Here is a 65,679-nt window from a genome sequence, read left to right on the forward strand (position 1 = left end):
GCGCGAGAAGGAGAAAGCATCTCGTGCGCGAGCGGAACTGAACAAGAAACGAAATAAAACACACCTAACGCCCAGATGGAGACGCCAGTTCCTGCGCCATCATGTGAATGGTTGCCCTCTCTCGCGGCGTCGAACGACAACGCCGGTAGAAGATACACTGACGCGGCGCCCAAGAAACGCTGCCTAATTTTTCCTGCAAGCGATCAGGCAGTGGATAAAGATACCCCATAATGTTGCTAATTCTGAATCTGAGAGCAGTTTTCTTTCTAACCTCTCATAATTGTTTATCTGAACCATTATACTCTCCCACTGCATGCACCACTTGTAAAGTAGTCTTATTAGAGCGTTAACTCTACCAGCGCCGCCTCTGTTTTCACAACGCGTTTTACGGCTGCTGCGAGGGTACCTCGTGAGCGTCGCGGACCACACCGTTTACACGCGCAAAACAATTTTCTGTTCACCATAGTGCCGCGAATGAACGAACCTAACAATTTACAACGCTCTGCACGTCGGGTAAGGAACAGCAATAAGCGGCACGAACGCCTCAAACAGCGCCTCAAGTATGGCAGCCGCAACCCTCAAGTGATAATCGGAACGAACGCGTCACCCCACCTCTGCAAACGGCGAACAAAGCTGCCGCTCCAGCCGACTGTCGTTTGAATGGATGGATGGATAGGAGCGCCCCCTTTGAAACGGGGTGGTGGCAATTGCCACCATGCTCAGCTTTTCTTTCTTTATTATTATTTTTTTTACTGTGTTGGCAATTCTCATTAAGAATTGCCATCATTTTTACCTACAGTTTCCTACAATTCTAACCTTATTTTACGGTGACTGCCCCTGAAGACGTGCTGAAGCGGACTTGATTTCTGTTTTATCTGCCTCCTTTTCTTCTGGCAGTTGCGGTGGCTCGGCTGCTGACCCGAAAGACGCGGGTTCGATCCCGGCCGCGGAGGTCGAATTTCGATCGAGGCGAAAATCTACAGGCCTGTGTACTGTGTGATGTCAGTGCACGTGAAAGAACTTCAGGTTGTCGAAATTTCCGGAGCCTTTCACTATGGCGCCTCTCCTGAGTAGTTTTGGTACGTTAAACCCCATAAACCTTTTCTTCAAGCACTTTAGTTTAGCATCATTTTATTAGCACCTGGTTGTAGTCAGGATCAGGCACAACTTCCGAAATGCTTTGGCAATAGTTGCTGCGCCGTGTATTCGCGAATGAAGTACATTTTTTGCTTCTTAAAACATTCAATGCTTCAGGGTGCCACGCACCGAGAAAAATCTATCTAGTTGTAACGATGACAGCGTATCCTGGAAAAAGTAGAGCTACAACTGGAGGTATTGCTACTTGGTAGTTTCGAAAAATGCTTCTCGGGAAGATTTACCACGCCTTGTTTATTTCACTTTCCCATTTTCCTTCTTACTTAACATGACTGAATCCCAAGCCAAGATAGCATAACTTATTACTAACTACCTTTACCCCCTGATTTCATATTTCCTCCAAGCAGTTTCAGTGCCTCTCTCGGGAATGTTTCAGCGTTGTAGCTAAAAGACCGAAATAAGCCACCACAGCCTTGCGTCGCAATGCCAACGCCGCTGTGCCGCACTCTCTGTGACTCCTATTAAAACCAGCGCCTGGAGCGACTCCACGATGAGCAGCGCCACCTCACGAAGAAAGAGAGAACGTTTCAAAAATTGTCTTCGCTTTCCGTCGTCAGGAGCCACTGAGATGGTACATTTCCTAAAGCCCCTGGAAATTTAGCATTTCCCCACAGAAGTAGACCAGGCGCGAAGGCTAGCCGATGGGGGAGAGCGCAAGAAAGGAGGTAAGGAGAGGGCCTTGGACGGTCGGATCGGGCGGACTCGGCAGGCGTTGTGAAAACAGAGGCGGCGCTGGTAGAGTTAACGCTCTAATAAGATTACTTTACAAGTGGTGCATGCAGTGGGAGAGTATAATGGTTCAGATAAACAATTATGAGAGGTTAGAAAGAAAACTGCTCTGAGATTCAGAATTAGCAACATTATGGGGCATCTTTATCCACTGCCTGATCGCTTGCAGGAAAAATTAGTAACGAAAGTTATTAGTATGAAATTTATACTCTACTAAATGTTGTGAACGCTTTGTTCAGAAAGACGAGCATCAGGAGCAATGTTTAATGACTTAATCATCAAGGAACTTAATGTCTTTATAAATAATGCAATAATCGGCGAGCATTCGGACAGCTTAATTAAGATTTAACTCTAGGGAATGGATGTAAAGGAGAAAAGAGATAGGTGCCAATCCCGTTCCCTGGAGTACGCCAGACATTAACATGGTTCGATACGCGCCTGTCATATTGCACCTACTGGTATCGGTCTGAAAGATGCTGTTTTATCTAATCAGTAATTTTATTACTGCCGAGGAAACGCTGAGGTTCGAGTGGGATACGCGATAAAATTGTTTTGACAACACAAGAAATAAGACATCGACCTTGCTGCTTTTGTCAATATCGGATGCGAGATCGTGGATTATTTATGAACGCTGAGTTGTAGTTGATAGCCCTTTTCTAAAGCAGTGTTGGTTAGGAGTGAGTTAATTGTTTCTTTCAAAGAATATTACACTGCGCTTGAGAATGGCACGTTGAAGAATCTTCGATGCAGCTCAGGTGAGTGAAACGGGCCTATTGTTAATAACATTGTAGCGTGTCCAGATTGGAGAACGGGAGCAATTTAAAGCAATTTTTCACTGTCTCGGCACATCTCCACTTTCGAAGGACTTCTTATAAATAAGAAGTAAATATTTCGTTACGAACTCTGCGCATCTCTTGGGGAATGAATTCGGAAAATTGTAAGGGCTGCCAGATTACTTTTCTTCAATACTGAGTAACAGTGCGAAAGTTCCCGATTCATTCACTGTTATTACGCCTTTGTCTAGGCAACAGGCCCTTATTTGTCATTCTAGGTGAGACATACTAAAGTGAGGCTGATTAAAGTCGTTAGCCCACTTTAAAGCCCCATGGGGGGTACATGGCTTTGTCTACGTTTTCTAGAGTTCAAACACGTCTAAAATTTTTGGCGACCGGAACTGAACTGAACACGTTTTTGAGGGAAGGAAATGCCGCAGTATCTGTCTCACATGTCTCGGCGGACACCTGAACCGCTCCGTAAAGAAAGGTAGGAAGGTGGGATTAAAAGAAGAGAGAGAGAAGGAGGCGCCGTGGTGGAGGTCTTCGGGATAATTTCGACCACCTGGGGATCTTTAACGTGCACTGACATCGCACAGCACACGGGCGCCTTTTGCGTTTCGCCTCCGTCGAAACGCGGCCCCCGCAATCAGGTTCGAACCCGGGTACTCCGGCTCGGTAGGGGAGCGCCTTAGCCACTGAGCAACCGCGGCGGTTGGTTTCGAGAGTTTCTAGTGGTAACATCTGTATATTTATGTTTTGCAGCTTTCAATGCTTGATTTTTTTCAGTGCACAATGCCAGTGCCTTGAGTCGCATAAGTTTTCTCAGTCTTGACAGTTTGTGCTCCATTGTATGATGTCTCGAGTCATCCAGAGAATAAATGTATTAGCAGTTTTAATGCCAAAGTGTTCAGGCTCCAGTTGTTGCCTTTGAAGCGATGGCACATACCAGAACAAACTATGCAGAACAAACTATGGCTTTTCCACACTCAAATACATTCTTCCCAAATACTTGAACACGCCCTTTTACGACACGTTGCTCAGCATGTCTGTCTCGGCTATTCGAAATGTGTTCGCAAGCTAGGTCCCACAGTATGCGTACCCATGTATAGAATTCTATTGCATTGAACCGTAAATGTTGTGTAAAACCTTTATTCTGTTGTGCGGAAGTAGTACTTGTCCATGCAAAGTAAAAGCAGTTTCCTTTCATGCATGTATTTAAAAAAAAAAGAGTTTCTTTTTATGCACGTATTTAAAAAAAAATGTTTCCTTTTATGCATATATTTACATGCCTTGTCTTTCCTTGTACCTTGCGTTGTTACCAGTGTATGAAGTAACCATCATAGTCGCTAGCAAACTGCCTCTTTGTAGGGGTGGCGAGGCTTTTCAAGCGGTCGTAATGACTGCTTTTTTCTTGCCGCCCTCAGTTTTTGTAAAAAAAAAGCTGAAATAAAGTGATTGATTGATTGCACATACCCACAGTAGGGGATGGGCCAGGCTCCAGTTCTGTCGAAAATCCGGCGTAGTCGTCATCGTCGTTCTGGGCGTGGCCTTTCAAGTGGCCTTTTGGCGTAACTACAACCTGCCCATCGGATTGTGAGGAGATGGACCACCATGACAGGTGGTAGTTAAATTAATGATTGACCGCGAGTGTCGCCCTGGAAGAGACACGTCGGAAGCGCAAGCGGAAGCACCTGCCACTGCAGTGCATTGGCTCGACACTTGAACGCTGCACCACCGCGCCAGGAGTTGTATATGAGCTCCCAGGGATCTATCAATGTAAAGTCGAGAATGAAAAATTACTCATATATGATCAATAAACCATTAACGCTATTATGTCATACCCTTCAGGCGGAGCTTTAATGTCTCCGCCAATCTTTCCCCATGTGGGAACACGAAGTGATAACCATTGTTCCACTTTGTGCCTAAATGTCAGCCAGAGGTCATTACATGATTCCGACTGATCAGCGTATATGGTATCAAATTCTGAATAAAAGCAATTGAAGGCATCAAGAACGGCAACAACATAAGCATTTTCCATTCACACACTCGTGTCGTTATCTTGTTTGTGTGTGCTGGAGAAGTCAGGGAAACAAACAAATGGTTGAATTGCGGTCAGATAGACCATAAAATATTTACCATGAAAAGGCAGGCTCAAGAAAACTGTGCTTATGAATGATAATCGAGGATACTATGGCTTCTTGCTACACATGGGTGGGTTCCTGAACAATTTATTTTAGTCCAAAGGAAAACGCGTCGTCAAGCAACGCGTCTGCACTAGTTTGGCCAACTGAGCATCTATCGAGAGATTCCCACTGTATGCTTGGGAGATTAAAATTCACTGTTTTTGAGTAATGTTTTTAGTCTAGTGATGATGACGCATTCATTCTGATAGAGACCAAGATATCTGCGCTGATGTTTGGTGGACCACACGTTGTGCCAATATAAACAGGAGTTTCATTGACTAGGATCTTGCTCCGAAGTGTCTCCCGGCGTCGACGTCCGGTAAGGGGTTAGTGTACTATCAGCGTCAAATGAAATGCGAACCGCGGAAAGCCAGGCCAAAGATCCCACTTAAGCATCAGCCTGTCGACAGGGAACACACGCGCGCCCATCCGGTTTGCGATACTTTTGCTTCTGTTTTCTTTAACGTTATTTTTGGCGTTTCGCCTCTGGAGCGCCACATCCATTCTATGTATGGAAACTTTCGCAGCGCGGTTCCGCTGGGGGCAGTGGCACTGGCCCGCGGGAGTGAAGCGAGTGCTTTGAATTTGCTTCCATCATAGCCAGGTTATCTCCGTCCGCCTGCGATGCGAAGAAATAAACGTTGGCCGGTTCACGGGAATTAAGACACTAGGTTCACGACACTCACGAAAGCGTGCAAGGTTGCTACCTTCCGCATATTGGTCCTTGAAAAGCCAAAGGTTCTTGTACTGCCTAAAGGAAACGGAACTCACTCCTTGACCGTTTACCACCTGTAATTCTTTCACCCTTTCTCAACTTAGGCATCATGGCACACTTGATTAAAAAAAACATTGGTACTTTCTCCGTCCGTCATTGAAAAACGAAAACTCTTTATTCAGGGTAAATATGAACGTACGATACCTCGGCATCAGACATACAAGAGACACTCAGGGAGGCCCCGTCAAGGGGTCGGTGGCGTGCATCCGGCGAGAAATAGGCAGCTGTCTGATAAAAAGTGAGTACTTAGTGATTATATATATATATATATATATATATATATATATATACACACACATTTACAGGGTGTCCCAGCTAACTTGGACCAAGATTTAGAAAATCCTAAGCGTTCTTCAGAACTGAAATGGCATGCATGCTATTGTTTATCTAAAGTTACAGTGCCATTTATCTCGCTCGTCTTATTGGAATAATTAGTCGAGATAAATACTTTTTAAATATAGCTTGAAACGTTCAGGTGTCAATAGGAAAGTTGTGGAGCTCCACGAATGTCAAGTATCGCAATATATATATATACGGCTGGTACTCCAGCCGAAACGTCGTGAATTAAATCATATTATGGTTTTCAATTTCCGGTGACTGTATCTTATATTGATCAATCAGCTGCCTAGAAATCAGTTTCGATGTATGTATGTATGTATATATATATATATATATATATATATATATATATATATATATATATATATATATATATATATATATATATATATATATATATATATATATATATATAGGTACAGTATTACGACAAACGCGACTGTTCTTTTAACGTTTATTTTGCCAACAGTTTCGGGAATGGTATTCCCTTCGTCAGGGCAGGCTTACAATGAATCCGTTTCGTCAATATAAGGACACAGAACAAGCGAGGAGGTATAATCTCCGCACTCTAAACAAACTTGAGAATGAGGGCAGGGGACCGTATAATAGGCAGCACGACAAGTCTCACGCGGGCCGCGGCTGAACAACAACCAGAAAAGCAAACGGGGAGGTGGAAATGGTAAAATAGTAGCAAAGAACGAGCCTGAACAGCACAGCGATAGAAGATTATACCTCCTCGCTTGTTTTGTCGCTTTCAAATGACGCGTCGAAGATCGTTTCCCATTTTATTACAGTCTTCCCGGCCGCAATGAAGCTGTGCTCACTAACAGAACAGGGCAGGCGAGCTGGTTTCCTTCAGTCATCATGGGATTCATAGCGCTTGCAGACGAAGGCAAAAAATCGAAAACGGCGGACACAGTATAATGTATGTCGCTCTCGACTTCGTGCAGTCTTCTGCAAGTATTGTGGATTTCATAATCACTCACTACCAGAAATGAAGGATTCAGAACCCCGACCTTAACCCGATCAGTTTTTTACTGTTCGCTTTGGAGCCAGATGGTAACGCGACGATGACGGAAGCAAACTTGCAGCGCTGCAGGCAAGCGAGCCAAGAACGCTCGCTTCACTGAACCATGCGGGCCAGAGCCGCTGCCGCCAGCGAAACCGCGCTGCGCAAGTTTCCATATGTAGAGAGAATGGATGTGGCGCTCCAGTGGCAAAGCGAGACAACGATCGTCGAAGAAAACAGAAGCAAAAGTATCGCAAACCGGACGGGCGCGCCTATGCTTCCGGTCGACAGGCTTAGGCATTAGCTGGGCCAGTGGCCGCGCTTTTACCGGTTCGCGTCGCATTTGACGGCAATAGTACATGTCCTCCGTTATTTAAATCGTGACATCGCTGCCACAAGAATGCCTATATGCGGAAAATTGTTTCACGCTTGAACTTCTGAAGGATAGCCTCAGAGACTGCTGTCGGAACCGACCAGGGAAGCCCTGCAGCCAAAAGCCGCCTTATCCTATAATTAAATCTCTGGGACATCTGATGTGGTGTAAACCCTTCTACATCAAGATGAACTACCAACTCGCCCAGCAGGAAGTTTTAATGGAGTCTTTTATCGCAGCCAGCATTGAAATGTCAACTTACCAAAGAAATTGCCAGGTCACATAGCTTTGGTAATCATGTAAGGAATGTTCGAAGTTTGAAGTTTATTTTCACCGAAGCGGGAAGGGCTCGAACAAAAGTGAAAAAATATCACTTGAAGAGGTTCAAGCCACCCTTCGCCGCTAGGCATACAGCAGATTTCAGGTTAACATATATAACAGCATATATAGGATATTCACACGTTGAAAATAAATACCGAATATCCTGGTGCGAAATAAAGATTTGTTGAATCACACCTCCAGAACAAAATTTACATATTTGAATTCAAAAGAGAACATCATTATACAATACTTAACAAGCATGCACATCCCTCTTAGATGAGCAAAAAATTCAAGGTTCGAAAGCTAACGCTCTCTATGTTTATATTACAAAATGTTTATTGTAATATAAACATTTATTTATTATATTACAATAAATACAATGTAATACAATAAACATTTGTTTATTGTATTATTGTATATATTGTATATTATAAAATGTTCTCCATGTTTATATTGTTTATAATATAAAAGGAGAACGGAGGTGGGCGGCTCTTTTGCTCACGGTTGTAGTCTTTACAATAAGCGGCAGTGAATGTAAAATTGTGTGACCCAAGAAATTCTGGACGGAATATTTTAGGAAGTTTGTGTTTGTGTCGAATATCCTTTCTGAGGAACATAATAAATTCGCGTGACAAGCTGAAGGAAACTCGCCGAATTTTCGGAGCGCTGAACGTGTCGATTATTAATGAAGAAATCCCAGAGATCCCTCGAATGTACTCTGCCAACATTACATGAACCAATAGAGAGACGTCAGCAGGAGCTTTTTATGTTCCTTAACAGCTCATTGGTGACAGAACACTCACAACTAGGAGGTGCACGTTATAATGTATCTGCGAGGCGCACAATGGTTTGGCAAACTTTGACTTAAAAAGAGTACAAGAAAGTAAGGGCTGCTAAGGCTGCCATAAAGAGATCAGAAAGCAATAAATGCTGCGAAAGCTGCCAGGAAACTGCTGGCAGGAAACTGCTGGCAGGAAGCTGCAAGTGCTTCCGCTCGCTGTGTTGCAGCGGAGAAGGAAACGATGTGATAAAAAGCGGAAATGGAAATGAATGAAGGAAGAACACAAATGGCGGATGTCAAGAGCGGTTGGCACTGGCACAAAGGCCAGCGGAAGCGCGACATCTGCAGCAAGATCGGTGTTTCATGCAATGGGAGGAAATTTCATGACGTAGAAGAAAAACCTCTGATTCCGCTACTTTTTCTCTGTAGCTGCATGGGAAACCCTGAATATTTTCAAGCGCTATATAGCAGCATTTCTTAAAGGTGCACTGAAGAGGAATCTGAACTCGTTTTTTTGCCGCGGGAACTCGATCTACACGTTCCTAGCATTCTTACAAACGGCAACCTATTGCCCTGTGTGGCCGATTTCCCTAATTAAATAGAATTAACGTCCGGCTCGCACCTTTATTTTTTGAATTCGCGCCGTACGGTGGGCGGAGTCGGCCAACGAGTAATAAGCTTTGCTTTCGCTTTATTTTGTTTTCTAGGTTTCCGTGAATAAATAGTTTCATTCGCAGAAAATATAGCCGCAAAATAAGCCCGCAGAAATAAAAATACGCGCGGACTATTTGCTTCTACTGATTACTACTTATTACTCCGCCGATGGCAGAGCGGCAAGCCTCCACGGGACGGGGTGAAAAGTATTCCACGCGTTGGTCGTCTCCGCCCACCGTACGGGGAGAGTTAAAAAAAAAGAAAGGCAGGAGCCGGACGTTAATTCGATTTAATTAGGGAAATCGGCCACACAGGTCAATAAATCGCAGTTTCTAAGAATGCTCGGAACGTGTAGATTGAGTTCCCGCGGCAAAAAGACGAGTTCAGATTCCTATTCACTGCACCTTTAAATAATCGTTGGACGTTCTTCGGAGTGAATGATTGCTTGAATGCAAGAATTTGCCAAGTACAGTTTGTTGCACCCGTGCCATTGGAAGTAAGTGGAAGGCAATATTAACGAAAAAATTTAATCGCTGCACCCCCCCCCCCCCCCGGAATTTATGCATCCTCGAATACAAACGTGCGGCCTAACTGTCATTTGGCGAATTGCACTGTGGTGCACCAACAGACATGGACCATTATGAAAGAAATTAAATTTTTTTTTTGACAAAGTCACCTTCCGTTTACTTTTGACGGCGAGTGTACGTACATCTTTGTGTTCCCGCTGCCACTTCCCACAAAGTACTTAAAGCCGGGGTGACCTGTGAGAGGAGTTCGCTGGAAGCGCGACCTAAGGATTAAAAAGGTAGAGAATCCAATTTGGTGTTTTATTAATTCAGACTATCCTAATTGGAGGGAAATAAAGCGAGTACATAAATGACACACAACTAGTGAGTATCGCGTTCGTGACTTTTCAGTTCAGAGCAGCGTCAGCTGAGCCCGACTCTTGAATTAACTCCCGAATTTCGTGCGCACCTAACATAGTGAACGCAAAAAGAAAAATGAAGTTAAGATTGGAATGTCGAATAGGTCCCCCAAGGAAAGCTCTCAGCCGCCATCATGGGACTAATGTGCGTGGCACGGCTCATAGCGAATAGCTTAAAGGCGGCGCTATGTGAGATGCGTCATCAGAGACATCTCCTTATTTGCACCAAGCGTGAATGCGAGTGTTAAGGACGCCATATAGAGGAGAGCGTGCGTGAAAACGCGAACTGAAACCAGTTTTTTTTTTGTTCCATTAATAATCGGCAGGCACCCATATTGTCCGGAGTGCCAGTGATGTCGTACATTAACGGCGTTAACTAAGGGAATAACTACGCTATCGGGAAGGTGAAGGTGCGGCGGGGCTCGGTGGTCATCAGCTTAATGACGTTATCTTTGAATGTTTTTTTCACCGGGAAATATCTGTGCAGTACCCGCGATAGCAACTGTGGGAACCTGAGAAAGTTCGAAGGCTTCGTTTGAGTCTCGCCCTTTCTGTGATCTTAACCTTATCTCGGAAGTGTCTCAAAGCGAAAAGTTTTTCGTAGTTTTTTTGCTAGTTCTTAAATTTTCCCGAAAACTTGTGGTTTACTTTTTTCTTTACGCCAAAAAATAGGCCGAGGATTCCATAAAAACAAAAAAAAACCCTAATGAAACATCACATTGCAGAGTCAGGATGAGAATCAGTTTATTTTATAGAACGGAAATATAAGGTGGACAAATTTATGCAGAAGGGGGTCCCTTATCGAAATCATACATACATGGCCGGTCTTCAGAGCTGAATCCCTGGCGTCTTGCCACCACTTGACCGCACGGTCACTAGGATTGTAGTGGGCAGCGGTGCTGCCGTCGATTACTGCGCATAGTCGCTGCAGCCAGGTCGGTCTGGATGACCGCAGTCGCAGTTGGCCTGCTATCGTGACTGCCATAGATAACCGGTTGAGGTATGTGGCCGGTTGTGTGGGCTTGGGCAGGGCATGTAATGCGAAGGCAACATAACCGCTGGTCCTTAATGGTAACGGAGTGGTCCAAGAGAAGGCATGCGCAGGAGGTGGCGGCAGCAAGTTAGGTGGGCGGATGAGATTAAGAAGTTTGCCGGAATACGGTGGCCGCAACTGGCGAAGGACAGGGTTAATTGGAGAGCCATGGGAGAGGCCTTTGCCCTGCAGTGGGCGTAGTCAGTCTGATGACGATGATGATGAATCGTTACGAACTGCCTGAACGAGATGGGCGCCAAGAACAGAAATGTATAAATATGTACTTTCAACGCTCGTGAACTGTTGTATGTGTTTCTTTATGTGTCCTGTCTAAGTTGTTGCGCATTTCACTTATATACTATACAGAACCAACTAGCCCGACAACACGCTCTTCTGAAATGTACTTTCAATGTACCGTATTTACCTGATTCGAAGGCGCACTTTTGTCGACTGAAACTTAGCCTCGTAGCCACTGGCGCGTGACAATCGAAAGCAGAGCAGGAACCATTTTTCGAGTACCAGCAGCGTAAGTGCCATCACATCATCATCATCACCAGTCTGACTACGCCCACTGCAGGACAGAAGCCTTTCCTGTTTCTCTCCAATTAACAAACGTGCCACCTGCTGCCATTTTATCCCCCAAAACGTCTTAATCTAATCCGCATACCTAACTTTCTGCCGCCAGTTTCTACGCCTACCTTCTGTTGGTATCCAGTTCGCTTCCCTAATCTACCACCGGTTACCTTTCCTTCGCATTAATGGTCTACCAAAGCCCACTTTGTCTCATTCTACCAATATGGAGCCGTAAGCTTTCTACGCTGGCAGTTGGAATGGCTGGCATCTTGTAGACTTTCGGTCCAACTACCTTTTTCGCATGAAATTGGCCATCCAAATAGCGTGGTCGAGTCGTGGGGCCGATGTACCACACCTGCCACGATCTTGCATATAAAATGTCATGTCCACACATTTTTACTAGTCAGCGCTTTCCCATGAAAACATTCGGCGTCACTGTACGCAAGCTGTTTTAACAAAACTTGCTCGGAAACAAGCGACTTCCTCCTAGCGGTCAACAATTCCTTGCCTTCATTTTGTCACAAAATTTAGGGGAAAAACAATGATTTTCTGGACAAAAATTGCTTGCTCTCAGTGGGCTTCGGGTTAGTTGGAGGCTTTGATCTCTTCTTTACCACAACTCGTACTAACTGCGCGAAAGAGACCATATGCTAAAATTTGCTAATTGGCTATACACCGATTTATGAAAGTTTAGCAGCACACTATTCTGGAATTCGATTTTGAATGTGGGTACAGAACTTGGAGGTAATAGTACTTTTCTTCGATTGCTTCATAGCTTGGCCATTAAAGGGCTAAAGGGGACGAGTGTACGGTAGTTTCGGACCATGAGGCCAAACAGCATCTAGTTTAGCGACACGTCCACCGCAAGAAAAAGAAGAATAAATGAAGAAAACCACCCGCCAAGCAGAATTTCCCGTCAGTAGTGTTATACTCGGTATAAGCTATCGCATTAGACCTTGTTTGTTTAATTAAGTGACGATGCCTGTAAATATTGCAGAGAAAAAAATGTTTCATGCACTCGTCGAACATTTTATTGGATCTGTCGTTTCGCCGACCAAGATAGTGCAAAGTAAGCTTACGAATGTCTTTCCAGCCTTGTCAAGACGACTTCCTTCCCTATGCTCTCTGGATGTCCGCATATGCTGAACTACTGTGTCTTGAATTAAATATTAGAGATGATAATCGGTTTGGTTTGTTTTGTTTTAAGGGGGTTTAACGTACCAAAGCGACTAAGACTATGGGGACGCCGTAGTGAAGGCCCCCGGAAATTTCGACGACCTGGGGTTCCATAACACTGGCATCGCGCAGTACGCGTGCCTCTAGAATTTTGCCTCCATCGAAATTAGACCGCCGAGGCCGGGATCGAACACGCGTCTTTCGGGTCAGCAACCATGTGCCGTAAACACTGAGCATCGCGGAGGCCTGATGATAATCGGTAGAAGCAACAACAGCAAATGGTACGATTCTAAGCGGCGCATGTGTTCAGGGGACCATAACTCATACCATACTTAATGTGACGCTAAGGTTTTACTACAGTCAGTTTACCGTGATAAGGCAAAGGTATACGCTGAAGTACTTGGCGCAGTCATGTCTGGTTGGGCTCGGCAATGACACCGCAAACCTTCCCATGAGTTGCTTCAAGCGAAAAAAAAACTTGATGTAGGATAAATTAGCGGCCATTAACCGGGAGGCCGTTGACCCGGTTTACCAGCTGTGCGTAAACATCTGTTCCTTCATACTGCCTAAAGGAGGTAGTCTGTGAAACGTTTCTGCCCCCATATGTCCCTCTGTAAAACGAAAAGCGATCAAAGTGGAATTAAAAGGGATGTGTACTTGTGATCGTTTGGATTTTTTCGCAGGTGAGCAAAATGGCACAGTAGAAACAACGGCACAGCCATATTTCTCAAAATGAGAGCAGTAGAAAGCAAATTTCTAACCGTAATATTTCTATAAATGGACTAATAATCATTTTTGAATGTTTATATTTCCAATATTGGTTTGGTTCATTGGGGCTTAACGACCGAAAGCGACTCAGGCTATGAGGGACGCCGAAGTGAAGGACTCTGGAAATTGCGACCACCCGGGGTTCAGGTGAGGTAGGGGGTGTGCAGAGGCAAATGCTCGGCAGCAACCGTAGTGAATACTTGCTAGCTGCTCGCCAAAAGCTTCACAAGGCGGAACGTAAAATATTAAAGGCAACAGAAAAGGCCAAACGCAGTTAGAATTAATGGTTTGCAGCTAACTGTTAATAGCAATATCTGTTTTTAGAATTTCAGTTACCATCACCCTTGGCGCTGTGGCATTACAAATGGTGGCCAATTTTCGCACATTTCGAAAATCGAGCGCCGGATTTGTGCGCAAAGCGACGTCCCTGAAATTGCGTCACTCCGCTGTGCACGTGCCTCGCGACCTTCCCTGTGGCTCCTAGGTCACTTCGTTTGGGGGGGGGGGGGGGGGGGGGGGGCGGGATGAGATCTTTCACCAGCGCGATCCGCTTTCCGCTGCACGCCGCTTTTTCCGAGATGAAGACGTGAGGGTCATGTGACACGTGCGCCACACAGTGACGTTCACTGGTGGGCTTCGTCAGCACGGATCGCAGGTGCGCACTTTTTGAATTGCTCGACAAATGGTAAAAAAAATTTCTGCAGGCGCACCACTTTTGAATTCTTTAGAACAGATAGAGCTGCCATTAAGGGTTAGCTACTGATAGCTCTGTGTTGGTTAGAAAGCTAAAATAGATAGGACGGTAAGGAAGCCGAAAAATTTTATACAGACGTAGTGTACCCAAAATAATAAGGATGATAACGACGGAAGATGAGGCGCAGAGGAATGGGATATTCGTCTGGTAGTGAAAGCGAACGCAAAGAATGGTTTTCAAGGAATACAAAGAGGGAAAGCAGCTGGTGAGGCTCAGGTAACTGCAGATCTGATGAACTATGGAAGGAAGATGATGCAAGGAAAACTGGCGGCCCTATATGCGCAATGCCTCGTCATCTCCAGTGTACCGGAATCTTGGAAGAACGGTAAAGCTATCTTGTTCCAGAAGTAGGCGGACGTCGAGGACTTGAAAAATTACAAGCCTATCAGCATAGTGAGGGCTGCGTACAAAGTATTTACCAAGGTAATCGCTAATAGGCACAAAGAAACTTTCGAAACCACTGAACCAAAGCAGCAGGTTGCCTTAGGTGAAGTGTAGCAGGTATTCGGCAACATTCACGCAGTCATTTAGGTGATAGGAAAATGCGCTGAACATAACCAACCTCTATAAAAAGCCTTAATTGATTACGGAAACGTTTTTGACTCTGTGGAAACCTCAGCTGTCATGCAGGCTTGCAGGACCGGGGCGTAGAACAGCTAAATGAAAGAATAATGCAAAATATCTGTAGTGGATGCACAGTCACTGTAGTCCTCCATAACGGAAAGAGTAAAATCCCAATACGGCCGGGTGTCAGGCAGGGAGGCATGACCTCTCCGGTAGTGTTTACCGCATGTTAAGCGGTGGTATTTACTGATGTGGATTGTTAATATTTGGGGATAAGATTTTTTATCTATTTTATTCATTTATATTACCCCTCAGGGCTAGAGGAATTACAGAAGGGGAGTGGTAAATATAAAAAATGAAGGCAGAAATACAGTTGAGAACATGAATGTTGAATATCACCGAACATACAGTGTTAGCTAGGAGGAGGAGGAGAAGGCAGCTATGCTAACCGTTATACAACCGACGCAGGCGCAGTGTTAGGTGCTTCGCGGAACTACTCGTAATCATTAATGCCAACGACTTAGGGAAAGATGTTCCAATCACGTGAGGTTCGCGGCGGGAATAACCGCGAGAAAGATCTCGTCTCGCATTACGTAATTCAGACTTTGCGATTATCTTCTATGTGGTGGGAAGTATAAATTGACAGGAGGATGAGGAGATCACGTAGAGCGGTGGCCGGCAGAATCCGCAAGCCTAACCCCACCTGTAGCTTACAGCATCTCAACTCAACTCACGTAGAGTGGGTGATGATGCAACTTGTGGAACAGGGCGGTACGGAACACTTTTCTACGCGAAGTAAGCGAGGGGAGGCAGACATTAGACTTCATGGTAGTCATACTCACTGTGCGGTTGTAGTTAGCAAGGATAAAGCGTACAGAGTCATTCTGCACCCTCGAGATCACTAATTAGGTTTTCATGAGTAGGGTCCCATAAAGGTGTTGCACACTCGAGTTTGGATCATGTCAATGTTTAATAAAGCAATAGTTTCAAATTAAAGGAACATGAAAAGTTACAGCGTAAGTAGTCTAGCATGCGATTAGCCTTTTTAATGATGTTCTCGGTATGAAGACACCAGTTAAGGTTAGAAACAATGTGAACACTGAGTAATTTATATGAAGAAACTGATTTCAAAGAAATGCTATCGATGGAGTAGGGAGGTGGGATGGAAGTTTTTCTAGATACACGCATGACATTGCCATTTTTAATACTTAGCTCCATTACCAATTTCTTGCACAAGTTACTTATAGTAGCGCCAGTTATTTATCTCAAAAATGGAGTAGTGGTCAGCGGATAGTTGAATTTTGGAGGTCGCAATAGAGGGGAGATCATTAATGTAAATCAGAAACAATAGTGGTCCAAGAACTGAGTCTTGTGGAACTCCGGATCACTGCTCTGTAAAACTGGAGTTATAACCGTTTGGAAAAACAAATCGCGAGCGATTAAGAAGAAAACATACAACCCATTTCAATAAGCTTCAGTCAGTATTCAATTGTTTTAGCTTGTGAAGTAATAATTTGCGACATACCTTTTGCTTTGCTTTGTTGTAGTCGTGCATTATTTTTTGTTTATATTAATATTCCGAAAGGTTAGATTAATGTCGAAGAGCAGAATCAAGAGGTCACTAATGCCCGGCAGGTATGTAATAGATGATACTATGTCAGGTCGATCTGTCAGAATTAAATAAATCGTGTTCTTCGCGCTAATTGTTAATCTAGTTGCTCGTGTGCAGAATAGCACTAACGAGAATTCTGTGGAATGAAGTAATGAAGAATACCTTAGTAAGCATAGAGGAAAGTTTCCCTTGTTTTAGTTTCTAGTGTTGATCAATGGAAAATTAATAGTATAGGGATTTAAGGACCGAAAGATAATTCATTAGAAAGTCCGTGCCCTTGTCAGCTCATTAGCTTAAAGACGGCCCTGACAGTCTTGATGCCAGAGGCAGCAGTAGAGAGTTCTCTCTCAGCTTCCTCCCCTCTCCTTTTCGATCGTGTTCCGTGTCACCCTCGAGGTAATACAGGACGTACTACTTCCGCCGCAATCGGCCTGCGTAGCTCAGTTGGTACAGCACCATACGCGGAATTCAGAGGTCGTCAGTTCGAATCCCACGAATGTCATGTGGTTATTTTTCTTATACATTCTGGTCGGTTATCTTTCAGCCCATAAATAACTTCAAAAATAATTTCACATTTATGAAGACTAGAAACTAAAAAAAGAAATACTCCCCTATGCTTTCCTTACCTTGGGTTAGTGTTGGCTTATTTCGTATGTGCGTCATAACGAGCCCCTCATTTTCCCACCCTTGTCTCCTAAACCCCGATGTTCTGTATTAAATATCATCCACCGATATTTGTTCACAAAAATAAATCGTAATATCATAACCTTTCTATAAATAAGAACAAGGAACACGTACGCACTGAGAAAGCGCGAACCATAACTTTGAATGCACCCAGTATTGGAACAAACCGCAGACCGTTATTATCTTTTTTCGTAGCTCCGCGTACGTGAAATCAGTTGATGAAAAACATTGTCAACTCCAGTTCCCATCTGAGTGAAAAAGAAAGTAACAAAGCAACCTGATAATATTTTACAGCCACGACAATCAAAGCCAGAATATTCTTTCTGTTGCTTCTGCTCTTTTGTAGCTTAAATTAAAACTTAATTGTACTTTACAGCTCTCTAAAAAATAAAGTATTCGATTTCTAACCTAAGCACAAACTTCACAACTCACACTCAATTTAAAGGATATGTCTGCATGCGCGCATATCTTTTAGAAATAAAAAAAAAATCTACACTTGAATGCAATCATAGCTTTTACATGAACCGTGTAGTGGAGCTTGTTTGTGCTTCTATGCATTTCCATGCAGGCACATGCCCTGGTTCTGCTAGAGCGACTCTTTTCCTTCGAAGTGATTTCGTTGTTCTGACGTCGTCATGTATTGCTCTGTTCTTATCCACATGTCCCCATCCCGGTGGCGTCTTCCCCCGTGGAATATGTGCGAAGTAGGTCAGAAAGCCATGCTTCATAAACGCGGTTTGACGCATAATTTAGCGCGTACTGCTCGGCGGACGGTTTCTGGACTTTACTGCTTCGCAGAGCCGGACGCCGGCTGAAGCGTAATTGGAGCGTTGCGATAAGAGGACGGGGGCGTCAACCGGAACCTCCGTGCAGCGCTGGCGCTAATGCGATTAACCTTGCAGATATAGAAAGCATTGCGCATATCGCATGGACATTCTAGACAGTCCAGACTTGTACGTTGACTGAGCAGGCATGCTATTCCGAAGCGGGGTCGGCTTAGGAGCTATAGCGTGCACTGCTGCGTTTGTGCTAAGCTTCCATGGTGTCATCGGTTCTGAAAACTGTAAGTACTTTGAATGCATTTGTTGTCTATCACGCCGCCGACAGTTGGTGTAAGCACAAAAATGCGTTGTAGTAAAAGGTAGCACACTATGAGAGGCCTCATAATATGCGGTAGCAGTAATGGCCAAGTGGTCAAAGTAATCGGGAAACGCCGCTGCTGAGCTTTACGCTAGCTCTGGTTCCAATCCTCTGCCAGGGTAACACCGCCAGGCTGTCACCGTTGAAGGAGGTTGGTCCACGTAGACAAAGCGGAAGGACGAGGCTTGGCGTTGAAGAAGGAGAATATGGCGAGAGCAGAGGAATGCGTCACGCTACGTATGCGGCGGCTGCTGCGGAACGTGACTCCTGAGGACGGTCTCAGCGGCGGTGGCACCGTGGGCTTGGAGTGGTGCCTGGAGCGTCGTAGGCGAGGGCTGGCACGCGACAGAGGTGGGCAGTAAATTGGAAAATGAAAACGCCTACACAATTAAGTTCAAAATTCGCGTTAGCATGTACACTAATCGCTCATAAAGCCTTTTTCTGACAGCTTTGATTAACAAGGAACATTACGGAGTGGTTTGCCTGATTTGGAATAGCGGGCTTAGGCTAGTGTTCGGGCTCAGGTCACCGTCGTTTCCGGACGATGTTCGTGGGCTTTTTGAGAGCGGCAGCGAGCAGCATTTTATTCTCAGTACGGCTGTCAGGTCGTTTTAGGCATACCTGAACATTTTCCTTCCACAATAGTAGAGGAGATTCACGGTCAGGAGGAGTCTCTGTCGCGTAGATGAGGCAAGAAAAATAATGGAGGAAGAGATGTAACCCTGTTGACAATATCTGCGGCATTATGAGCGTCGCATACGTTGCCAGTCGGAAAATGCACTATATTTCGGACACGATGTCGGAGCGGTCCCATTGCTTTTTAAGCGCATCGTCCAAAAGCGAATGAAGCCCTCTCGTGGTTTATAACACAACGCGTTCAAATGTGAAACCAAGTAATTCTAACCTCTGATAACTTCGAGCAGCTGCAGTGTGAGATTTGAGCCGCCTTCATCAGTGGCCTGTTTAAGAAATTCGACTTGGAAGGTCTTTTTTGGTACATCATTATCTGAAACATTATTAAAACTCACTGAACGCTTACCACTCTGTAACGCGAGGTTCGGCGACTGCTGCTGATGTATTACTCTCCCTCCGCCTTGAGCGGTTTCCACTATTCGAGTTCTTCCCGTGGACATCTCCCTACGTTTGCGGATTCCTCAGCTCTCGTCATGCCCTCCTTCCACAGTAACCGCCCTTCGGCTGCGTATTTCTCACACTAACTACCGTCTTAACCACCCTCCGATTATGCGTTTATCCACTGCCGTCATGGCACCCTCCTTCGGTTATCAGCTTCCCGGCGATTCCCGTGGCATCAGCCGACCGGCTATGCCGACTACTACTATTAATACTACTACTACTTCTACTACTACTACTACTACTACTGTACTACTGCCATTACTACTGCTACACTACTACTAGTACTACTACTACGACGACGACGACGACTACTACTACTACTACTACTACTACTACTACTACTACTACTACTACTACTACTACTAATACTACTACTACTACTACTACTACTACTACTACTACTACTACTACTGCTGCTGCTGCTGCTGCGGCTACTAGTCAACAACAACTAGTACTACTACTAACACTAGTACTACTACTACTACCACTAGTACTACTACTACTACTGCTACTACTACTACTACTACTACTACTACTACTACTACTACTACTACTACTACTACTACTGCTGCTGGTGCTGCTAATAGTCAACAACTAGTACTACTACTGCTACTACTACTACTATACTACTACTACTAATATCAAAATTACTTCTAATTACACCGACGTCAAACTATGGGACGTGCGCTGGATGTGCGCTGCCGCTGCAAAATAGGAGGAAAAACGTGACAAGCGGCGAGGGTGAACCCAGCACGACTTGAAAAACACATGTAGCGGGCAGTGACATTAGAGGCAGACTGTACATACGCATGCTTGTGAGTGGTATCATTCATTTGACAAAGGCTATGCTTTTTTTTTCGGCCAAAAACATCGGCAACACCCAGCGGGCAGCTTTAGGTTTGGTTTGGTTTATGGGGTTTAACGTCCCAAAGCGACTAAGGCTATGAGAGACGCCGTAGTGGAGGGCTCCGGAAATTTCGACCACTTGGGGTTCTTTTACGTGCACTGACATCGCACAGTACACGGGCCTCAAGAATTTCTCCTCCAAAGAAATTCAACCGCCGCGGCCGGGATCGAACGCGCGTCTTGCGGGTCAGCAGCCGAGCACCATAACCACTGAGCCACCGCGGCGGCACGCGAGCAGCTTTAGATACCCCTGCCGCAGGTCGCACGTAGAAGGAAGCCAACACTCACTGAAAACAGGAAAAGCATAGGAGAATGTTTCTATTTCTCTTTTGCTTTATATCAATAGGAAATGATTACTTTAATTATTTTATGGCTGAAAAATAATTGAAGAAAAAAACAACGATATGACGCAGGAGGGATCAGAAACCACGAGCTTTGAATTTCGCGTCCGGTGCTCTACCAACTGAGCTGCGGCGACGGCTATCCAGTCCTCTGCTTTCGGGGGTATTTATGTGTAGTGTAACGTAACCTTGAGAGTGTTAACCAGCGCCCTCCTTGTTCATAGCGGCGAACGTACTACGCCCTGTATTACCGCGAGTGTTGCGCGAAACATGATCGAAAGATGAGGGCAGGATCTGTGCGAGGACCCTTTTATTATACCGATGGCATCAAGACTGTTTAATTGAGGCCCTCGTTAAGCTGTTGTAGACACACGCGTAGAGAAAGGAAGGTCTCGTTATGACATGTATAGAGGAGGCCTACAATCAATGAAACCAAGGAAACCAAGGGGAATGATTCTATTTTTCTGTTTTCAGTTTTTCTTTGTTTTTGGAGTTTTTCAATGGGAAAATAATACTGTAATCATTTCATGGCTAAAATGTAATTGATTAGAAAGTAGAAGAAAAAGCAGCAAATGCCGCTGATGGCACTCGAACCCACAACCTTTGAATTTCGCTGTTTATGCTCGGGTGTAGGTGATTGACGAAGCGCCAGTAAGGTTCAGTGTTTATGCGTAACATTTTAACACACATTTTAGACTCACTCAGCCCACAATTCTTAAACTGTTATCGTCGGGAAGAATGCACCAGCCAGGAAGTCATTTACTTGAAGATGCTTTTGCACGGACTCAAACATTGAACCACAGTTTCCACCGCGTACCGTTTCCGACTGTAACTGTCTTTCGGAGGTCATGTTCAAGTTCTCAAGTTTTGGTGAAGCTCTGGGACAGGCTATGAGGGACGCCGTAGTGAAGAGCTCTGAAAATTTCGACCTCTGGGGTTCTTTAGCGTGCACTGACATCGCACAGTACACGGGCCTCTAGAACTTCGCCGCCATCGAAATTCGACCGCCGCGGCCGGGATCGGAACCGCGCCTTTCGGTTCAGCAGCCGAGTGCCATAACCACTGAGCCACCGCGGCGGCCCACCAACTCGGACGAAAGTAGCCCAGTTTGGCTATTAGCTAAATCTTGCAACCCTGGTCATGCGTCGAAAGGCGCATGGCCACAAGAACCCATACGTCTAGGGCTCTTGTCCTTTCAAATAAAAGAGACGGTCCCCACACACACACACACACACACACACACACACACACACACACACACACACACACACACACACACACACACACACACACACACACACACACACACACACGCACGCACACGCACACGCACACACGCACACACGCACACACGCACACACACACACGCACACACACACACGCACACGCACACACGCACACACACGCACGCACACACACACGCACGCACACACACACACACACACACACGCACACGCACGCACGCACGCACGCACACAGACACACACGCGCGCACGCACACAAAACATGCCAATGGCTTTGCTATACTTCGTTCGGTTTTATGGGATTTAACGTCCCAAATCAAGCCCAGTTTTGAGAGCAGTGCTATAAGTCAGGGGAGCCGGGGGGGTCTCGACCCCTCCACCAACATTGGCAAGGGTTCTCAGATTCCCGTGCTAAAATGCACAGAATGCTAATTCCCACGCAAGTAGGCTAACCGTTTTCTATTTTTGTCATTTGTGGTGGAAACATTTTTTCTCAATAATTACGTAAATTTCTCTGTGATTTTTAGCAACAATTATTAGCATGATTTCTAAAACTCGAAGCTGAGAAAAATACAGCTTTCAGCACTACACAAAAGGTGTAAGAAAAAATTGGCTTTGGCTTAACTCAGTTATGCCTGGATGTGCGAAGCGAGAGGTACGGTTAATCTTATTGTTTAGCTTGGTTATCTCTACGGTTAAATCTTTATCGTTTAGTTTGGCACGTCTCAGTGTTTAGGTTTTGTTGTTACCTATCGTTAAGTTATGGTTACATTAAAGACAAGATATTTTTAAAGTGTAATGCCTCTATTTTCAAAGTCTTCATCTTGTTGTTTCTCAATTGCCACAAAGACGGCCCGATGGTCGGTGAAGAAGCAAGCAGCCTTCTCAATGGATCCGACACAGTACTGGCGTCGCCCTTAACACGACATGGCGACGAACTAGACGACGAACCATGCTGATCTGAATCCACTCGCCTGGCCGCTTCTTACTTACCACGCTTCTCGAGGTGTGCGGCTCGTTGTTCCTCCCCCTCCTCGGCTCGCTGCCTCCTCTTGGTCTCGCTCCGACGACGAAGCCTGGCTTTTTTCAGTCTCTCCGAAACACTTTTCATATCCGCCGACGAATCCCACCGAGCCGCCCCTTCTATATACACAATGCAACGCCGGCTCCTCCTTTGTTGCTCCAACGCGGTTTCACCGGCTCCTTCTCTGACGTCATGCCAGATGGCGCGTCGAGCGGCGCTGCCAGCTGGGACGGTTGCTAGGCAACGGCTCAGCTTGCCATGTGGCCACCGGCCACAGCGAAATGGGGAGAGTACGGCCAATGTAGCTCGCGCCACAAAAGGGCAAACCGTGCCTTTAGAGCACGAGTCATTCCAGAACTGGCCGCTCAGCTCCACGGGGATTGTTTGTTTCAGGTCCCTGATATAAAGTGAGCAGACAACAACATATAAAATTGCTTTCTACCCTTGGTATAAAATAGTGTGCAAAACATGCTGCCAGCCGCTTTCTCTCTCTCCCTCTTTATTTTTCTCTCCACGTGTGCTCGAATCACTTGTCGCCCCCCTCCGATGGAGCCAGACTTTAAGCAGTGAATGAGGGATGCCGGATTGGGGGGTTCCAGATAGTTTCGATCACGTGGGGTAATGTAACATGAACTAGAATAGCACAGTACACGGGTCTATAGTTCTCGATACTTGCTTGTTGCCGATACGCAATACCAACCCCCAGCTGACGGAATATTTCTGGGGAGTTGGTGAGCAGAGGCCAGCTCGCTATTGAAGAACACTTGAATAACAGAAAGTATCAAGCTCGTCTTTTTCGTAACTGGATGGTTATTTTTAGTAGGGCATTCTGGACAACTAGTTGTGTTTCCTATGCATGCGCTGGTGTTGAACACAACTAGTTATTCATTATATGAGTGTGCTAAAGCTGATGACAATATTAGTGTTCATCAACATTTGTAAATTTGCCAGCACGATCATTTAGTAAGACAGAAGGTTTTTTTTAACTATCATAAGCAAGGCTGCTGGACTCTTCTAGCACTAGTGGCGGGATATAGATGTTTACAATCGGCCCGAATATCTGGTAAAATGATTGCAAGAAGACGGAGGATATGGCTGTAGAAGCTATAAAGACACTGGAAGTTTTACTACGTCGAGGAAAGGCTTCGTAAGCTGAAAGCGTTAAAAGCATTTATATATAAACGCGTTTATTGGAAAACAAATGCACCCATTTGCGCCTGAAATACATGCGCATGCAGCTACACGCCCGCACACAAAACTGAATATGCCGTATACCGTATCTCTGCCTGCTTTGCAGCTGGTTTGGTTTGGTTTATGGGGGTCTAATGTCCCAAAGCGACTCAGGCTATCAGAGACAGAGGAGTGGGTGGTGCCGCAAATTTCTACCACTTCAGGTTCTTCAACGAGCACTGACATCGAACAGTACACGAGCCTTTAGCTCTGGTGGCTTTCTTGTTGCAGATACGCAGTACGAACCCGAGCTGACGGTATGTACCGAAGGTGGAATTTCCAACTGTTACACCGAGTACGTCGAGGATTTCATCTCATCGCAAAACCAACGGAGCGACGATGCCGAATCGAACGAAGAAGCATACAGGAAGCTCTGCAGGTATCAGCTGCCGTGCCTTTGATCTCGGGCACGGCTTACACATAAGGATGTAAAATTTTGTGATTCGAGCTATCTAAAGCTGGAACCGCATGGCGCGTTTTTTGGGCGCGATTGCCGCGCGGATGGTGGGACGCGCGCGTCATTCTGACGCGTGCCCAGCATAATCCAACACGAAATCGCGCCGCCGCGTGGTTCTACGCTTGTAGAAAAAAACGCCTCGCGCTGCGCGTCCACTGACGTCACGGCCGGCGTCCACCTCGAATAGTCGAAAGACAACCACAAGACAACCTTTAACGTGGTATAATTACATGAAGATTGTTTTTATTGTAGTGTCCTGTAAATTAAAGGCCATATTATATATGCGGTAAAAGATAATTCACCTCGTTGGCAGTTATGTGGTCTGGCAACCTGGAAAACGCGGCGCGACAGCGCCGCTTCATTTTTCTCTTGCGGGTGCTCGCGCGTCGGCGGCAACGCCAAGGTCAATTGAAATAGGTCGCGAAGCCGGAGCCGGAATGCAGTCCAGAACCAAGTGCTAGCGACATCAAATTAGTGGTGGAACTAAAGCGCCAAAAGGAAATGAGTGGACAAACACGACTAGAAGAGGAAAATAATTAGGACATATTTTGTGTTTCAAAAGCATTCGAAAACAATTGCAGTGATTCCTTTTTAAAATGTTTTAGTTGTGCGCATTTTGTTAGAAAGTATAGCGCTTGCTTTGTAAAAATTTTATGACAGCGTTCGCTCAGAGCAGCGGCAATGGCAGCGGGATGATGCCAAGGTTGACGGTGCTCTGATGTCATAGCCTTGTCATATCTTTTGACCATTCTGCTTGCTTTTGTTTGAAACTCGATTCTGCTAGCCCTACTTTTCCCTCGTTGCTTGTTGCTCGAGTTCTTGGTGTGCATCGTTCGTGTACAGTTTCCGCTTTTCCCTTTTGCCAGCGCTTCTGTGTAGTTTCGTGCGGTTGGGTGCGGTTCTGTCGCTTTTGCCCCAAAAGGGCATCGTCTGTGGCCATGGGGCCCCCGTACGCAAAAAAGAGGTGTGCGGTTGCACCATGTGCGAGCGATAACCTGTCTGGCGGCGTCACATTTCATCTCTTCAGCTCTACACCTGCGACATTGAGCGCGACACCTGAGGCGAGGACGAAGGAAAAAGGCACAACGAGAACTGACTACCTAAAAATAGCGTTGGTGGTCGGCAGTCGTCGTGTCTTCTTTCTTCGTTCTCGTGTCGGGTGTCGCGCTGAAGCGTCGCGGCGTTCAGCAGTTTATTTTTCCCGCCAAGCAGCACGTGACGCTGAAGTCTCGAATATGACGTCACTAAAACACTGACTTTAACGTCGCGTTTTTGTTTTAATTATGACGTCACTTTTTAGTTGTCCACGCATTTTGAAGACAAGACGGCGCTGGCTGCGCACCACAAGCCGCCATGTTTTGAACGTATGGGCTTGTATGCAGCCTACGCTACCATAGTACATCTACCTTGGCAACGCGGGCGTTTGCCGCGCGTCGCGTTTTTCGCTCGCGAAAAACGCTCCATGCGGTTCCAGCTGTACGTACCAGGCGAGGCACTCGCTGAATAAAATGGCTACCGCAAACACTTCGGGTATGTGGTACGTGTAAGGAATAGAAAGTATACAGGAGGAAAATGAATGAAGGAAACCGCGAATGAAAGTCCATTTATCAAAAGTTTCAAGGATATGCTTGAAAATTTTCAGAGACAGAATATTAACTTTGTTCGGGAGCCACATTTGCACGGAAGATTACGTAGCCAGATTACGTGCCAGCAGAATCGTCATTATTATACTCCTGTATAAGAAATATCAAACCATTTTTTAGCTAAAGCACTAAGCGTGCATGCTCCCATTGGGAGCTTAAAGGCGGTTTTATTACGAGACTGTTTCTTCAGTGGAATTCTTGCAGGCTCGCGTTCTTATACGCTATCTGTTGATTTTGAATTGAATTTTTGTCATGGCTCAAACACATCGGCGCTGTTTTCTTCGGTATTGAGCGATGTGGCGCAGGTTGTTTCGTCTGGGAACGGGGTAAAACGAATAATCAAACTGCCACCTTTACGACGTTCACTTCGGAAAGTGTGTAAAACGCTTTACCAAAGTACTGGGTGACATTGGAGAGAAGCTCTACGCCGATGTTCACATTCTTACTAGCGTAATTGCGCAGACTGAGGTGAAAATTTTTGGGCGATTATCCGTAAACACAAGAGCGATACGAAAAAGTCAGCAAGTGTTTTTGGGTGTCGTGATACTGCGACGAAGAAGACAAAGCTGGCAGCGCCGCGGAGCGGTGCGCTCGCTCTAAACCAGTGGCCTATAAATCATCTCCAGTTCACCTTTTATTGAGCCTCATTCTTCGGCTGGCCACCACGTAACATTTGATGTGAGGTGCTGCGTAATAGGCGGCATTGTGGTCCTGGAGCTTCGGCGTCCGGTGCCATCAATGGCCGTCGGCTCTGATTCATTGGCCTGCGACTCCCAGCTTTCCCCTTTAAGACCCGCAAGACCTCGCCGTTGCTCCCCCAACCCGACCACCCGACACGACGAACTGGAACCGACGCAATGACCGATCCGACCCCCAGACCCCAGCGACGCGAGACGCCGGTTATGTCTGCAGAGACCGTAACCATGCCTCTGCAGTTCGGCGCGTCCTGGTGCCTCGGCCGTCGGATTGGGGCGACCTGCGGCCCGAAAGCTTCGTGGACCGGGACTCACTTCGCTCATGTTTCTCATCGTGGCGGCCAGCACTGCACTACCTCGCCATCTCTCGTGTAACGTCATCTCAGGCCCATCATCATTTCGCGCGTCTGTTTGTCAATGATTGGTACGCTCGCTCGGTGGCCCCCGGTAGCATGACGAAGACGACGAAGCTGGCAGTGGTGTGGGAGGGAGCGCACGCACTAGGGCAGCCGCCATTAAATCATCTCTTGCTCATCGTTCATCGCGCCTCATTCTTCGGCTGGCCGCCAGGTAAAGATATGACTTAGATTTCATTACAAAGAGGGGAGTTGAACTTTTGGTATAAAAGTTTATCAATACTTTTTAGTAATAACATTTACCGCTGCAAGTACCCTCTCATGTTCTGTCTTTATGACGGTATTTTTTTTTTATTAGGTACCTCAAAGGTCCCTACTGTGGGGCATAAAATTAGCAACGGCGTCGATTTCGTTTTTGAAACGGATGGTGTTCAAATGATGCACGGTGTCCAGTGGCAGATAATTAGGGTCCCGGTATGACATGCGAAAAAATGGTCAGAAAGCGGGGGGGGGGGGGGGGGGTTGTTATTGATGCGCGCGTGTAGACGGCCGGCTGGAGAGGCGATGACCTGGTGATATAGCTGACGCCCCTAAACATCAATGAAGAAATATGTGGAAGGTTCATAGCAAAAAAATTATATATCGCCTTTCAAGCGCGAGTAAGTTGGCTCTGGATTTTTAACCAGATGCACTAGTCTAGTATGAGTAGTCAGAATAAACTATGCGGACCGCGCGATTTTTTTTTGTAAGGATTTCACATTACTGACGCATATTCTAGTCGAGGGAAGACAAAATTAGGTTTGCCATTAATTTGATGGATGGGGCAGCAGAACGCAGACTGCGATGCATATTACCAAGAGGGCAGTTAGACTCGTCAGTGTTTAAGACGTCAGTATAATAAGATTAGTATAATAAGAATAGCGTAATAAGTTAGATTTTGTGTGAGTATAATACCAAGATAGTTAAAGGTAGAAACGGGCGACCTGTCCGAGCCAAGCAGAAAGCATTTAGAAGGAAAATGCGATTGCCTGCCATGAAAAGAAATCGATCATGTTTTTGTAATATTGAGAAGCATGAACTATTCTTTGCGCCACGTTTCATTTAGGGTAAGATATTGTTGAAGAATGTCTAGGTCACTGCTACTAGAGATTGGGAGATAAATTACACAGTTGTCAGGAAAGAATTGAACGATAGAGGTAATATTGGCGGGAGAATCGTTAATCCAAATGTGAAAAAGCGAGGGTACAAGCACTGTACATTGAGGAGCCCCTGAAAAAGACCAGAGTACAAGAGGAAGAATAGTTTTTAGCATAGTGTCAGTGAAGAAGTTGCAAAGTCATTCCATTCTTCATCATCATCAGCCTCACTATGGCCACTCCTGAGCAAAGACCTCTCCCATGTGTCTTCAAACTACCCTGTCCTTTGCAAGCTGCGGCCACCGTACCCCCGCATTATTGTTAGTTTCATCCGCCCAACTAACTTCCCGCCGCTACCCTGCTGCGCTTCCCTTCTATTGGAATCCACTCCGTCACCCCTAACAACGCTGGCTTCGCATTACATGCCCTCTCCAAGCTGATTTGCACGTCGTGATTTGACCTAGGATTTCATAAACTGGCATTTGTTCCCTCACCCTATATAATTCCAGGAAGAATAAAGTGCTGAGTATAATTGGCTATGCATGCTCGTTTTGTTCTTTGCGTATTTTTTTTCTTTCGTACAGAATTCGCTATCGTTTGAGATAAAATTGTCATCGTGATCGTAAGGTGATTGTAGCTTCTTTCCGCATGGCTTCGCCTCTCAGTCATGCACGAAGAACACAAATTCCAGCCCCCGCAATTCTAAATTCTTTTGAATTTGTGAACAAGCGGTTTATCTGATATCTTATAAAAGATCTTCACCGGGAGTGAAGGAACTCTTTAAAAAAAACGGTTTATTTCTTCAAATGATCAAATTAAAAACTGCACACTGAAGTGAAAGTTTACAATGACTTGATGTGAAAATGCACTTTGCCGCCGTCGGTATGGTTCCCACATCGGGTGAGCCATTTGTGCCACAGCTGCAGTTCTCTTCGGAACAGAAGGCCAAAGGTGGCGTTTAAAGACACAGAGCTTCTTACAGCTGGTATTTCTTTTGAGTCCATGATTACCACGTTCACAGCGAACTTGCTTGCGATCTAATATGGATGGTGTCCATCCTCATGGATATAATATCTACAGAAAAGTGCCGTTTATATTGCAATGAAACATTCCCGCAGGACACTGATCTTGACTAAATGGTGACAGCAGGGACGGTCTATGGTCTGCTGTGATTTGATGTGTGCGTAGATGATGTCTTCTGGAGTGGCCTAAGTTATTCTGCGAGTGAGTGCGTGCATGGATGGTGGCACTGCAATGGACTATGTTCTGCTTTGACTGAATATGTGTATAGATGGTGGCTTCTGGAGTGGATTATGTTCTGCTGTGAGTGAATGTGCGAATAGATGGTGACTGCGGGAGTAGAATATGTAGCATTTTAAGTGACTGTGCGCATAGCGGGACAGATCTGACTAGATTTAGGACATTATTAACATATAGTGAGGCTACGGTGGAGCAGTTGTCGGAACAATAAGCAAGGCTAATACCAGCTGTCGCTTACAACAACTCAACTCAACTCAAGACACTAACTACTCACAATGCAGCTAACCTCCATCTCGAGCACGAAGCGCGCGACCTTCAGAGGTTCCCTTTATTATAACAGAGCCAGATGTCCAATGGCTCGAGGTTTGGGTTGCAACACGTGTTTGGCCCAAGAGGACTTGTTTTAAATCCGCAGCGTTTACGCTTCCGTACTGCAGACAATCGGGCCGCTTCGTCGACGTTGTGGATCGCCTAAGTGACGTGACCTTGAGGTCTTGCTGACCGTGCAGGTCTACTGCACGGCCAGCAAAGTGACCACCATGCCAGGCGGCAGTTCAACGCAACTAATCATTGGCAGATGAGCAACCTGCTCGCGCAAGCGTCACCGGTGGCAGCACCTTCCATCGCAGGGCAGTGGGGATGAGGACTCCCGGGGACCTATGAAAAATGAAGAATGACTAATACACGGGCATTATGACACAGACTAATATACAGGAATGACTGCGTATACAGGCATTAATCCATTAGCCCTATCGCGTCATACTCTTAAGGCGGAGCTTAAGTGGCCCCTCTGATCTCTATGTCCTTTCTAACCCCAGCAGAGGCCTACCTGGAAAAAACTTTTTGAATCTAAGTTCATTGTTCAGAATGTCGTCGGTATGCAGGAGCGAAATGGCTAGAATGCCAGCGATTTATTTCTCCTCATCCTGGCTCTTTCTCCTAGGTCAGTTCACCAAAGCGTCTCAGCAGCTCTAAAGCGTATACTGAATGCAGGTGTGGTGTAGGCAGCAGTGTGGGTCTTTGATATTGTATTTAAGGCAGAATTCTACATAAACGGTCACTCATATGACGATGCTTCATGCAGATGAAGGTTCTCCTGTCTTGAGGAGGTTTCTCACCCGTGCCACCGTCAATGTAGCATTAGAAGGTGCGCCTGGAATAAAAAGCACAACATAAGACAGAAAATTTTGGCAACACATGAATATTCCAAGACTAATCGATACTGTCCAAACGACGATAAGAAAGTAATTAAACGTTATTTCTTTTCAAATGAGTCAGCAATATGTTTTGGTTATATTTCTGTTTTTTCTTGCGAGCTTGTCGGAGATCTCTGTAAAGTGCCTTATTAATTTTTAAATATTTAAGAATGCAATTCAGATCGGCGCTTATGCGTGCGCAAATCGCCGATCGCAATCAGCCGAAGCCCAGCTGCCAACGAGTGGTACAAAACCATAACCCCTAGCTCACTTAGTTTCGCAGCGTGCGTATTGTCCGTTCTGGAGCGATGAGGCGCATTTCGACGTATGCGGTCGCCGCTGCAAGCAACCAATGGTCCCCGCGCGCAGTGAAGTTGCTGATGGGCCTTACAAAAACTTCATTACGATTTTGGGTTTGCAACATGAGTAAGTAGGTTTCGGATGTAAGAAAGGGAATACTTCTTTGTACTACACTCCGAGTCTCTAGAGCGATAGGTCTGCATCTAGAAAAAACGCTTACTGCACTGTATACCTAGCATTATGCAACAATGCTTTTAGCAGGGAAATGGAGGTGCTAAAGAAATGAGGATGATTGTCTGGCATACCGGAGCTGGAGAAAGCAGGGGCTGGTTAGGGACTTTAATGTCTGCTTTTTTTTTCACATTGAGTTATACTGCGGCTGATGATTAACGTATGGAGCTTGCGTAGGCCACTCCAGCTTTGTACGATTTTATTACAGGGCCTTTAATGAGACGTCTTCGTGCTACGACGTGGGTCACGCCCGCTGTCCTGAGTCAATGAGAAACAACTTCACTCGGAGGGAGGAAGGTTACAGAACGCTTCGCGCCATGGTTTGCGACACCGAGATGTACAAAGGTGAGGTACTACGCCGAGGGTGGTGGTCTGAGCCCTTTGTGTTGTGAAAGCACGAGAAGTGCAGCCTGTCTGCACCCGTGTGCCAATTACCTACACATTTTCGGGGTGAAGTATCGTGTGAGGTTCCTGGTTTGTATATTTGTGTAGAAAGTGCATATAATAAAATTTAGTACATACAGTTCTTTTAAATTTACCTTCTTTGAAATGATATAGCACGCAGAACTACAGTTTTTCGAGAAAGGCACCAATAAATGCGTTTTGTAAACAGTTCCGATTTCTCACAGAAGCATCGGAGCTGCCACCTCGTTGAAATTTTAAAGTCGTGAAGTGTGGCTATCGTCGACAGAAGTGCCAAGAAAACTGGAACCTTAGTTAAAGGAATGCTTTTCCTGTCCTGTGAGCTTTTTGAGCTCACGGAAAACAGTTTCTTAGCCGGGTGCAAGATTTAGGTTAGTCAACGAGTGGTACAGTCAGTTTCTCAAGCTGTAAAAAGGCGAACAAAACAGGAAGACGCACGGAAGGAAGAGATAATAGCCGGGGTGTTAAGTTGTTTGTATTCAATGGAATGCGTGCGGAGTTTACAGGGCCCATCTGAACACAGTGATTTATTTTACCTCTAATGCACATACTAACTAGTCCCGTCCAACACGAGGTTTTATTTGTGGTGAAAAGGAGGCAGCGGGACTGCCCTTGCCGTCGGTTTTTATGTGCAGTTTAAAATTACTACGCTCACATGTCTACAATAAGCGGTTTTGTGGGGTGCAGCAACATACTACTCTAAGAGTCATGTCGGTTATGCACTTCCTGTGTAGAGTGCATCCTTTACTGCTGCGCTTGGTGCAGCTACCAGTCATCAGGCTCGAGGTTTGAGGGCAGGGGTGTAGGCGGGGTATGGGCGTGCGGCGTTGGCAGTGCTGGAGTAACTAAATGCAATGAGCAGTAATAAGGAACGCGTATCAGCGGTGAAGGAGTCAGAGCTGTGGCACGTGCGCACGACGACTACGACGCGATGATGTCACCGAACAACGTACATAGAGCTGCCGCTGGCAAACACTCCTCTTGCCTAGCCACCATGGTGGCTCAGTGGTTATGACACTTGGCTACTGACTCGAAATTCGCGTCTTCGATCCCGGCCGCAGCGGTCGAATTCCGATGGAGGCAAAGTTCTAGAAGCCTGTGTTCTGAACGATGCCAGTGCACGTTAAAGAACCCCAGGCGGTCGAAATTTCCGGTGCCCTTCAATATGGCGTCTCTCATAAACTGAGTCGGTTCGGGACGTTAAAGCCTTATAAACCAAACCAAACCTTTTCTTCGGTTGCAGATGGAATCACAGCAAGGAACTGCGCTGATTTGACTAAGTTGGGGGAATGCGTCATGAAGCAGATCGATGGCTTCGATCCAAAAGGTGACGACTACGTAGAAGTCATTTGCGGGTAAGTGTCTCACAAGATTTTCTGCAAGTCTGTTATAAACGCGACTTTCCTTGGAGAAATCTATTCTTCAGCTTGGCAATGCAACAGTGAACTCTAGGATTGCCAAAAATTTACGCATACTTTTTTAATCACCGAGGAAAGATGTCTAACCACTTTCTGTTCGAGTGAACAGGGTGGTTATAGTTATAAAACAAGCGGTGGTTTCAAGGCAGTTTTCAAGCCAGCGAATTTTGCAAAATAAAAACCTAATAGGAACCGAGCTAGAAAAGTGAGAAGCTCATCAATTCATCCAAGCTGGCATGCCTAGCCCAATTATTAGTAGGGACTGCTAGGTAATCAGTCCGGGCATTGAGTATTCACAGCAGCAGAAAGGCGGAAGACGCGGAATTTGAAGGGGCACCTTTAATTGTAATAAATTAATGTTTTAAAACTTTTTATACCAAATAGACTACTGGTCCAATTTGGACTACTGGTCCAAATTTACTCTTTCTCACAGAGGGCGCAGGGAGCGTGCGTTGAGTGGGTTAAGATTTCCATCGTTCACGCTTCCCAGTCTACGCACGCTTTCTGCGCCCTCGTTTCAAGCACATTTAATGCCACTCTGCTGCTTGCTTCATTCAATGTGAACAAGGCTCCCCTACGAGAGCCGGAACGTCTTGTTTTCTGTTTTTCATTTGGTCGGCGTTCCTTTTTCACCGTCAGCATGTTTGTCCCCGACAAGAAGAGTTTTGATCTAACTCTCGACTTCACCAATTACAACCTTTTTGCTTTTACGTGAAAGCACAAGTGTTTGTTTCATGCAGTGTGATGTCTCTTGGACTGTCAGATATTCTGTGGCTTTTGCCGGAGAGTATTGCAGTTTTACTGGGAAAATATATATGGCAACCATGAAGAGCAACATGATGTTTCGGGAGTTCTCTGCAACAAGAGGAAATAAATTTATGGATGTACAAGAGGGTATACTGTTGTGGCCTACTTTGTGTAACGTGGCAAAAAGGATCAGCCCGAGCACAGGATGACACAGCGCCTGCCTGTGTCGTTCTTCTCTACTTCGTCCTGTGTTTCGCTCTTCCTTTTTGCTGTGTAGTTTTTTGCCATGCTATTTAGAAGATGAAACTAAATTATCTGTACAGCTATCATAATTGATTATCATAAAACACGGATTTTACTTCCCTCTTTCGAGAGTACACCAGTAATATTGCAGCAAAGTAAGGCGCCCTTAGGTACCTCATCTAAAATGAAAACCGTCATGCTTATAATCTTTCCAGCACTTTGCCTGCCCAGAGGGTTTGCTACAAAGAGGCATGGATTTCGTCGTGCCCATTGTCTCTGCCATCGGCAGCGGCAGTAGTAAAAAAAACTCTGGATGCCATGGAGCTGATTCATGACTGCAAAAGGTATACCCACTGAACTTCTTTCACTGCTTATGGCTGGTTATTTTGAATGCCCGCTTAATTGGGCTAGTGAAGATCACGGAGGGCACTTCAGACTTTTTACGCACTGTGGCAACGAAAGCATGCACGCGATGGTGTCCGTGGCGGCGATGGCTTACTACCCCAGCGCAGTGGCTAGCGATGCTGGTCTGTTCGCGCCGCCCGCATGAAAGTTGATGAAGCCGACGATACCCCAGACCAGCGCGAGAGATTGCCAATCTTGGCCGGTGGATGTTGTGCGTGGTAAATGCGTATAGTGTTGTAATCAAGTGACGAGCGAAGCTAGTCTGTTTGCGCCAGCATGAGTTTGAAGCGCATTTTGGATGAAATTTTACTTCTCTGTCCTTCCTGATGATGTAGGCGCTTCCGATGACGTCATGAGGTCGCGTAGATTTTCGGTATATACCTCGGGGCTGGAACGCCGGATTTTCTGGCTGATGAGCCGTGTAATACTTTTGTAAGAATAACCTCAGCAAGTTCTGAATAATATAGGTAGCCTAAGAGTGGTAAAGAGAAAATCAGGCGTAGTCAAAAATCACATGACACAAAATCACATGTCAAAAATCATACGACAATGCCGTAACGAATACAAGAAATATAGGTAAAGCAGGAAGTCTACAGAGGATCACAACGGTAATTGAGATAATCCTGAAGCTTATGACGAAGACAGTGGTGTGGAGGAATATCACATGGCTCATGTTACGAAAGGGGATGCAGAAAAGCCCTGCAAACAATACAAAAGATGAGCCGGCAGGTGAGGATCAAGTAACTGCGGACCTGTTGAAGGGGCGTGCGGACCAGCACTAGAAGTACTTGCCCTCCTGTAAACGCAAAGTCTCACCACTTCCAGCGTAAGGGAATCTTGACGGTACGCTTGCATTATCCTAATTTATAAGAAAGGGGACGCCAAGGACTTCGAAAATTAGATAGGTCAGGTTGCTATCAGTTCTTATTGCATTAATCCGGTGATGGAGGATTGCGTAGAATATAACAAGCGCTTGTGTGCATTGGCTTCATCTTTTACGCGAAAGCATTCGACCCCATCGCAATCTCCGCAGTCCCGCAGATACTGCGTTGCCAGGGTGCAGACGAATTATTAGTAAGGGCACAGGAACACATTACGTGGCTTTTTCTCTGTACCTTCTTTATCCCTGTGATGGAAAATAAAGGTGTTATCATCGTTATACCTTTAATGGCGGCCCAGAAAACAACATCCTCCACAAGTAGAGTGGTAGAATTTCAATAAGGGATGGTGACAATCTCTTCACAATTATCGATAGCATGTTTAAGAGAAATAGATTAAGAAGAATCGGGGATAAAAGGCAATGGAGCAGGCCCCAGTAATCATCGATTTGCTGATAAGATTGCCCTCTCTCCATGGTCTCAAGGGACGAACTCTACAGAATGGTCTAAGGCCAAAATAGGCAAAGCAGAATACTGAGTCCAAAAACAAAATTGACAGTTACTGTCGTTGTCGACAGTAGATGTAAATATGAAATGCAATGCAAGAAATGCTTAGCGCTTTCCAGGACGTCTCATGGATAGTATTTTCAGCACTGTGGTCTTGAGGAACCATTAAGTGCTTTTGTTAATTGTGCGCTCTGCTAGCTTTGCCTCCTTTGGTTTGTAGCACCAGAGCCCTCCACAGAGTCGGACAGCTGTGTGGAGTCAGCACGCGCTGTCGTCCACCCCCATCGAGAACGTACTTAAGAAACTTTCAAAATTACAGTACGATCAGTGTTATATCCGCTGTTTTCAACGCATACTATATTAAGGTAATGTATAAAGGAATCACATCGACCTTACAGCTTGTTTTACTGATGAACCAAGCGACAGTAGACCATATTTACACCATCAACCAGGCGATACGGATACCCGCACATATAACTTGTCTCGAAATATGGCCTTTAAAGATCAGGAGAAAGAATTTGACTGAGCCGAAACCGCAGCAGTGATGAAGGCAGTGCGCAACGAAAGTGTAGAAGAAGAATAAGTAAATCTTCTGGCAAATAAATACCCATACCTGTTGCACAGCCACCATAGCCCTACGTAGCGCAAGGGATGAAATACCAATCGCGGAGGGTAAAAGGCAAGACGACAGGGTCTCTAGCATACTATTGATATTGTGTTGAAACGAGGTATTCAGAGAACTGAACTGAAAAGAGCTGGCGATAGAAGTGATCAGAAAATACGTGAGTAATCTCTGATTCAGTGCTGACACTGACTTGTTGAGTAACTCAGGCGACGAATTGTAAAGCATGATCGAAAACCTAGAGAGGCTAATAACTAATATGTCGAAATTTAAAGCAATCTTGAACAGTTTTGGAATGGTGTGACAATTTTCGGTAGGAGTTAAGCATTGGAAGGGGACAGGGAATACACGTTCTTAGGGCATACAGTGACCATAGACCAGGACCTCCAGGTTGGAGTGAGTAGCAGAATAAGAGTAGGGTCGACTGTAATTGGCAGGCACTGCCAGGTAATGAATTGCCGCTTACCGATATTCCAGAAGAAAAAGGGATGTATTATCTGTATCTTAACGGTACTAACCTGTGCTGCAGAAGCGTGGAGGCTAGCGAAAAGGGTTGTGCCTAAATTGAGGATAACGCAGCATGCTATGGTAAGACAAATGATAGATGTAACGCTAAGACACACGAAGAGAGTTGAGTGGATCAAGAAACAAACTCGAGGAATTGATATTCGAGGAAGGCAAGAGAGGTGTAGTGCCTGCAATGTGTAGGCAACGTAACCAATCGTCCTTTAAACTAACGGTGTGATTTTGTCTTTAGAGACGCGACCAGCGTAGCAGGAGGCGATGCAGCTGCGTGATGAAGTCAGGTAGTTTGCTGGCATGAGATTGCCTCAGATGGCACAGGACGGGGTTAATAGGAGGCATATGGGAGAAGCCTTTGTGGTGCAGTGGGCACATCTAGGCTGATGATGATGATGACATTGGCACACCTGTACTGCTCACGCGGTAGTCCGGTATACCGGCAGCGTTCACATGTCATCGGGCACTACGACAGCTCACAGATTTGAGGGCGTCCCCTGCAGACTAAGTTCCGCTTCACATAAAGCGAAGAGAACTCACGCAAACACAGAACAGCCTGTATAGTAGAAAGAAGGCTTGTGCATTCACAAGAAAGAAGACGGGACAGGAGTAACCTAACAACTGGGATTTATTCGAGGAAACAGACATTTATACATGTACTCGCCAGCACAGGCACATAAGGGTTTCAAAAGCCGATAGGTGTACTAAAAAAGAAAAAAAGCAGGATTAGGCCATCATCCTTTCTAGGAAACGTGCCTTCGTACAATAATGTCTGACTGACGTGTCACTGATGTGTTTCTTTCTTTTCTATTTCATAAAATATGGTTCTAAAAGCTTCCGCGATTTTTCATTATCGCACTTGCGTGAATAGGTTCAAATTGGGGCCTTCTTTTCCACCGACTTACTAAGGATAGGCAGCTTTGTTTTTGTTACCGCGTCGTGTGTAGACACTATGTGGTCGCAATGCAGGGTTGGAAGCTATTCAACGCCGCAAGGAGACACAGAGTACATGAACAACGAAGTAGGATACAGTGTTGGGCTCCGCGCAGTTAGTTTTGTCTGCGTGTTGAGACCTAAACTTTTCAGCCAAGTATGCACCAAGCAGTTGGAAGAAATCTCATCGTATGGATAGAACTCTCGCAGCCCCTCTAGCTCGGTTGGTTACTCATCGGGGTTTAATTTGGGAGAAAAAAATAAAGATATTAGGCTTCGCGACAATAAGATGCCAGACTTCCCTAGCCATACGGAAGTGTCGGCGCACTATGGCTAACACACTGCATCAGTACGCTGACGGTTGCGAATCGCTTACTAGATTTAGTCACAATTTGTCGTGAGTATGACTACCCGGGCGTGACTGAAAGCTTGATCTGGCAGTAACAGGTAATTTCTGCCGAAGTGCCGGCGAATATTGTTACGTGGCGGCCAGCCGAAGAATGAGACGTGGTGAACCATGGCTATGAGATGATTTAATGGCCGCTGGCCTAGCGCGAGCGCTCCGTCCCGCGCCACTGCCAGCTTCGTCTTCGTCACACTACCCGGGGCCTCCGAGCGATCGTCCCGATCGGTGACGAACAGACGCGTGAAATGGCGATGGTCTTGAGTGGGGGGTTGAACAGGATGTAGAAGATGGTGCAGTGCTGGCCGCCACGATGAGAAAGATGAGAGAATGAGTCCTGGTCCACGAAGCATCCGGGCCGTAGGGTGCCAGGAGCTGACGGCCGAGGCTTTTGGACGCACCGAACGGCAGGGGCAGGGGGACGGTGTCCTCATGTGTAGGCAGGGTCTTGGGTCGGTCGGGTCTCGGGTCGTTCGGGTCTCGGGTCGGTCGGGTCTCGGGTCGTCGTGTCTTGTGGGCCGGGCGGGGGACGGGGCTGGGGTGAGCGGCGAGGTCGGTTCAGGTCAGGCGGGCTGGGGCGCGGCCGTGCGGCGCTGACCAGGTACTCACGGCCGACGTCCACGGCAGGCCCAGGACGCCGAAGCTCCGTGACCAGGATGGCGATGAAGGGACCCCAGCACCTCACACCAAATGTTACGCGGCGGCCAGCCGAAGAATGAGACGTGGTGAACCATGGCTATGAGATGATTTAATGGCCGCTGGCCTAGCGCGATCGCTCCGTCCCGCGCCACTGCCAGCTTCGTCTTCGTCACAATATCATCAATAGCCTTCAACGATTAGAGGGGCACAGTTGGGAGACCACGGGAGCATAATGGTCGCTAGCTGTAGTGGGGAATGCCAGTTGAAAAGATTTGACCAGCCTAGGTTGGCAGCAGGCTATTTCCTTTCGATCTGTCATTTGTTTCAAACTAGATAGCTGTGATAGGTATGTTCAGCTGAAGATGATGTTAATCTCATTATTTGTGACTCAGCGACGAGAAATAGTTGAGGCATTATGCCCGTGTTGTTTTTCAGACCAATGGCTTTTTCGTGGAGTTTATTTAATTAAAGATGTCCGGAGACTGTACTGAAATACGGGAAATTTGGAGAACGTTAGAAATATTAAAACACATAATCATGTTTTCATTTATTCGGCTCGCTGAAGGAATCAAATAGTGCATGTTCAAAATGATTTGAAATGGACGGAACGCGTTGCCATGTTATGCAAAAGTTTCCTAATAGTTTGCACAAAGTTTAACTAGGGGCCCAGCCTAGTTTTCGACGATTGTTTGAGTTCAAAATCAAGCAGCATTACGATGCCGTACAACAATCAGCACGATCGGTCTGTGGGTTAAGGAAAATTCAGCGCTGCTATGCGCTCCATACGCGTGGTGTCCGTATTAATGCTAATAAATACATATGTCCTTCATGAGTGTATGACGTTAGAGGGCTCAGCCAATGTTAGCAAATCCTGCTTCATGCTCGACATCAGAGGCTATGATTCGGGCTATCATCCCTCTCAACAAATGAGATGTGGTGCCAGTTCATTCGCTGCTGTTGTTAGTACCAAAGGTAAATGTTCAGTGGCGTATGACATCACAGCCATATATTTAATGTACTTATTTCGTGTAGCGTGCCTCCTAGTAGAGATGGGTGTTGTGACTGTATGCATCTGGAGCTTTTTTTCCGTGTCTTCTGGCGCCGTCATTGGCACTTTACTATTTGGCTTGGCTACCCGTGTGATGCAAATAACTGCGTGATGGCGATTAATAATTCAAATATTCCATTTGTATTTCATTCGCCCCATTGAGTGTTCCATTCGTATTCGGGTTTTTACTGCACTGTTTCGATTCGATTCTATAGAAAGGCTATCCGGTTCGTATTCGATTCGGTGGAGGAGCAGTGCTGTTCTCACAGCCGTACCACACGGGGCGCGGCGAGGAAGGAACTTTAAGACGTACAAGGGACACAGGAGCGGTTCGCTTTTACAATGTTGAGCCGCGGTTAGACGCAGCTCAGTGGAATTCGTTGTTTTGTAATATATCGCCCATCACAAAGAATACATTTGGATGTTCTAGCGTATGATGTCTGCTTGACACTCGGTTTGTGCAGCATGTATCATCCAGAAGATGCTCCCAACGGCACCAATACAACTTCGGAAACCAGGAGCGACGCAGTGGCCCTCAATAATCATGCTGTCGAAGTGGCCGAGATAAGAGCTCTTCTGCGAGAGAACGCCCAGGCAGTTGCCGCTCTGAAAGACAAGGTGAACTTTAGGAGGCAAGGTGTAGGAGGCAAACAAGCCTCCCCGTTGTCTTACTCATCTCATGGTTACTGTATTGCCGTTCCCCATAAATGTCGACTTTGGGCCTACTTATGCAAAAAATATGTTTTAATCATTCTCAAAATTGCTGACGAATTTTGTTTTTATTCTCAACGCCAGGTGAAAGAAAACAAAGAGATCTTGAAACAGCAAACGGCGTTCATGGAATCAATCGAAGGAGCTCTTCGGGAACTCTTCCGACGTTGCACGTCTCATTCAGAAGCCCCCAGAGAGCAACCAAGCGTGGTCGACTCAAGTAACCCTCATGTTGGCTCGGGGATGGCTGCAAGTCTTGACTAGAGATGTCTATAAATGTACTCTGGGAATAAATTTACTTCCTCATTGCGCGAGTTTCATTGGAAAGCAATAGAATTGCTTTACATTCGTAATAACAAGACTACTTTCTGAAACATTGATTGCGATTTCGCAAAGACGCTTTCTGAAGCCACTTTATGGTTGAAGTCATTCGATTCAGAACCCTATTTTGTGAAAGTTTTTGATCATCTGAGGCGCTTTTTGAAAGAATTGGTGTGAGTAAATCTTTGCAATCGCAGCACTACTTACTGACACATCCTTATTGACGGCACGCTTTTTGTAGCTACTAAAGTAATCAAGCTATAAATGTTCCATTTGTACCGGGCGTCCCAGCTAAAAGCAACCAACATTCAGAAAAAAAGAACATTGAGGGACACTTCAGCTCTGTCTCAGGGGTATGGATGACGCATAGCATGAATGGGTCCTTTCAATGACCTGGTGTCCTCTTTGTGTATCACATCCCAGGCACAGACTCTTTTTTATTTTTATTAATTCATTGCATTGTGGCCGCATAAATCCCCTGAAATATTGCACTGACCGACTTTTCGAAGAATTCCACGCCCGGCTCCAGACCCAAGAGGCAGCAGCTGGAGTCTCGCCTCGTATGCTTTTCTACTGAGCGCAATTGCTTTTCCTTGTTAAAAGCCACTATGTAAAAGCATGGAATGACGTGCCGACCCTGTAGACCAATGAAAAATTGTGCAGTGAAGTCATCACTGTTGCACAGTGAGATCGCTGCGGGGTGTCTGAATCAAGCGTTCAAATACTTGGTGCGTTAGGGGAGTGAAACTATTAAGCATGAAATGCTTTTAGCTCCCGTTGTCGGCAGTGTGATGACGTCACGCCGAGACCGAGAGCCAACATCCGGGCACTGAATTCCACTCATCCGGGCACTGAATTCCACACATCCGGGAGCTGAAACGAGAGCATCCGGGCACCGTACGAAATTTAACGAGACTCTCTAAGAGAGAGGGCCGCTTAGAGCAAGAGGGGAGCTCCAGGGCGAGAAGGGCTCTGGGCGGAAAAACTGTTTCCGCGCCGTCCCCAAGGATGGCGCAGCGGTCCCACACTCACGCATGTAAAAGATTGGCTGCTGGGCCTTCAGCTCATGACGTTTCCTCCTTTGGAAGGCAGATGTATACACACGCTCGCGGAGTATTCGAACGCGCTGCATATACATTCTTGTCAGGCCTGCGTCTCGTCGTGTCCGTGTACGCTTCTGCATCGTCCTGCATTTCATCAGCCGCCACGGTCACAGCTGCTTAAGCCGAGCAATGGAGCCTGACAGAAACCGGATACAGCTGACGAGGCAGGGTTGAAAAGATTCCCCAGTCACTCAACAGAAATGATTGCGTCCACATGGTCCAGTGCACAGTATGTGTGGTGTGGTGTGTTTAACACTAGAGCCATTTGAAGATTTTGACTAGTAACACCTACAACCAATGTGTTATGCCCATAAACATTTCATGCTTACTCTACTGTCGGTTACGGGATAGGCAGAGTTTTTTAGTGCTGTGAGTCACCCGGCCAAGTAGGCAGGATTGCGTTCGTTCTCGAGAGCTAATGATTACTAAAGGCCGATTCGCTGTCATTTTACAAAAAGGCGTCAGAAATATATTGCAATGTGGAAGTTATAGACCGCCTCAAGAAAGAGCAGGCCGAAATGTTTCTAGCAAGCTACCCTTGACATGCAGCATCTCTAACCAACCTTAAAATGAAGTTCGCTAAACGCAGTAGCTTCCACTTGACAGGAGTCCTGCTTCAGCGCGCCAAGATTCTCTTTACGAAACAAACGTCGGTTTAACTGGGAACGCTTCTCTCGACGGTGCTTTACGTTGGCTCCGGGTCAAATACAAGCACGAGTAGCTGCCAAATAGTAGCTTTCTTTTACGGGCGGCAAATGAAAATGCGCAAATGGTTCCGCGATGCACAATTTAAAACCTTATATGGTAAAAGAATAGATGTACTTTTAATAAAATTTCAGAAAGGATTTGATGTCGTCCCGCACAGTTTGCTTGGTTTAAAATTACCGTTAGGCATTCCTGAAGGTATTCTCGGTTTTTTAAAAGATAATGTGCATCTGCGCAAACGGGATTTTGTTCTTAACTCTACTGTATCAGCTGCAAACCACGTGCTATCGGGAGCGCCTCAAGGCATCGATTGCGCCACTATATTGGGTGCTTCACCGAAGACTTTACATAATTTTTAAAAATCGACTTAAGTTAGAAGGGCGCTTTTTTGGGTATAGTACTATCAGCGGTGCAGTACATCAGAATACACCTAAGACGTGCTAACTAGGAGGCTGGTTGACTGAAGCTGAATAGTTAACTTTCTAACTATTACTGCGAGGCTCCTTAATTATTTAGAGACGTGTAGCCTACCGCAAGCAATACGCAACTTCGCTTCAATCGCCGCGCCCTTAACCCGCCTTCTGACCACTAAGTCTGAGCTGTCTCACTGGTCATCGGACTGCGACCAAGCCTTTCACACACTGCGGGCTCTTCATCACCTCTCCGCCCATACTACGACATTTTAACCCCGCCGCACCCACTGAGGTGCGCACTGATGCCAGCGGTGCCGGTCTCGGTGCTGTGCTCGCTCAACGCAAAGACGGATTCGATGAATACGTCGTCGCGTATGCCAGCCGGACTTTAACGAAGGCGGAGCACAGTCACGGAAAAAGAGTGTCTAGCCGTTGTCTGAGCGCTACAAAAATTTCGCCCTTGCTTGTATGACCGCCCGTTCAGCGTCGTCACGGACCACCATGCGCTGTGTTGGTTATCATCACTCAACGATCCCATAGGACGCCTTGCTCGATGGGCTCTCCGGCTCCTCGAATTTGACATCCGTGTTGTCTACCGGTCTGGCCGAAAACATGCTGACGCGGATGCTTTGTCCCGCTCTTCTATCCCGCCACCCAACCTCTCTTCGACGCCTTCATAATCCGAGGCTCTGTTGTCTTCTCTACGCTTCAGTGACATGATCTCTGAGCAACAAAAATATCCCTGGATCACCTCTCTACAGGCTTATTTGTCTCAACCTTCGCGGCATTCAGCGCCTCGAGCTCTCCGTTGCCAAGCGCCCCACTTTGCCGTTCGAGACCAACTGCTATATCGTCGCAACTACCTCCCCGAAGGGCGAAAGTGGTTCCTTGTGGTTCCACGCCATCTGCGATTTGAAGTCTGAGCATTCTATCACTCCAGCCCTCACTGCGCTCATGCCGGGGTATTCAAGACTTACGAACGACTTCGCCTCCGTTTCTATTGGCGAGGCATGTATTCCTACGTTCAGGAATACGTCCGCTCCTGCTACGAATGTCAACGCCGCAAATCTCCTGCCAGCTGTTCATCTTATCCGCTGCAGCCAATACCATGTCGAAGCCGACCTTTTGACCGCGTGGACATCGATTTGTACGGACCACTTCCATATACCGCCACCAGCAATCGTTGGATAATTGTGGCCGTCGACCACCTGACCCGCTATGCAGAAATAGCAGCGCTGCCAACCGTTACTGCCGGTGAAGTAGCCACATTTATTCTGCGTCACCTGGTCTTACATAACGGCGCACCCCGCGAGCTTTTGAGCAACCGGGGCCGCGTTTTCCTATCCGACGTTGTCGAAGCGCTCCTACGACACTGTCGGACTGTACACCGTGCCACCAGTGCCTACCACCCGCAAACTAAAGGGTCTCACTGAACGCTTTAACCGCACTCTTGGAGACATGATATCAATGTATATTGCTTCAGGTTGTAGGTGTTAGCAGCGCACACGAAAGAAGGTGGGACGTCCTTGTTTCGTGTGCGCTGCTAACACCTACAGCATGAAAAACCAACTAGCCCAAGAAAAGACGATTCTGATATTGCTTCAGACCACTCTAATTTGGACGGCGTTCTCCCTTTCGTTACCTTCGCCTACAATGCGGCTACGCAGACCATCACCAGATTCTCACCGTTCTTTCTTCTCGATGGACGTGAGCCATCTTCAACGATCGGCACTATCCTTCCGTACAGCTCTGATCCCTCCGAATCTACTACCGTGTCGCAAGCAGCGAAGCACGCTGAAGACTGCAGGCGCCTTGCGCGATCGGTTACGTCAGAACACCAGTTCCGTCAACAATCTCGGAGCGAAAGCCTCCAGCGGGTCAATACCTTCCCACCTGGCTCTCTTGTTTGGCTGTGGGTTCCTCCCGCCGCCCCGCACCTGTCCCAAAAGCTGCTAGCAAAGTACCAATGCCCTTACCGTGTAATTCAATTGAAGATATATATATATATAGGGGAATGAGGGGCTCGTTATAAATATGAGAGAAGCCAACAGCCACAGAAACCAAGGGGCACAGGGGATTTTTAATTTTATGTATTTATTTTGTGGTGTTGATCAATTTATAATATTACTGAATATGTTATCGCTTAAAGCTAATTGATTAGAAAAGCAGAAGAAAAAAGAACCACATGCCGCCGGTGGGATCCAAACCCACGACCTCCGAATTACGCGTCCGGTGCTCTACCTCTGAGCTACGGCGACGGCTGTCAAACCGTCTGCTTTCGGGGGTATTTATGTTTACAAATAACCTAACCTTGGGAGTGTTCACCAGCGCCACCCACGTTCTTAAGCGGCGGACGTGGCACGTCCTGAGTTACCGCTGATGTGACGTAGAACGTCTTTCGAACGGTGAGGGTGGAAGCTGTGTGAGAACCCTCTTATGCTTCCTAAGGCATCAAGGCTGCCAGAACCGAGGCCCTCGTTATTAAGCAATTAAGCAGACAAGGAAAGAGGAATGAGGGGCTCGTTATAAATATGAGAGAAGCCAACAGCCACAGAAACCAAGGGGCACAGGGGATTTTTAATTTTATTTATTTATTTTGTGGTGTTGATCAATTTATAATATTACTGAATATGTTATCGCTTAAAGCTAATTGATTAGAAAAGCAGAAGAAAAAACAACCACATGCCGCCGGTGGGATCCGTGGGTGGCGCTGGTGAACACTCCCAAGGTTCACCTCCCTCCCCTTCCTGACACGCATCCCCTCCCACACCACTTTCCTTCCCCACCCCCGGGGCCTTCCTCCTCGGAGCGAAGGCCCTATATAATCCCTGCCGATGATGAACGCTTTGCCCAGACGAAGACAAGTCCCCTTGTCGAAACGTTGGCTCTAGCAACCTGAGGTTTTCCCCTCCCTTGTTCATTTTGTGATCACCAAGGACCATCTACCGCACCCTCTCTCTACCATGGACTCCCAAGGTTAGGTTATTTGTAAACATAAATACCCCGAAAGCAGAAGGTTTGACAGCCGTCGCCGTAGCTCAGAGGTAGAGCACCGGACGCGTAATTCGGAGGTCGTGGGTTCGGATGCCACCGGAGGCATGTGGTTGTTTTTTCTTCTGCTTTTCTAATCAATTAGCTTTAAACGATAACATATTCAGTAATATTATAAATTGATCAACACCACAAAATAAATAAATAAAATTAAAAATCCCCTGTGCCCCTTGGTTTCTGTGGCTGTTGGCTTCTCTCATATATATATATATATATATATATATATATATATTGTTACGGCTATAATCTCACAGCCGGGGTGTTCTAGCTGGTTCAACAGGCCAGCGGCGAGCGGTTGAATCGGCGAGCGGGGTTCAACGGGCACCACACTCTCAACTTCCACTTTCGCTCTCCGCCTTGCCCTACCGGCGTTTCTTCAAGCCCGTAACACTTCCTCCGTCGCAGGCGAAGCCCGCTGGGTGAGCCAGGCATCGGCACGGGAATGAAAAAGTTTCAGCCGCGCGACATGGGTGAGTTCTGTGCGGGCAGAACGTCGGCCGCTTGCGGTGACGCGCGCAATCCTGTAAGTGAGGTCACTTAGTTGCTGCAAGATGACATAGGGACCGGTATAGTTCGCGAGCAGTTTCTGGCTTAAGCCATGCTTCCTGAGTGGACGCCAAACCCAGACCAACTCGCCAGGGAGGTAGGTGACTCGGCGATGATGGTCGTCGTAGCGGGCTTTGGAGGCGATAGTTTTCAGGCGGGCTAGTTGGCGGGCTTCCTCAGCATTGCAGAGGATCTCTGCGATGCCAGGGTCATCGTCGGTGGAGAACGGAAGTATAGTATCCAGAGTGTGTCGTGGAGAGCGTGCATAGAGGAGGCAGAACGGACTGTAACCCGTAGTTTCATGTTGAGCGCTGTTGTCTGCGTATGTGATAAAAGGTAGAATGGAGTCCCAGTCTTTGTGGTCTGGAGCGACGCACATGGAAAGCATGTTGGTGAGTGTCCGGTTGGTTCGCTCTCTTAAGCCATTGGTTTGTGGATGATAGGGGGTAGAATGTTTGAACTGTGCTGAGCACAATCGAAGGAGTTCTTCAACAATATCGGCGGTGAACTGGCGGCCACGGTCGCTGATTACAACTCGCGGAAGTCCATGGCGCAGGGTCACAGATTGTAGCAGAAAGACAGCGACATGATATGCAGTAGCCGAGGGGAGAGCAGCTCTCACTGTAGCGAGTGTGGTAATCTGTACAGACAACAATCCAACGGGGGCAGCCATGGGACTTGGGAAAAGGACCCAAGAGGTCTACCCCGACCTTCTCAAAAGGAGATCTGGGAGGCGTCACAGGGTGAAGAAGACCAGGAGGAGGACCAGTGGAGCGTTTGTGACTCGCACACTGTGCACAGCTGGCCACATACTTCCCAGTCGTATCGCACATACGTGGCCAGTAAACGCGTTCTTCGATGCGGTGAAGTGTCCTCGCAGCTCCCAGGTGTCCCGAAATGGGATCGTCATGCATGACACGCAAAACAGAGGAGCGTAGGCTGGCAGGCACCACCAGAAGGAAACGGAGACCAGTGGCGGAGCTGGCAGGCACCACCAGAAGGAAACGGAGACCAGTGGCGGAGTAGATCTTCTTGTAGATAAGACCATCTCGCACACAGAATGCATAGGAGGTAGTAAGGGCCTGCGCAGCGGTAAAGAGTGGCGTGAGATGCTGGTCCTTCCGTTGCTCCTCGTGGAATATACGGTCATCAGGGAATTTAGGTTCTACGGAAGCGATGTAGTGGTCAAAGTTGTCGGCGTCACATTCCGTCGTTGCAAGCGGCAACCGAGAGAGACAGTCCGCGTCAGCGTGTCGGCGTCCACTCTTGTACGACACGGTATAATGAAACTCTTGCAGACGGATTGCCCACCGTGCAAAACGGCCAGATGGGTCACGGAGGTTCATCAGCCAACAGAGGGAATGGTGGTCGGTAAGCACTGTGAAAGGTCGTCCAGACAGGTAGCAGCGAAACCGCTGAACGGCAAAACCTACCGCAAGGCACTCCTCTTCAGTCCTGACTGGCAACAACCCTCATTTGGTCTCACTGGGCTAGGGCACTTCGGCTTTTTTAAAAGCTTGGATACATCTTGCTGGGACACCCTGTAGTAGTAGTAGTAGTAGTAGTAGTAGTAGTAGTAGTAGTAGTTAGTAGTAGTAGTAGTAGTAGTAGTAGTAGTAGTAGTAGTAGTAGTAGTGTAGCAGTAGTAATGGCAGTAGTACAGTAGCAGTAGTAGCAGTAGTAGTAGTAGTAGTAGTAGTAGTAGTAGTAGTAGTAGTAGTAGTAGAAGAAGAAGAAGAAGAAGAAGAAGACCTTTATTCGGCCAAAATAAGACCTTTACTCGGCCAAAATTTACAGGCCGAGCATGTCGACCGCCTCGGCGACCAGAAGTCGCTGTTCTTCCTTCCCTTCAGCGCCAAGCCAGTCGAGCCAGGTGGTGATGGATAAAGAACGTGGGGGGTGGGAACCCGACTGCTGAGCAGCCGGGCAATAGAAGAGCCAATGGCCAAGGTCCGCGATCCGCATAGATACAGGGGCAGTTGGGACAGGAAGGGTCCTATGGATAGCGTTAGAGAAAGAGACGAGACGGGGTGATGACTGCATTCATTTGAACGTGCCGAAGAAGGCGAGCCTCCGGCACCGTGAGTGATGGATGAGGGGGAGGGTAAAGCCGTTTGTCGAGGCGGAGCTCGAGGTAGACCTCTTTTATGGTGCGGCGAAGGGTGAGTCTCCCACCGTCCTCCTGAGGGCATGGGCCCGGGAATCAACGGTGCCCGGAAAAGTGTGTCACCGGCGAGCTGATGAGCCAGCTCATTGCCGTCAATCCCTGAATGCCCAGGGACCAAGCGGAGGAAAACGATGGAAGGCTGCAATGCGGAGACCGCTCGTTCGACCTCCTGTTGAAGACAACGGGTTAACGTAGGTTTCTGTATGTGGTGTATAGCGGCTTGTGAGTCTGAATAGACTGTGTACTCTTGGAGAGAAGGAATGACTGAAATGACTGAAGGGCATGCGCAATGACGAAGACTTCGAAGGAGAGTGCGTCCGGAGGGCGTAGATACGGCCCGCTGGTGTGCGTTTCAGAAACGAGGAGCCGGGGATGGTACAGAGCGTAGCCGCAGCAGTCTCGAGGAGCGACGAAGGAGGCATCCGTGTAGGCTACACCCTGGGTATGAAATAGAGGGGAATGATGCTGCCCGGCCGCATGACGACGGCCGGCGTGCAGGACGGGGAACATGTTGGTCGGGAGGGGGAGGATACGAAGATTGGGAGCCGGAGTGGGAATAGGAGAGGTAAACTGTGCGCAGGGAATGGGCGAGATACCAGATTGAGTCAGTAACCACTGACCCTGACGGGTAAGGGAAAGCCGGGCAAGATGCGAGCCATTATGGAGACAGAGCCGAGAACGGAGAGGATGAAAGAGGCCTGTCGCAAAGATCTTTGCTGTAGAGGTAGTGATAGGGAGGTTTAGAGCTGCCTTGTAGAGGCCCACAAGGGCAGTCTCAAGAGCGTTGAGTCTGATTGAAGGAAACGTAAGGTGCAAAGTACAAGACTGCTGAGGGCCAGCGCGTGGGCAACTCGGCACGCATGAGCCTCTCGTGGAGACCTGAGCGCCGAGTGACCACGAGCCGCAGGAGGTGAGTTACGGAGTGGCAGGTGGTGACAGCGTGGTGGAGGGCTTGCACGTTCTTGGCTGCATGCAAAGGAAAGCCAAGAACTTTGCACTGCGTGATGACAGGAATGGGAGAGCTAGAAAGGTGGAGAGAGACGAAGTGGTTATGTGAGCGCTGGTATGAGGAACTGTTGAGAAGGAGGAGCTCGGATTTTTCAGGAGCAGGAGAGAGGCCAGAGATGGTGAGAAAGGAGTCGATGAGATCTAGGCCACGTTGCAGGGTGTCCTGTACGTGACCGGGAGAGCCAGACGAACACCAGAGAGTGATGTCATCGGCGTAAAATATATGACGCTAGCTGGGAGCCGAGAGGGGTGATAGCAAGATTGAAAAGGATAGGAGAGAAAACAGCACCTTTAGGAGTGCCTCGGGTGAGGTTGTGGGGGTCGGACAGATAGGTGTCAACTCGAAAGCGAGCGACACGTTTAGAGAGGAATGAGCAGATATAAGAATACATGCGGGAGCCACAGTCTAGGGAGGCGAGTTGGGAAAGGATGTGGTCGTGGCAAACACCGTCGAAGGCCTTGCGAACATCGACGGTCACAAGTGCGTGAGTTTTAGTGGGTGTAGGTAACAGAAACTTTTGTTGGAGAACCAGATACATGTCCTGTGCACAGACGCGGAGTCGGAAGCCGATGAGAGAATGGGGGAAGAACTCCCTTGCCTCGAGAAAATTAGAGAGGCGAGTCAGGGCCATTCGCTCAAGGGTCGTACCAACACATGATGTCAGGGAGATTGGGCGGAGGTTAGAGAGAGAGGGAGGCTTGCCCGGCTTTGGAATCATATAAATGAGGGAGGAGGTCCAGGAGCTCGGCTGGCAGCCGCCGTCCCATGCCTCATTATAGGTTTCAAGGAGGAATTCTTTGGCGCAGTCAGGAAGGTTGCGAAGTGTGGTGTATGTAATGGCATCCTCACCGGGAGCCGAGCGTGTAGCGTTAGCAGCCAGAGCCGATTCGAGCTTACGGAGAGTGAAGGGTTGGTCGAGATCGGGGTTAGGTCCACCTGAGTACACCGGGTAGGATGGTGCCAGAGTGGGCGGGAGATAGAGGGAGGCGAGCTGATCAAAAACATCGGAGGGAGTCCCTTGAGTGAGGGCTTTAGCTAGAGTTGGAGCAAGGGCAGGCTTAGTGCCAAGGAGGGATTTGAAGAGAGATCATGTGGATCGCGAATGCAAAGAGAGCACTCCAACGAGAATGTTCGAGTGAGGCGCAGTGGGCGACGATCTCGGCCCGCAGAGAAGTGATATTATATATATATATATTACATAGAACCGCCGTGCAGGATCTGGCAGCGTAGACGGGCGTAGCCAGCACCAAGAGAGCGGGGCAACTTCGTCGTCGTCAGGCGCAGCGTAGTGTCGGCGCATAACTTCGTCGTCGTCAGGCGCAGCGCAGTGTCGGCGTATGGCGGTAGCGGAACCTGTCATAGTTGGCACACTACAGTTTCCCCCCCGGTGAAAAGGAGCCATCCTGGCGTCTTAAGGGGAAGGAAGAACAGAGGGGTCGTAGTACGGCTTCAGTCGGTCGACGTGGACGGTTTCGCGGCCACGGCGACGCAAGTCCGCAGCGGGTGCAACAGGCTCAACAATATAATTGACCGGAGATGTTTGCTTGAGAACCCGGTAGGGACCATGATACCGATGCAGCTGTTTCCGCGAAAGGCCGGGAGTTGTGGGAGGCACCCAGAGCCACACAAGGGAGTCGGCAGGGTAGGAGGTAGAGGCCGCGGAAGTGTCGAGGTCATGTTTTTGCTGCCTCTGGGTCTGCGTGGTAAACGAGCGAGCAAGCTGGCGGCATTCTTCGGCGTACCTGGCAGCGTCGGACAGTGGCGTGGACTCGGAAATGTCGGGTTGGTAGCGAAGAAGAGTATCCATCGTGCAGGGGGGCTCGCGGCCGTACAGAAGAAAGAAGGGAGAGAATCCAGTGGTGGTTTGTGTCGCAGTGTTATATGCGTAGGTGACGAAGGGAAGAACTTGGTCCCAGTTGGAGTGGTTGGCATCGACGTACATGGACAGCATGTCACTGAGGGTTCGGTTGAAACGCTTGGTGAGGCCGTTGGTCTGAGGGTGGTAAGACGAAGCGGTTCGATGGATAATGCGGCATTCCTTGAGGAGGGCCTCAAGAGCGTCAGACAGGAATACGCGTCCACGGTCGCTGAGCAGTTCTTGAGGAGCACCATGGCGAAGAATCAGGTTCTTTAGAAGAAAGGAAGCCACGTCGCGGGCGGAGGCAGATGGGAATGGAGACGTTTCAGCATAACGTGTGAGATGATCCACGGCCACGATAATCCAGCGGTGACCAGCGGGAGTGGGAGGGAGGGGGCCGTAGAGGTCTATGCCAACGCGGTCAAACGGGCGGGCAGGGCAGGGTAACGGCTGCAGTGGAGCAGTCGAGGTGTGAGGCGGAAATTTACGCCGTTGACAGGATGGGCAAGATCGCACAAAGTGGCGAACAAAGCGGTACATGCCACGCCAGTAGAATCGGAGACGCAGACGCGTATAGGTTTTCAACACGCCGCCGTGTGCACACTGGGGGTCCGCATGGAAAGCGGTGCAAATGTCGGTGCGTAGATGGCGGGGGATCACTAGGAGCCATTTGCGTCCGTCGAACAGGTAATTGCGACGATAGAGGAGACCGTCCCGAATAGAAAAGTGACGGGCTTGACGTAAGAGGGAACGGGACGAATTATCAGTCGTAGGACTCGAAAGGAAGTTAATAAGAGTGGCGATCCAAGGGTCTCTCCGCTGCTCGGTGGACATGTCGGCAGTGGCAAGCGAGGACAAGTCGTAAGCAGACACAGGAGCAGGCGATGAAGCACTAGGTAGCGGCGAGCGGGAAAGAGCGTCCGCGTCATTATGCTTGATGCCAGAGCGGTAAATGACATGAATGTCATACTCCTGCAATCGCAGAGCCCAGCGAGCTAGGCGGCCTGACGGGTCTTTGAGAGAGGCCAGCCAGCACAGGGCATGGTGGTCGGTTACTATACAGAACGGGCGACCGTAGACATAGGGACGAAATTTTCCAATAGCCCAAATGATGGCCAAACATTCTCGTTCGGTAACAGAATAGTTGGCCTCCGCTTTGCTCAAGGTCCGACTGGCGTAGGCGACCACATATTCAGGGAAGCCAGGTTTGCGTTGAGTGAGAACGGCACCCAGTCCAATACCGCTGGCGTCAGTGTGGATCTCAGTAGGCGCAGTCGGGTCAAAGTGGCGCAGGATGGGAGGCGAAACCAAAAGGCGGCGCAATGTGTCGAAGGCGTCATCGCAAGCAGGCGTCCAAGCGGAGAGGTTGGAGCTGCCTGCGAGTAGCTGGGTCAGAGGAGCGATGATCGTGGCGAAATTCAAGATGAAGCGACGGAAGTAAGAGCAAAGGCCAACGAAGCTACGGAGCTGCTTCAGTGAGGTGGGCTTCGGAAATTCGGCAACTGCAAGAAGTTTGGCGGGGTCCGGAAGAATACCGTCTTTAGAGACTACATGTCCTAAAATGGTGAGTTGTCGGGCAGCAAAGCGGCACTTTTTCAAATTCATCTGGAGCCCAGCGTCAGTAAGACAAGTCAGAACGCGCTCGAGGCGGATGAGATGAGAAGAAAAGTCCGCAGAAAAGACGACGATGTCATCGAGATAGCAAAGACAACTCTCCCACTTGAGTCCGCAAAGGATAGTGTCCATCAGGCGTTCGAAAGTTGCCGGGGCGTTGCAAAGGCCAAACGGCATGACGTTGAACTCATATAAGCCGTCAGGTGTTATGAAGGCAGTTTTTGAGCGACCAGCGTCAGCCATGGGCACCTGCCAGTAGCCTGACCTCAAATCCAGCGAGAAGAAATACTCAGCTCCCTGCAAGCAGTCCAGGGCGTCATCGATTCGTGGCAGGGGATAGACGTCCTTGCGTGTGATGTCGTTGAGCCGGCGGTAATCAACACAGAACCTGATGGAACCATCTTTCTTTTTTACCAACACAACAGGAGACGCCCAGGGACTGTGGGAGGGCTGTATGACACCCCGACGGAGCATGTCGTCCACGTGATCAGAAATGACGCGGCGCTCAGAAGCCGAGACACGATAGGGGCGCTGGCGAAGAGGGGCGTGTGTACCGGTGTCGATGGTGTGCGCAACGACAGACGTACGGCCCAAGGCAGTCTGAGGAAGATCGAAAGAAGAACTGAAGCGCTGGAGGAGGGCGACAAGTTGATCACGTAGCGCGGGTGGAAGGTCGGCGTCAATGGCACGGTGGAAGACGTCGGAGGGCGGTGGATCATTCTGAACATCACAAGAGCTGAGCACATCGACATCGAAGGAAGCGGTGGTATCGAGAATAGGGTAGGGAAGGCAGGAATCAAGTTCTTCAATACGCCCGAGGCATTCACCTCGGAGCCCTGCTGACGGGCACGAAGATGGATTCGAGACGTAAATTGCACTTTGTCCATGGTCGATCGTCAGAACAGCAAAGGGAAGCAGGAGACAGGGATGGCGGGAAGCGGTTTCGGAAGGCGTGAAGAAAACAGTTGAATGAGGGACGCCGACACAGGAGAGCGGCACGAGGGCAGCAGAAAACGGAGGAATGTCGGTATCAGTCGCGACCACAAGTTTGGCAGACTGCGTAGGTACGTCGCAAAAGGGAGCGTCACACAGCGGAGAAAAGGCGATTTCAGCTCGAGCGCAGTCAATAACGGCACGATGAGTCGAAAGGAAGTCACATCCCAGGATGATGTCGTGTGAGCAGTGAGACAGCACAATAAACTCGATGGTGTACAAAACATCTTGAATGAGGACAAGGGCCGTACATGCGGCTGAGGGATGAATGCGCTGTGATGAGGCGGTGCGAAGCGAAAAGTCAGAAATTGGGGTAGTCACTTTGCGGAGTCGGCGGCAGAGAGCTTCACTTATGACAGATACTGCAGCGCCCGAGTCGATGAGGGCGAGAACCTTGGCACTTTCCACGAACACTACGATTACATTAGCGGGACGACACGGAGGACTTGAGGAGTTCGAAACAAGCGCAGTTCTTGCCCCCGGAACTGCGGCTGTTAGTTTCCCTCAAGCGCGGAGCTAGAACGTCGCAGCATCGGAGAAGGGGAACGGCGTCGAGGGGAAGGCGATCGGCGAGTGGTGTAAATTTGGCTATCAGGGGAAACAAAGGGGGGACCAGGTGGCCTTCTCGGCGAGGATAGTTCGGCATCGTACGGGTAGGAGCGCAGGTCAGGTTGAGAAGGCGGAAGGCGCTGGCGGCAAAGCCGCGCGACATGGCCGGGCAGACCACAGGCGTAACAGATGGGTCGGTTGTCCGCAGTACGCCAGGGATTGGTAGGATGTGGGCGAACCCTTGAAAACGGAGCTTGAGACGGGGGCTCAGAGGGCGGCGGAGGACGGAAAGAAGGGGCGGCCTGGTAGGAATCGGTTGCCGGCGTATGTCGTGGCCTGGCCACCGCTTGGGCGTACGTCAGGGGTGCTGTCACAGGCGCGGGCACAGGGCTGGACGGTAGCAGACCAGCGACTTGGTCTTGCACGACACGGCGAATGGTAGGAGCCAAAGACGGGGTCGAGTCAGGAACTTGGGGGGCGGGGTCTTGAAAATGGGATATGAGGGACAGCTGGCGAGCGACCTCTTCACGAACGAAGGCTTTGATGTGGTTGAGAAGAGGGGAGTCCTCAGGAGTAGTACCGCCCAGGGCCAGAGTGGAGAGGGCTTCGTCGCAGACACCGGCACGCCGTGTGGAAGCGCGCTGCTTGCGGAGCTCGTCGTAGCTCTGGCAAAGCTTAATGACCTCACTGACGGTGGTGGGATTTTTCGCGAGGAGCATCTGAAATGCGTCGTCAGTGATGCCTTTGAGGATATGGTGGATCTTGTCCGCTTCTGGCATGGCGGCGTTGACACGTTTGCAGAGGTCAACGATGTCCTCAATGTAACTTGTGAAGGTCTCGTCGGTGCGTTGAGCGCGGTCCCGTAAGCGCTGTTCGGCACGGAGCTTGCGCACCGCAGGGCGGCCGAACACTTCCGCAAAGCTCTTCTTAAATACGGGCCAAGTGGGTAGGTCTGCCTCATGGTTTCGAAACCAGAGGTTCGCCACGTCCGTGAGATAAAAGATGACGTTACTCAGCTTGATAGTGTCATCCCACTTGTTATAGCTGCTCACTCGCTCATACGATGACAACCAGTCGTCAACATCTTGGTCGGCAGTCCCACTGAAGAGGGCAGGGTCACGCTGCCGGATGGCGCCAGAACAAATGACGGTGGTTGAACTGGCCGCTGGTGTTGGGGCAATCTCATCTGGCATGGTTGACACAGGCGGCAGCGTACGGCTCCGGAGTTCCAGGTTGGTAGGGGACGAACTCAGCACCTCCACCAATTGTAGGGGTGCGTTTATTAGGCGTCCTCAAGAGACCGAACCGCCGTGCAGGATCTGGCAGCGTAGACAGGCGTAGCCAGCACCAAGAGAGCGGGGCAACTTCGTCGTCGTCAGGCGCAGCGCAGTGTCGGCGTATGGCGGTAGCGGAACCTGTCATAGTTGGCACACTACAATATATATATATATATATATATATATATATATATATATATATATATATATATATATATATATATATATTATCACGTTGTAGTGATGGCAGTCCAGCCGTCAGGAAGACAGCAACAAGATTTGCAAACAAAGCTTTTTTTTTGAGCTGACGGCGCCTGCAGAAGCACTGAATCACTCAGCGGCGCCGTAAGCAGCAAACGTGCTTGTCAGTCGTCGAACTAGGAATGCCCGCTTAAAGTCGGCAAGAAAACTTCGAGATAACAGGTCAAGATCAACTACAGTAATCTAGAAAAATGTAGATGCAGCTCTTCATGGCTGTGATCAATCGAGATTAGTCCGGTCTCTTCCCGCGTCACGAGCAAAAATGATAACACCCCTTCCCTGCGGCCTTCAGTGTGAACGAACGGACACTAAAATGATACGTGGCATTACCCCCCTCCCAAAAGAAGCGTCGCCTCGATGCTTCAATAATGAAAATAAACACGGAGAATGTAAACCTCGAGTCCTTTAGCGCTCATAATATGGTTTAAGGCGTACGACATGTGCGACTTCCGGGCGTGTGCGTCGTCGCTGAGATGCTGTCGTGCCGTCGGGGACGACTTAATAGCCGAGGTCACCGATGCGACGCAGAACCCTGTGCTGGCCAAAGTAGCGTCGCAGCAACTTTTCACTCAGTCCACGGTGGCGAAATGGTGTCCATGTCAACACGATCACCCGGCTTGTAATGCGTGTCTCATCTGCGCAGATTGTAGCGTCGGGAGTCGGTGTGCTGCTGGTCTTTAATGTGGTGCGGCACAAGACTTGAGGCTTTCTCGGCGCGATGAAGGTAGGCGGCGACGTCGAGGTTGTCTTCGTCTGAAACGTGCGGCAGCATGGCGTCGAGTGTTCTCGTGGGCTTCCTGCCGTATACAAGCTGGAATTGAGTTGTATGAAACTACGCGCACTCAGCATGTGCTAGAGAGTACACAATCATTGCATTATACTGTGTCCTCTTTATGTGACATCTAATTTTCATGTACTTTACTCACCTGTTCGCTAAAGCAAGGTTTTCATGTTTCCTGTATGCTCTGTTTGGAAATATCTATGGCCGGGGGTCAGCTTCGAGGCGCTGTCGTTTCAGTGACATGCTGAGGATTGGCAACGTAGGAAGGTTTATTTCATAGTTGCTGCTGACGAAATGGCCCCGATAAGGATTCGGACCCGGGAGGTTTGTCGGGAAGGCTGCGCAATACGGATCCATATTCTTCGGCGCTTAGCATCTTTCGAAAAGACTTTGCATGGCTTGTCCTTTCCCCCTGCCCCTGTACTGCTATAACCTTTAACAGAACACTGCCTTAGCACACCCCTCTCTCCCTCCTTCCCCTTCAGTATTCCCTGTTCTGGCAGCTGCGTGAATCAGATTTGAGCGGCGGGCACAATAGACTGCAGAAAGCGACAGCATACGCCTTGGGTCTAATAACTGAGGCGTAGTGTGCATCTATCAGCAGCAGGCGCACGCCTAAGCGGCTAGGCAGACACATGGCGTCACAGATTCCGAAGAGCACTTGTTTCGGGTGTCGCCGCCAGGAGTACCAGTTCAAGGAAAAAGGGAGGAAAAATGTGCTTCCGTGGTTTCGTGCAGAAAACGATGCGGTGTCAATCGACCTACGAACGCCAGCTTTCATGTAGTACAAAATTAGATCGCCTAAATTTTTGATGCAGCATCCCTTAATGCCTGACTTCATGAGTGTTTGCGTTTTCTATTTGCAGATGAGTGCTGATATATAGTATGAAGTCTATTTCATTTTTAGTCTTACCATTGGGGCTCTTCCACGTCCACTTCCTGTTTGTTCGTTTGCGGAAGAAGGTATTCATGATTCGTAAATTATTTCTATCTGCGAACTCTACTTATAACTCCCCCCTGCTATTCCTAGAACCTATGCCATAGTCACCAACCGCTTGGTCTCCAGCCTGCTTTTTACCTACGTTCGCATTAAAGTCCCCCATCAGTTCAGTGTACTGTGATTTTATTTTGATATTGCCGATTCCCCATCTTCATATAAGCTGAAGGTGCTGCAAGCCTACGCGCCTACATCAAGCCATGATGACCAGATAGTTGAAAGCTGCAGCTATTCAACAACAGAATTATTTATTATACCATGAATTTTCATCGTGTAATAAGGCAATGACCAAAAACAATGGTTTTTGTATAGCAGCTTTTAGGAAAAAATGCATCAGTAACAATTGCACGATTTCATTTATTGTGGTTCATTGCACAGCTAGATTTATGAGAAATAAGTGTACAAAGTTGCAATAAAATATCTTGCTCAGGAATAAAGTTAATATTTTTAGCACAAGATGACTTGGCAAAAAAATTAGGTTTGGTTTGGATTGGTTTATGGGGTTTAACGTCCCAAAGCGACTAAGGCTATGAGAGATGCCGTAGTGGAGGGCTCCGGAAATTTCGACCACCTGGGGTTCTTTAACGTGCACTGACATCGCATATGACACGGGCCTCGAATTTCTCCTCCAAAGAAATTCAGCCGCCGCGGCCGGGATTGTTACGTTTCGCCTCCTTCGTGAGAAAAAATCGGCGTGGTAGCAGCGGAATGCCGATGAGTCACGAAGGGCACGCTGGGGTCAACGCCTGAATTAGCCACGGAAGCGGCGTCAGTCATCCACCCCGCATCTAGCCAGCCAGCTCTGCAGTACAGAAAGAAGTTAGCTGCCACGTTCGGCAGTACTAGACATTCCAAGGGGCCCGGGTGCCAGCCGGCTCCAGTCATCAAGTTGACAGCAGCAACCGTCTTCCAGGAAGAGGTGGTCAGCGACCCGCGCACGTGCGACCACATGAAAAGCGCGGGAACGCTCTTCGAGAACCTTCCAGAATCTGCGCGGCGCAGATGGCATCCTTCTCTCTCTCCCAACACGTGACGGGGACGTGTTCTCTATTGAGAGAGTGTGTGACGAGTGCCACAGTGAACTTTCAGGACACTCTTTCCTCGACAAGCCCAGCCCCCATCTAGGGAGCCCAGGGAAAGGAAAGGATATAAAACTCGGCGCCTTGGACGGCCGAGTAGCGCCTGACCATCTGAGCTCATCGTCATGTAGCTTTGCTCCTTGTTTTCGAGACTTTCTGAGACGTTCTCTCAGTTGCTGTTTTGTATATATGTAAATTAACTTGTATAAAGTTCTTCTTGTCTTTTCCTTAAACCTCGTCTCCGACCTTCCTCATCCCCTATTCGACCCGACCTTGCTACGAGAGCCGCAACAGGATCGAACCCGCGTCTTTCGGGCCAGCAGCCGAGCACCATAGCCACAGAGCCACCGCGGCGGCGGCAAAAAAAAATTAATTCACAGAAGAACAAGAAAGATTAAGAATAACCACAAATGCCATTATCAATGCCAGACGTTTTCTTGATTTTGGTCGAGTGGCCGCTCACTTTTTCTGTTTTTTTTGCGGCACCTGTAAAGCAGAATGAAGATCTCCAGATACACTTTCACCTGCCAGCAAGTTTTTTTTGTGTGAGAACCAGCTTTATCCCAATGTGCTTCAAAACGACTATGAAGCATCTTTGACCCCCGTTGAAATGACAGATGCTATGATACAAACCAAAATTCAGGGTTGGTATCCTAACATAACCACCCACTGTGATCCAACCATCTTGCAACCTTGTGCGTGTGTTTTAGTGATTAAATACAAAAAAGTAGACATGGACGCCAAAGAACAGGTAGTACAAGGATAAACTTATAACATCACAAGAAAGATAACCCTTATGGAAATAACTAGGTTTTTATTTCGCTGGAAAACATAGTTTTGCTACCACGAGTTTCGCGGGGGTTACAACTTTGGCTGTTTGAACCCAATGTGCTTCAAAACGTCTAGCGTACCTCTGTGATCAATCTTGAAATGGCGCATCTCATCATAAAGACCAGACTTAAGTGTTGTTATCCTGTCATTACTAACCAATGTGTTCGAAACGTCTTGCACCGCGTTTGTGAGCGTTTTAGATAATAAATATAAAAAATAGAGATATGTGCTGAGAAAAAATTCTTATCAGTCTAAACTAGAGTAATACCACGAAAAAATAATTAATAATAAAAGCATTAGATTTTTACTTCGTTGAAACACTGAGTTTGTTTTCGTTAGATACGCAGGTTAGAAATTTGGCTGTATATTTGTAACACAGATGGCTAGAAAGGTAATCTTTTTTGGAGTTCATTTAGGAGTGAATGACATTTTAATATAAAAATATGAAAGACGAGCGTTATGAAAAAAATTTACATTGGCTTAGCTCAACTAGGCCAGGATATACGTACCGAAAGCAGTTTCGTCAGCGACGCGCCACATTTGTCGTTCAGCAGCTTGGCGGCGACTCTTCGCGTGACGTTCCTCTCGCTCTTCGGACGTCTCGGCCGTCCGCTCAGCCTTTCTCGCCCCGTTTTCATGCTGTAGACCGGCTTGTATCATGCGACGACTTCTGGATGGGAAGATTCACTTTCACGCAGCCTGTACTGCAGCCGTGACGAGCACGGCCACTCTCCCATGGTGTGCGTCTGAGGAGCGAGCCCATCGCTTCCGAAGGCATACATCCCAGCTGCGCGGCGCGACTCTGCGCAGGCGCAGTGCGGCGCAGCGGCTGCGGCGCCATGGTTGCCAAGGTAACGGCGCATGCGCAGTAGTGGTCTATTGCAGGCACCGCGAAATGTGCTCCTGCTAGCCTATCCTTTTCAGGCGCCATTTTTTTTGACTAAAATAAATTATGTTTTCACCTAAGTAGTATAATCAGGCCTCAAAAAAGGGAATTTGTTAGTTTTCGAGTGTGAAAGACCACCAGGTCAGTTCTTACCACGATGTGGAGTATACCGTACGAAGTGTCAGATTTGTTAGAATTACTAACAACGAAATGTTCTCGTGTGCCAGGTAAACACCCTAGGGTCGTGGAATCACTTTGTGTTTCAGATTCACATTACGCTCGGAGCTAAGCAAAAACAATCGATGTTTTCACTGGCGGCAAAATCTGTATGCACAAAAGCAGCGGACAAAGTGCTACCTGGCTCTTTCTTATGTGAAATATTATTTACTGCAATCGCTACATGGTAAAAAAAACAGCTACTTTGCAGCAACAAGGGTGATCAATTTGAATGAAACAATTAAATCACTGTTAAGTGCTCCAGTTCCTCAGAAAAAGCTGTAAGTTTGTCGCCTACGCAATTTTGCACAAAGCGCCTGAAAGGGATATTGTAGCTTTCGATAGAAAATATAGCTTTCAAAAATGTCCACTTACCTTAACACCTCGCTGCTTGTGAATACCGAAGCCAAATCCTTGCATTACAAGCTAGCTTACCTAAGACATCATTTGTGTTCCTGCAGTTATCGTGTTCAATATCGGCTGTTACTTGATATTAGTGTCGTCTGCGTATAAAATACAGTCTTCAGATAAGGAGGTAGGCAGAGCCTTAATACAGAACAAAAAAGAAAAAAAGACCAAGTATGGACGCTTGCGGCACGCCTCAGTTGGTTAAAATTTTCGAAGACTGAACGCTCTTGACGCTGAGGTTCTGCTCGCCGTTCTGCAAATATTAATGCGGCAGAGTTAAGGAAATAAGGAGCGAAAAATCCACGCAAAATGCCCCGATAAGCAACCTAGGAGGCAGGTGGGCCACCTAGGTCTCATTACCTTGAGGCATCATCACAACCTGTCCATCGGTTCGTGAGAAAACTGCGTAACGCAGCAGGTGATAGTTGAATGAATGATTAGCCGCTAGAGGCTCCTGGGGAAGAGCAACCTCCATGGGTCACACAAGCCTCACCGCTGGTAGCGCCTTCCATTGCAAGACAGTTTCGCATCGCTTAAACCGCTTCACCACTGCACCAGGAGCGGCACGAGGACTTTCGGAGATTTATTTATTTGAACATCAGAGGTCCCTGGAGGGGCATTACATGAAGGGAAGTCTGTACTTAACATTCATAAATCTCATTTCATGAGATCTATCAATGTTAAGCCCAGAATGACCAATTCTGCATTTATGGGCATTATCCCATTAAGCTATCGTGTCATACTGTTAAGGCAGAGGTAAACTGTACCCTCAAAATTTTCTTTATTAGTTTTAACGGTGTGCTTCGAATTCCACAGTTATTAAGTTTGCTGATTACAATGTCATGGTTAAGCAAATGAAACGCTTTGATCTAATCTGTGAATACGCCCATAGTGAATTTTTGTTTCATATTCTGCTTTATTTTCTGGACTAAGCATTATCAGCTCAAGTGATTTTCTCCTCAGGTGGCGGTATTGTTCCTTTGCGTAAATTTTTTTTTGCAGAAAAACTGTTATCTACTCGTGAAAGCAACTTTTTTGTGCAATTTTGGCCGAAGGTGAAAAAATGATATTGGGCGACAGTTTTCAACGTTACATTTCTCCCCTTTTTTAAAAATTCGCAAGTAATTATATACCTTAAGACGTAATATGAAAATACCTTTCATGAACATATCATTCAAAATGTCTGTTAGTGGTTTACTCCTACGCTATGAGCATATTTTCAGTGAAGATACTCTAATGTCACTGTGCCCAAATGATGCGGTATTCAATACTAGTACTGAGTGCTTTATTTCTGGTCATGTGACTGGTCGCAAGAAGAATGAATCAACATTAGAATAGTTAACTGCTGGGCTAGTTGGTGATCATACATACTAACATGATTTTGCGCCAAGACAACACACAGAAGAAAGAAGACACAGTGCGCCCGTGGTGTCTTCTTTCTTGTGTGTGTTGTCTTGGCGCAAAAATCTTTTTAGTACGAATCAACATCGCTTATAATGTCCACGGGACTAAGCAATATTTCATGAGGAGCAGCATTCACATGTCAGCCATTGCAGCAAAGCGTTCATTAAAGGCCTCGGAATTTGCAGTGCTGTGTATTCAGAGCCTGGTCAACTAGAATTACAAGTATATCATTTTGTGCAGTCATCATGATTAGTGCTGAATTGATAACTTTCCAGTTGACCCTGCTGTCACCACTGGGCTGCTGAATTTGCTAAATTTTCAGACTCAGATAATTTTCTCTTCATATTTTAATTAATTTATTCGCACCTTCTTAAATACTTGTACCTCATTTAGAGAGGAGATTAATATCATGCAGAGTGTGCTTGAGACTTGTGTACATGTTATTTTTCGACTAATAAGCTTCAAAATTCCTGCCGTATGATAATATTTTCGCCCCAGTCTTGCTTTAGACGAACTCATGGCAGTCTGGCCAGCTATGACTTGGGCAAAAAAAAAATTTCTTCACAAATTGGTAGAACTATTCCTCGCTAGATTCTCCTGAATATACCGCCAGCCATTTTCGGTAGATAATGTTTGCAAAATTTTACCCTGGCTGCAAATGACGACATTCTTTTTTGTATTTTTGTATCATTTTATTGGTGCGTGATGTGGTAACTGCTAAAGTAAGCATGCTTTGTAATATCAGACAGTCCTATTTGCTTAGAAAATATGGTCGAAACGCTCGTGATAATAAGATTAATTTCACTTTGCTTTTGTGTTGGCATGCGCGCTGGTGTTAATGTTAATTGTTCTTGACCAGTGCTATTAAGTCGTATAAGTGTAATTTGCTGCATCGGCTCGTGCAGTGTCTATATTAATATCTACCGTAATAGCATTTTGAGTGTTATAATCGTAGAAGCCAGGCTGCGCACTCTTCAGCTCCCTAACGAAGTCGTCGCTTTTATTCTGAGGCGACCTGTAGACGATGCCTACGATCGTGCGCTTGTATTTGTGTAGGGTGCCGTTTCTGGCTATGGGATGTGGTGGACTTTACATGAAGAGCATTTTGCAGCACTCGGTCTAAATGGTGGCATAATTTTTAATGACCCATCATGATGACTGATTGATGCAAGCCGCAACACTAACATTGAAAGATAATGTACTTGGACGCGTTGAACTTTCTCGTGACATGAAGGTAACTTCTATGTTATAGCCAGATAAGAAGTGAGCATGGCAGTTCTGTGGCGCTATCGGTGTTGCAGATAGCGCAATAAAATGAAATGCGTTATTTGGGCTCACGTGTAAATTTATTTATTTAATCCAGGAACACTGGATAGTACGCTGGTAGGCTTCTCATATTAATATGTAAAAGAAATAAGCCTGAGGAATTAACCATGTTATGAATGAAATCAGAGGGTCGCCGCAGTTCATTAGCCATGGTGATGGGTGGGGAAGCAATCTTCTGGAAATCTATCAGTATCGTTCAATCACTGTGCAAGTCTTCATGCGAAGTAATCTTGTAGACACTCTTAGTGGCTGCTTTTCTTGCCTTGATGACACATTTCGCCGTCCACAAGAACTGCCACTGTCTTTCCTTTATTAGGTTCAATGCTTCAGAAAAGAGTGGCTTACCCTTCGTACTCAAATGGATCAGTGAAGAGTATTTGTGTCGCTTCTGGGCCCTCTCTAATGTCTTTTGCTGTGAGGCAGGATTTCTAGGCCTCTTTCCAGAAGTCCTTTTTCTTGTTGTGAGGGGCAAAACGCACGATTATGTTGCCCGCCTTCGGGCTGTTTTGTATGGGCACCCTACGTACAGGGTCAATGTCTGATGGTGACGCGGCGGAATCTACTTTTGATCCAGTGTCGACTATGAATTTTATTAGGTACTCGTTGTAATCATTCACGCGTGGATAATGTTCAAGCTGTTATGGTTCGTTTGCAAAACCAGTTTTCTGGGTTATTAATTCTTCACTACATGCATTAAGAGGCTTGATCTCTGCGAGTAAGTTATGCTGGATTTTTAGAACCTCATACTGGTGGCTTATGAATTTGCTAGTCTTTCTGCTTCTTCATGTTGCGATTCGTATGAAAACGTTTACTTTTCACTGAGAGCAAGCTTCGTCGCTCAGACCTTTCCAATTATCTCAATTCAAAGATTCACATATGAAAAAAAAATGACCTAAAATTACGGTACTTCC

General features: G+C 47.3%; 1 protein-coding gene across 1 annotated transcript; it reads left to right on the forward strand.

Moving 5' to 3' along the window:
• Positions 1-18,093: 18,093 nt before the first annotated feature.
• LOC149334253 (uncharacterized) lies at positions 18,094-41,282 on the forward strand. The gene is made up of 7 exons (XM_089555095.1): positions 18,094-18,247; positions 24,435-24,582; positions 31,686-31,822; positions 33,144-33,255; positions 34,524-34,652; positions 40,727-40,880; positions 41,058-41,282. Exons 1-7 carry the CDS (start codon positions 18,157-18,159, stop codon positions 41,235-41,237), a joined length of 951 nt encoding a protein of 316 aa, XP_089411221.1. The 5' UTR covers positions 18,094-18,156; the 3' UTR covers positions 41,238-41,282.
• The last annotated feature ends 24,397 nt before the right edge of the window (positions 41,283-65,679 follow it).

Source organism: Amblyomma mixtum, chromosome 8, assembly GCF_055824585.1.
Source record: "Amblyomma mixtum isolate Tamu chromosome 8, ASM5582458v1, whole genome shotgun sequence".
Lineage (NCBI taxonomy): Eukaryota > Metazoa > Arthropoda > Arachnida > Ixodida > Ixodidae > Amblyomma > Amblyomma mixtum.

Coding starts and splice junctions, on each gene's coding strand:
- LOC149334253 (XM_089555095.1), top strand. CDS start 18,157: ATGCTATTCCGAAGCGGGGTCGGCTTAGGAGCTATAGCGTGCACTGCT. Junction 24,583..31,685: donor GCATACAGGAAGCTCTGCAG/GTATCAGCTGCC, acceptor ATTTTATTACAG/GGCCTTTAATGAGACGTCTT. Junction 40,881..41,057: donor TTGCCGCTCTGAAAGACAAG/GTGAACTTTAGG, acceptor TCTCAACGCCAG/GTGAAAGAAAACAAAGAGAT.